Here is a 54661-nt window from a genome sequence, read left to right as displayed (position 1 = left end):
CAATCAGACTCATCCTCTGGGGACTGGACAAAATGATATCATTCAGCAGTCATATCCATCAACCCATTCTGGGATTCCATCGGATAAACGGCATAATATTTGTATTTTACCAGGTAATTACCATCACTAGTCCAAGGAAATGATACATCACCCCTGGCAAACTGAACCGAAACATGGTTGTCCTTTTGAGGAAGAAATCCCCAGGTTTAATTTTCCAGGGAAGTGAGTCACAATGATACCTGCAAGTTTGATCAAGTTCTTCTTGATCCAAACATGACTGCACTGGAAGATGTAGCAACCTTTTTGGTTCATAGCCACAGTTTTTAAAATTTCAGTTTGGTTTCTAAGACATGAGGTTGTGCTTTAAGTTGACCATCTCATTGCGTATGACATTGTATTGTTTTTAAATGTTGTAGAGCTGGGCCTTTTTGAGATAAGAGACAAGATAAGTTTCTCCTTAAGTGATTGATTCAACCACTAATGTGCCTTAAAACCTCAAAATCTGTTAGGATCTTAAACTCTGAGGCCGCTGGATCTACATTCTATTCAAACAAATCCCACTCATTGCAAGTGGTGTGAGTGGCAGACATCAACTTTTGTAAATGGAGGAAAAATTGCAGGCTAGTTGATTAGAATGTAATCTGATGACGTGATAACAGACATCTGAAGTGGCGTTTAAATCTTGTCATTTACATTTAGTTTCACCACATGCCGTCCAATTAGTCTTCTCCGTTGATTTAATTACTTGATCTATTTATGGGCTCTATGGCCCATCGGACTGGGTTTTAATGCACAACAATGCGGGCTTCCGAGGATGGAAGGTGTCAACGACTGCTCTTCGGTTGTCTTTAACAAGCAGACGACTGTTGGTGCCTGAGGTGAATCAGTTTAAACAATCCGGATAAACAGGTTGGCGAGCCAGCAGCCCCCGGTTCCCTTTCTGATTGCAGCAGCTCACCACAGACATGACCTAATTATGGAGCAGTAAAACGAGCATGATGGTCTGACACCCCCACCTGATAGGTACTACCTCACGCAATGGGGTAGTACCTATAAAACCAGTAATAATTAACTTCTACAAAGTCTACCAGTTAAAAAAAGAGGATTAATTTGAAGAAGACTAATTCGATTGTATGGAGGATTAACATAATACTTAACCTCCTATGATCAATATAACCTCCTATATTGACTTTATTAAAAACATTGAACAGCAAAAAAAATGTGATTATGTGGTCTCCTATTTTATCTCCTTTAACTCCTTACAAGGCAAGAGGTGTGTGCAAACAAGATGTGCTCGTGCACACCTCTTGCCTTATGAAAACAAGAGCCTTTGAACATATAAAAATCCTGTTTAAACTTCTTATCCTTCCCACCCCACTGACATACAAACGGCTTAATGAAAATACCCCATACACAATACATCTAAACTGATACAGAGCGCATTGCCTCAGTTAAATATAAGCAATGTTTTCTCTATTCTTTAAATCTAAACTTTGTCTTCTTTAGAAATGTGGCAGAACAAAATAATAAAATACTTCTTAGATACTTAAGGTTCCAAATCAGACTGATGTGTTTAAAGTATCTTGGACAATAACAAACTGACTACTTAAGCGCTCAGACATTTTTTATGTCTGAACATGCCAGTGGAAGCTCCCGTCTTTCCCTTGATTGACAAACACCATCTTGAGTGTTTGGTGACCAGCAATGTAGCTCCATTTGGCTCGTGGAAGGTGTGAAATGGCACACTTCTCTCTGAACCCCTGTCTTTGTTGTTGGATTTGATTCAGCAGACAGAGGCCACTCACAGAAGGTGTGACCTCCACTGGATCCCCCCCCCCCCCCCCCCCCCACACACACACACCATCACACAGTCTGTGACACAGACCCAAACTCCACCCCTCTTACGCACACACATACTCTCCCCAGTCTCACTACACAGCCCTTGGCCTGCCCACTTCTCCCTCAGTACAAGTCTAGCTGCAGCAGCGAGCACACTGCTCTCTTGGATAACAATCATTCATCACAGAAGTATTCGAGTCTGTCTCCAGCGCAGCGTAAAAGCCTTCAGAGTACAGCAGCATGGGGAGCACCACGTCATGTGTCCCCGAGCACAACTTCAGATTCTCCAGCAAGAGTTTCATACGCAGAAACAGGTAAGATAAAGCCAACTTGTCCTGGTGTTCTTACTGTACTGAAGCTGTCAGTGTGCCGTGCCCCGGCTGCTGTCTGTTATTTTAGACTGTGTTACAGTTGGGAGGAGTTCTAGGTATTTCTCAGGGTCCTGGCAGTGGGTTTAAAACAGAGGTTGGGAACCTTGCCAGGGTCAGGATCATATGGTAATACAGAGTCGTGTCTGAGCGGTGCCTGTCTGGCCAAGGGTCCGGTTGCCATTTGCCACTTCTCTTCATCCTTGTGAAGTTAATCCACCAGCTGTCACTGAATTTCGGTTTCGACCCCAAATCGGAACGTGACCCTGTTCATTGTCATGAACATATAAGCCATTATGATTAATAATATCTGATTAATGACGGATCATATATACCCTTTTTGCCTAGTAGTGATCTAAACTAATCTACTAACTAATCTAAAGGGGTTTGCACATGAATATAGGAGCTGACGGACATTGATGCGTTATCATACTATTATTTGATCTTGTTTGCTTTAATCCTGCTGGATTACATGCCCGGGCATGTCACCAATAGTAGAGCCCATTCTGCTGGATACCACACCTGATTCTGATTCTGATTCGTTTTTTTCAAATACGCCATAAAGCGCTTGATTTTCAAATAAAAGCAGAGGCAAGACCACCCTCTAAAAGCCGACGTCTCATGCCTGAACACTGATACACCTTTCAATTTGGTCAGTTGGTTCAGCATGGACAATATGTTCAGTGTTCAAGTTTCCCGGGTACCCTACCAACTCATTGTGTTAGTGAACAGGCCAGGCTCAGGTATTCCCCACAGAGAAAAGGAGTGAATGCCAAAATTGGGTGTGCAAATCCACTACATGTCTACTATCTCCATTCCTCTTTTACTTTGCAACTGTGGACTGCATCGCTATGTATTGTTTTCAATTGTTTCTCTATGTGTGAGAACATTGTACTACAGATGTAGTGGAACAACATCAATCACCGAACCCTAATCAATGATTGTTGCTTGACATGGCCTTCCTGATTAGACAGACCTTGGTTCCACCCCCCAGCAGACAAAAGCCTGCGTTGTTGCAGCAAGGACACTGGCCCATGTATGTGCAGGCAGATAAACTGCAGGCTGAGATTGTAAAGGCACTGCTACAGGCTTATCATTTCAGTGAGGGAGCTTCCTCACTAAGATGTGACACTAATAGTTATAGATGGGGGGGGGGGCATGCAAAACAAGGAAGAAGATTGATTATTGATGTTCCTATGCATATCCTTACTGTCAGAAACACTGGACCTGATTGTGGATGGAGTCAGGACAAAGGACAAGGAACCGGTCAATTTATAGGACATGAGACACCAATTATCATCGTCAATAATCTGGTGTGAAAATTGATCAGTGGTTCAAGATTCAGTGTGTGACTTGATGACTATGAAAAAAAGAAACCTGAATTTTATAGTACAACACAATAGAAAAGAAAAACGCAATTTAGGTCAACTTTCTATCTGACATCAGTAAACAACAGGGAACTTTAAAAGTAACTGAACAGCAAATTGTAGAATGGATGGTAAACATTGGAGAGTGAGTGGTAACACGTGTTTCTTCTCTCTCTCTCTCTCAGCAGTCGCCTGTTTCGCAAGAAGAATCCCCAAGAGGGACAGGAGAAGTCTAACAGCATCATTAATATCTTGAGTACCGTCAGGAAGGTAAAAACCTCAATAATCTGCATACCGAACAAAACAAAACCATTTGATATTCATTGGTGTCTCTGACAGATTTCAATAGTGATAGTTTGTCCCGTTTATTTATGTACTGTCTATACACTAATTCTATCACCGTTTGCAGGAAATGTCCCCTATAGATCTGCGCACAATAGACAACGCGAAATGGGATCCTCCGTTCCCTTATGACCCGGCCAGCGGCTGGAAGAAGAGCAGCATCAATGTGAAGAACTACGGACGAATGATTCACAGCTCCAAAGTTCGCTTCCGCTTTGTCCACTGCCAGGTGAGTTGAACAAAAGCACATTTTAGTGACTAAGTTGAAATGCCGGGACTGAAGATATCAACGAAAAGCAAACTAATGCTACACAGTCCTTTATTGAGGTTCATGAGGTCTTAAAAAAACCAAGCCTACAATGACACATCATTGCCAGTCATCTATGTGAACAATGTGAGCGTCCAAAACAAACAAAACAAGAGGTGAGAATAACAGGATGTTACAACAACTACTGTGAAAATTAAAGCGGAGGCTTGCTATGAAAAATCCAATCAGTTTTGCACAAAGAGGACCGGAGCCTTTGTTTGGACATGCTCGCTTTTGCGACGGTTGTGCAACATTAGCGAGAGAAAACCTCAGGGTACAGAGAGAGCGCCTCTGATCCCAGAGACTGATAGAAGACACACTTCTTCCTCACTGTGGGAATCGCACATTCTCAGGGCTGTGACACAACAGCTCTGTCAAAAACTACAAAGAAAAGATTGATAGGGTGTATAGCATCATTAGAGCAAAAGAACACATTGTATCATAACAGGAAACGCTACCACACAGGAAGAGATATGGTATTACTAAGCTATATATGAATCACTGAAGGAAGAGAGTGGATGGCCGTAAAAAACAATGACTTATAATTGCATTTTCTGGTCAGTGAAGAATCCTTACCCAATCTACTGGCCCATGAATCGTCAGATGATAAAAGAACAACATGTTTCAATTTTGAAATAGATAATTAGACATAACCTGGGGCATGGATTGAGAGAATAATGAAGTATCTCACATGACTCTGAACAGACATTAAAGTTCAAGATGGGCTTGAAAACACAACTGATAATTGTAATTCTTGATACCGGATGTAGCAGATATAGTCGTCTGGCAATTCAAAGACGTATAGTCTATATGAAATGCCCATGTTACCTTTTCTCTACTTCTGTGAGAATTAAATAGTGGTCAAATAAAAAGCACAGCAGAATCGTTATTATTTCTTCCCAGCTTTACGTTGACCGTGTATACTCTTTTAACTTGATTTTCTTATCTCTACAGGATATACATGATTGCTTCCTGGACCTCTTCCAGACACACCTTCATTTCCTCTCCAATAACACAACTGGACTGACATACCAGGTAGGTTTTTTTTTTTTTAAATGTAAGTAGAATGGACCTACAACATAGTTAAAAATGTTTCCTTTGGGTTGACTTCTACATATATTTCTGAAGGGCAGTTTCATATCATGTGATCAGACCTTTTGTAGGCTACCCTGTCAACCAGCGATGTGTTGGTGAACATGACGTCTAATAAAGCATGAGCAGCCCTTACTCATGGGTTTAGTGTGTCTGTTGAGAGTTCAACTCCATGTCAGGAAGAGACTGATAGGCATCTGCATACAGTATTAGTCAGAGTATAGATGATTGCAGGCAGACATGAACGCATCATCGACTTACAAGGGTGACCTCTGCATCCAGGTGATTAAGATATATTTTTTAAATTAAGAGTTGGCTGTAAAAGAGCAAGGGAAATGTTGTCTAGACTTGTTATAAGAATGACATTTTCTTTTCCCTTAACAAAGAAGCATGATTGAGCTTTTTGTTGGTTTGTGTGCAGGGAACTCTTCCGTTGAAAGAAATCACCATCTGTAATCTGCAACAGAACTGTAACCACAGCCGACCCCAGGAGTTCGCCTTTCAGATAAATGGTAAGTTTGACCGTACACCTGAGGATACAAGTGGTGTTGGCATAGAGCCCTGCAATGTCCTGATCCTCACTTTTATTGGTTGTGTTGAATTTAGCTAATCAATCACTAAGACTGAAAACAAGTTCATTAAATAGTGTCTGATTTCAATATTCAAAAAAAGAAGAGACCTGTCACTGTTTTCTTTTAGCCCTGCTGATGGTCTGCTAAATTAGTCATGGCTCAAAATTAATCAACCAATTAAAAAGCAGTAAGAAACCACACTCTATTTTCAAACTGCAGCATTTCCTATGTATCACATTCCAGTGATTCAACGGTGCCTCGACCCTCTTCACCTCCACTCAACCCCAAGACTAACTAGAGCTGGGCCCCCTTCACCCTTCGGTCAGGGGGCAAACGGCCTTAAAAACCCCCCTTGTTAGACAACAGGTGCACTTCAGTCAGTCCAGCTGTTGCGCACAAAAGCCCTGCTGCCGCTCTAAACCGTGTCACCGCATTTAATCTATGTCACATTCCAAAAAGGGCTCAGGTTAATGTCCAGTTAACCAACACCACAAGAACTCGCAATGAACAAAGACAACCTGAAACGTGACCTCTTTTCATTAAGGAGGAATAAGCCGCTCTAGTGAGGTTGTTGGTCCTTGTCTGGGAAACAATAAGTCAGCGAAGTGAGGGATGAACATGGAATCACTCTGTGAAAAACATCAAGTCAATCTCAGTCATGAAGGGTGTAAGCTTTCTTTGTTCATATTCCTTTAACATTGCTATCAGACTGAAATCTGAACACGTCTTGGTTGTCATAACATTGACCGTCTTTGGTGTTGCTTCATCCAAATGTTGCTTTGCAATTCCCGGATCAAGCTTTTTATTTTGCGGCTGAGTTATTTTCACTGTTCAACCTTATTTACTCTATGGGAGGCGTCACTGACAAGAAACATATGGTGGAAGCGTGACCAAATTCTGAGTCAGGCTAAGGATCTTAGAGGGACTTCCCCCTGCGTGGTCCTTCCGCTCAGCTGAGAATTTGAATCAGCTTTAGCTGGTGTTGGTATGGTTTGGAGTGACAAAGCAAGCGCGGCGTGAGGCGGTCTTCGGATGTCTTGTGTTAAGTTTGAGTTTTGTGGCTGTGGGAGAGAGATAATGATAGATCATAGTTGTTAACGATGGTTAACAGCCTGTAAACTGAAGGTTTATTATGAGAAAGTTAACTTGGTGCCACTCCCAACACTTTTTGCCTCACTCACATGCTTGAAATGTAAACGAGAAGCGAAAGGAAAACGATAGTGCTATGGTTAAGATATAAATTGAGAGCTTGGATGAATAGAGCATGAGTCCAGAGTGGTACCTGATTAAGGAGCAGTCAGCGGCCTACAGCTCCTGACCATTACAGTACAAAGCCACACGGCTATCTCTGCTGTTTATCTCTGCTATGTGTGGGCCTGACAGATAAATAAGGAATCCAGCTCTTTTCATCTCACGACCTCCTCATTCCTCCCGGGCAGTTTTGTGGGAGGAAGAGTCTGCTATGATTTTCAAATACCAGACCAAGCAGAGGCCTTATGTATTGTTTACATTCTTGAACATGTTAATATTTATTGTACTTATTGCACAGTGGGTTCTAAACCGTCAGAACGCCATTAATGATTCACCAGCGCGGTAGACAGTCTCTGGAAGAGAATCCTTGGTGACCCTTTCCCTTCCTTGAACTTGTGACCTTTGCACCCGGCAGGTGTCAGCCTGAACCCCATCATCGTGTACTGTTCCAACCAAGAAGAAATGGACCTGTGGTTTGGCTTGCTTAAAGAAAACATTGAGGCGAATGGGGGCACTGCAATTGTACATGAAAACTACACCAGAGTGAAAGTAAGTAAGATCTTTTTTGATACCAAGACTTTGCATAATAACTGCCTCTTGTGATGCAGAACATCCATAAAAAAAAAAAAAATCAAACAAGTATGTAAGTGTGGTCATCTTTTAATCCACCTGGGGGAACAGCCAGGAAAATGCACTGGTTTCCACCACTTATTGATAAAAATATGGTGTGTGTGAGTCAAGTAGGCCACTGCTTGCTCTCCCTGAGGCCTGGATACTAGGGAGCGGCATTGACCACATCCCAGCACAAAACAAACCCTCACATCTGCAAAGGGCTAAAGTGCTGACTCCACACCCACAGGTGGGGAAATGGCTGATGAAACACATGACCCCGGATGTGTCACAACAGTGATGCACTCATAAGCCTTACGATTGTCATCATGAGAAGATGAAAAAAAGAATGTGTTAAATGTGTTAAATTAACTCAAGAGGAAAAATGTTCAAATGTACTTTATTGATGATTCTAATTTGTGTATCTATTGCAGCTAAAGCAGCACGTGTCCTCCGAGGGAAGGGAGGAGCTGAGGAACTCGGTGAACCGGGAGCCCATCTACGAGTGGGAGGGCTCTCAGAGGGACAGCCTGGGCACCATCACCTATGTCACAAAAGTCAGACTGCAGCACCTGCCCTGTCAGGTAAGTTTTTCCCTGTTGCTTATCAAGAGTGAATCACTCAGACCAGTGAGGCAAAGTTAAACACGGGATCTCTACGGTCTGCCTTTTTATGGAAATGTACAGTACGGCACACGCTAACTCGTCATACATACATGTTTTCAAACATGGGAATTTTTCCCATGATGAATAAAATAACCCAAGTGACTCACATAGTTGTGTGATTGTGTAACACAAACAATTACCTCTGCACAATGAAAGGAGTCAGAGGAAAGGGTGGAGTCTGTATTATAGAAAATGATACCTTTCCTGCCAATTGAAACACTATTATCTTTATTTTCCTGCCAAGGTGTAAGACCGCGTCAAACACCTGCAACTAGCTGTCTAAAAACACAACTTCTTGCTAACCTAATCACACACAGATAATGCTGATACAGCTTCACATAGCGGTCAATAAAAACAGTAGTCATGACACGGCTTGCGTGGATATCCGTAGTTAATTCCCTGTGGGAAATTGCGGCTCCCCGATTGAAGTGTGTGAGATTTAGGGTCTGGGTGTGTGAGAGGCATCTGCCCGGCTCAGGCAGTGACTCGACTCACCTCACAGCTGGAATGTCAGCTGTCCAGACACACCCTCCGCGAGGGAGAGAGGAAACATAAACTGCCGCACCTTTAAATGCCCAACTAACTGCTCTCAGTAACTGTGGCCTGGTGTTTTTTTAATGATCGCACCCGGTCCCACGGTGGCCTCTTTGTTGCTAGTCAGAATAACTGGAATTCCTTCAAAACGGGAAAACGTTGCACAGAATGATGAATCGCTTTGATTCCCACTAAGTTTGAATTTGAATTTTACTTCATTGCTTCTAAAAATGTCAGAAATTGACTCAGTCAGAGCTGTTATCGGATGTCTTCTGAAAGTTGAATTTAATGATGAACATACACAGTGAGAACATGAACACATCATAGGAAATGGATAACTGATAGCCCCTACACATGCTGCTAAAGGATAAGAATAACTGTTAAATCATTGTGAGCTTATTAGCAGGTGTAATCTTGTGTCCACAGGAACAGAGTGACAGACTGCTGGTGCTGTACCCATCAACGCTGATCATTCTATCAGAGGAGAGCGATCAGCTCTTCTATAAGGTACCACTGACCTCACTCACCTTTCCCTTTACAAAATGAATCATGTCCAAAGCTGTTTGCATACAGCATGTCTGCATTAAAGACGTGTGTTAAAGAGTCATTATGATTACAGGGGAAACTCCCACTCAACATGATTACTGTGACCACGCCCTGCCAAGACGTCAAGCCCAACACCTTTATGATCGAAGGTAAATAACCTGAACCAGCGAGCTGTTCTACTGCAGTTTCTTTGGCACAACTGCAATTCGAAATGACACAAAAAAAGGGATTCAAATGAGTGTACATTCTTATGCATGCTTTTACGCCATGTGGCCTTTTCAGTGAATCCGCTAGCGTCACAAAATGTAACCATCCATGAATGAGCTGGTTTTATCCCCAGTGAATGGCAGTCTGATTGTAGCACATTCCAGTAGCCGAACGGACCGAATGACGAGCTTTGTGTCCCCCCCTCCTCCTCCTCACCAGGGAAGCTGATCAACCCCATAGTGGTGTCGTGTCTGGATAGGACAGAGTTCTGCGACTGGATCCAACATTTCAAAAGTGCTGACGTGCCCGTTGTTAGCCCCCCGCCCCCTGTGTATGACATCATCTACACCCCGACGCACAGAGAGGTAAGGCCCGCCCTCTTTCTTTTCAACTGTTTTTGTGACTCAGGTATCAGGACAAATGTTAAAGACAAGCAGCCGAGCCCTTCCTCTTTTCACATTCAACATGACTAGGATTTATTATTTACCACTTACTACAAACGCTACTGCTACTAAGCATACTATCAGATATGAGTCTAAAGGACATAAGCCTGATGGTAATTGATTCTCAGTCTAATGTTTTAATTCTTTTATAATTATAGGTTCCACAGTTTGACAGGTGGAGTGGAAACAGCCATGGACGCACTGAGTCTCTTAAGTTCAACCATTCACAGAGTGGATGTGGGTCCCACAACCTTCACGTACCCATTCATGAAGACAACCCTCTCTCCCCGGGATACTCCGAACCCCTCTGTGTGAGTCATCTGTGTGCTACCTGTGCTACTTCTCAAGTTCTCAAATATTCTCAAACTAATGACCAGAAGCAAACATGCCAACTGTTCGATATTTACACAGATATAAATGTATTAGGACTCCGCTGTTCATTGCTAAAGAACATATTTTGTTTGTTTTGGTGGAGCTGAGCAGCAACACCTTTTTTTTAGTTAATTATCAAGCAAAGTCTGGACACCATGTCGCTCCTGTTACAAATGTTCAGGTGATGATCCTCAGATCTTCCAATTAAAACATACAAAATAAAGTCATTAAGTTCTAAAAAAAATGTATGGCACATGTAAGTTAAGCAGCAAAAGGTTTACTTGTAACCTTCAGTCTCTCTAAGAAGTAGTGAAGCACTCTGCTTTATCAGGACTTTGGACCAAACTCCCACGGAAGAGGGGCTCTGTAGGCCGACTGCCCGTCCAATTAGCTTCAAGCAGAGAAGGCTCAGTGCCAAAAAGTCATGTTGTTCAGCTCCGTCACAGTTTAAATTGGCTCATACCCTGTGTCGATACAGAGCACTACTGCTGAGAGGAGAAACAGCTCCCGACACCTGATGCCATCTGTGTTTGAAAGCCAAAGCTCTCGGCTGACCTCTGCCCTGCGTTTGTTTGTTGTGTTTACAGTACAGCTCCAGTCGTCCCTCCTCAACCGAGACCGCCCGCCTGGGCAGCCGGACCAACAGCGCGTCCTCACACACCAGGCCGGAGAACCTGCGACCCTCGTCGGGGCGCTACTCCTCCCCCCAGCGCAGCTCCTACCTCCAGCCAGCCGAGAGCGCTGCGCATTCTCAGCTCTACAGCACGCCGTACTCTGCCCTGCACCGGGCCAGTCCACAGCGGCTGGAGAAAGCCCCGCTCGTCAAGGTAATTCAGTCTGGCGTCTCACTCGATAACCAAATATTCCCCTTGAGACTGCGGCCTTGTGAGCCCTGTGAGCAGATACTAAAATAGACGCACCGAGCAGTCGGCTCAGAGGGTTCATACCAATGGCGTTAACAAAAAGGGTAACAGATGCATGTGGGCGGAAACGAGGTTGAAAGATCACTCTTCACGGCGGGGCTATGATGAAAGCTCAATTATAGTTGCTAAATGAAATTTAAGCCTCCAATCAGGCAACCTTTGCTTATCCCTATTATCGCCATGGTGGTTAGGAGGTTTTAATCCAATCACCAAGAGGCCAAGCAGATTTTGGAGAAAACAATATTGCTGTAACACCGGAGTTGGCCTCAGTCCAACAGCTGTATTTTTGTATTCCGATCCTTTGGTGTGGCTCGTGTGAACTGAGCGAGGTGGAGACAGAGAAATGCCAATATGAGACGAAAAGAGACCGAGGGAAACGTGGCAATTGATTTTCCTCTCACTGTTTGGTGTTTCAAACTAACCGTTTTTCTGATTTTTTCTGATCAGTCCAACAGCTGGAGCACCCCGCAGACATCCCTGAACTACACCCTTAATACCCCGCAGCGCCACTCGGACATGTGCGCCCCCCGACAGCCCTTGTCGCCCCTGTACGATGAGCCCAACAGCCCTGAAATCTATTCGCTGTATGATGCCAGGCCAGTGGTAAGTGGGTCAACAGTACCGGATCCATCGGTTGTATTTACACCTGTGCAGCCTCGTCTGATATTGAACAGTGCACACAAGCACACATGCACATGCTAAGCAAGAAAATAAGAATCATTAGATAATGCAGAGACTTCCTCCTTAACATGCATTAAGATTGAACTATTACTAAATGAAAATCCATAAAGGACCGGTTTCACTGTACATTTTTATAGCTTTCCTTCTCTGACACATCTCCCTCGGTCCCTTTAGCAGCCGATTCGTCCCCGCTACCAACAGCAACACCACCAGCAGGGGGCCCAGCCCCTCCCCTCCTCTTTCCAGCTCCGCACCCCTCCCATGGGGAAGCGCCACAGGAGAAGCCTGGTCCTGACCAACTCCCAGGGGAAAGCTCTGGGCCTGGAGGTGGAGAAGGCCCAGAACCAGGAGGAGCAGAGGGCCGAGGCCGTGTCGAGGCTGAAGCTGCTGGCCGCACCGGGCCAAGTGGAAGAGCAGGTGAGAAACACAGAGACGCTCATCTCCCAGGACACTCCGGTTCCTGGAATGCTGTGGTACAATACGCTGCATGATAGCCGAGCTTGTGTATGTACTTGTTCTGCAGGTGATATTTGACCAGATGCCACAGATTAAACAGACATTTTTGAGAACGCAGGAATGTTTGTTATAGCTGATCACGGGAAGTAACTGTTGTATGTTTTCACATCTTTTCATAGATCCTCCCCCCGTTGAACTGTGGGATAAACACCCCTCCGATGCCTTACGGTTACTCGCCAGGTAAGAACTGAAGGCCTAAAAATGGCCAACTATGAATTATATTTCTATTGAGAAACAATGGTCACTGATTTAGCTATAACACTGCGACAACATATTTCCTCACAAGTATGGAGTTATGGAGGTCATCAGTAGCAGCCACAAGGACACAGGGCATTGCTCACACTGCACTACACCTTAAATTCAACACTACACACACACTTCTGATTAGTCAAACATGTCAGCGGCCTGACAGAAGGCTGAAGCAGGAAATGCGTAGATGTGCCAATGAAATGGAGCTTAGCGCAGCTCTAATGTCGCTTGTGCAGATGTCCCGGGTCGGGGGGGGGGGGGAAGCCCAGTGAAAGACAACACTGTTTCACAGACAGGGTTTACTCCTGTCCTCTGATTGACAGCATACAACTGTGCAAGCTAACACTCGTATCTAGAGGCCCTTTCACCACAAACGAAAACACGAGAATTAACCCGGCAGTTGGACGTCACTGCGAGTTGGGTTCTGACATGTGCAATGACGGACAGGTTGCACATTGCTACACCACGAGGAAGAAGACATGAATACAACTTGGAAAGTTTGTGTAGTGGCATGTTGCATTTCTTGTTTTACAGGAAGATTAAACGTTGCTACACAGCCAATCGCACCATATGTATGTTGGGACTGTGTCCAAGTTTATTCAGTCGGGGCGAGGTTTGCCTTCTATTGTTTGAAGCTAAACGCCTGGGAATCTTCTCTCGCTCTTACAGATCACAACTCGTACCTTGAACCCACAGAACCAGATGACCAGGAAATGGACTATGATAACATTTGGCAGTACGACTGTGATACCGGGGTGCTTCCGCCGACGTCTGGAATTTCGACACACTGGAAAGGATTAGACTTTGCGGCCAGAGGCCTCGGTGGCATGGCAACCCGGCAGAGATGGTCATAAAACAAAACAAGGGCCCGGCACTCGTCTGGACGTGTGCAAACAACGGATCTCTATCAGAGGGATAGTACAAAGCCAACTGTATCAGCCTGTGTTGCTCCTGCTGCATACACTATGAACCGACAAGTCACACAAACTGCATTGTTCGATGTAGCGAGGGGTGCAGGAATAAAGAGGCTAAACACCTAAACACTCAGTAACAGTAACAACCGCCTTCTTCCGCAAAATATGTAGCATTCAGCCGGGAGGACAGCAAAAAGTAAACATACTGTGTAGTTAGTTTTTTAATATATTTTGAAATTGCACTGAAGGTTTCATTTGTAGTGCTTTGTAACATGCTGTTCAGTTTACTTGCTTTTGCTTTTGTTTTTATTTATAGCTAAACAACATTCCATCAGGGCTTTATTCAGTAGCAGAAGTATATTTTTGTAAATGTTGTAGATTTTTTATTATGCTGCATTATATAAGCAATTAGATGTGGCTTTAACTGACTTCCTTAAAAGGTGCTAATATTACCTACTGCAATACTATATTGATACCTGTGTGGCTTTGTTTATTTTATTTTAAGTGTTTATTTATATTTGGAAATAAAAAAATAAAAAAATGTTGTCTTTTATTCTTATCATACTCTTGAAATTACTATATCAATAATATTTGATCAAATATCAAATGTGCGAGAACCAACCAACATATCGAATACCTGAAAGTGAAACTCTGCAGCAGCAGCTGTTTTCCGCTGGACAAAACTCGACATGTTCTGAACATTACCAACTCGTCCAAAAATAACAAGCAGATACTAGTAAACATAGTTGAGAATTTAGCAGCTTGGGATCCATATACACAGTAGATCTCATCTCATTTTAGAGACTAAAAACATTTGATGATTTTGAATTTCAAAATGAAGGTGAAATACCCAAAACATTATTTAAGACATAGGTATGTATTGTATGCTCTTCATGTCTGATATTCAGGATTATATTAGGAAATAAAAAGTAGAGCCGTTTCTAAACTCTGTTTAGTGGAACATCCTCATGAGCCGCAGGACACATTGTATTCTGTTTCAACATCAACATCTGCTGGCAAAAATATGTACAATTCTTGAACAGAACAGGATAATAAATAAATAAATACTTTGCAATTTTGGTGAATAAGCACATTAATAGCACCAATTCATACTTTGAAATAGTTTTATTCAAAATCCAGTATTCAAATAACTCAAAAAAGCTTGAAAACTGCAGCTCACCCAGCTGGATTCTTTTATGGCCCTGAGGTGCCCTCTAGTGTTTAAACGTTTCACATTCAGGTCCATGTGCTTTTGGAAAAACTAAACTACTCCAGTTCAACCAAAAAGGCACATCTCCAAGAGAAACCTATTCGAAAGAATACAAGAAAATCTATTAAATGCAAAATAGATACTGGCACAAAATAGAATCCCTCCAATGATTACATAGACTTCGGTCAGGGTATTTGTGTGGTTGTTTCATATGAATGCTTTCAAGAGTTAAAAGATCAAAATGTCAGCCACGTTAATCTAGAAAAATTCCATTCAATGGAAAGATCAATACAACTTGATAAAACACAATTTCAGTGCATAAAGTAAACAAGTAACCGCATATCAAACACTTGCCAAATTCCATGACGGACTCAAGTCGTACACTGGCTTGTATCAGGTGTTCAAAGAAAAATGTTCCACTTTAAGCGTGATGTAACTAGAGGCGGAGACCTCAGGAATCGGACGAGGTGGTGTTACTCCTGTTCTTCTCGCTGGTGGCCGCCTCCATCTTGACGTATTTACGCAGGTATCGAATGGCTGACAGAGCGCTTACATTCGCCAGCAGCACTGTGTGAGAATGGATATTAAAAGTGAGTCATCATGCAGCGCTAAATTCATCTCTTCACACAACGCCAGCTTTTTCTTGAAGTTAATTTTATCTCACAGCTTGGTTGATTATACCTCTATATTTACTGGTAGACACTTTCAGAATATTGATTACAGTCCTTAGAAAGCTGAAATAAACTAACTCTAGTTTGAAAGTCAAATGTAATAAAGCCCTACAACTCATTTGTTATTTTAGTTCCGTAAGCAAATGTCTAATTAGAGCACCTGCAAATCCTGCTATTCAAAATGACATTAAAACTGCATACACATACCAGCCTTCCAGGTGTCTCCAACTTGTGGGTTGGCCGTCTTTAGTACCCACGAAGCAAATGCAATACAAACCAGACACATGTCGGACTGTCTGAGAGGCAGAAGGGAGGCATCCAACCCTTTAAAGACAGTGAAACGTTGTTATAGAAAAACATTAGATCCCTAAGTGTGTCACGTGAAATGACATTACCCATCCACCGTGAGGTCCAATGAGAGATCACAGGTTCTATAATTGGCAATAACCCGCCGAGCACAAGCATTAGTATGTCGGCGCTTCCTGTTGAGTCCCAGTGTGACCCGGTCGAGTTCCAGGCGCTGCACAGATTACTGATGTACTAAAGCACAAGGCCGCTTCATGCTACTGATACTGAAAATGATGCCTTGGAGATAATCCTAAGAGATAACTGCTGAACGTCAGGTGGTACATTAGAAGCTCCTGTTAATGTCACGAAAGGACAGTCTAAGGAGAGGGATTTACACATACGAAATATACTAAAAAGCCAAATAAACTAGAGCTCTTCAACGGGAGCGACGAGAGGACCCTCACTGAGTGAAGTCAAGTTCTCACGTCCTCACGGTTTACATGTCCTGTGACGGCTGGCCCAGCTGAGTGAGTGGATGATAAATGCTACATAACAACTGTCCACAGAGAGCTTAACTGACAGAGTTTGGGAATAGATTAATATATTAAATAGTGAGATAGGAACAGGGATCAACTTTATTTCTATATACATTCAATATCGTTTAGAGTATCTGTGTTTGTGGACAAATGGGCCACTGAGCAGGTAGGAGCTGTGTCACAGTCAGGTGATGCGCCAGGAAGGGAGATGTGTGTTAACCAGAGAAATGGAGGAAAGCACTAAAACATAACAAATCGATGTACATTTTGTTGTGATATTTTTTTCTTTTTGACAGCAAACATCCTCAACTATCTTTATGGCTAAAAGACAATGCTGATCGAAGGGGTACGTTTCGAAGCGCTACGTTTAAATGGTAAAAATAACTACTTGTTTATTGAATAATAAATAATTTGTGGGTAGTTTCACTTATTGGTATCAGTATAAGCATATTTTACAGGACTTAATTCAATGAGCGTACAAGCTCATGTTAAAAATCTATTGTGGCCTTTGGTGATATCATTGGGTGTGGAGCTGGACTTACTTGGATTTGAGACAACCGCCTGAAGGTCCTCGCATCTGAAAGGCTGCTGGTACAAACGTGTATCAGGAAACTTCACATGCTGATTTCCCAGAGCATGTAGAGGATGAAGAGTCCTTCCAGGAGATCTGCCACGTTTCCTCACAGCTACACGAGATGGAGGGTTTGAGAGAATCTGCTTCTGGACTGCGGACCCAGTTAAAGTCATGTTCCTGAAGGAGAGGGTGGCTTTCCAAAACAAACTCTGCCTGAGGTCGCGATCTGTGAAGAAATTCTCATACATGTCTGTAGAAATCGGAGGTGCGCTTGATGCACGATCGAACCTAGTCACCACCCTCACAGGGCCGCCGCCATCTTCATCAGATTCTACAGAGGACTCGTCAGACGAAGAGGAGGCAAAGAAGTGTTCGTACGCCTCAGGGAACTGTAGATTTCTCTTAGCTGAGCGAGAATGGGAAAAGGCAGGAACCAGCTCGTCTGCAGGGACCAGAGGGTTGAAGAAGCTTTCCGTATCAAAGTCTGAGAAGAAACGGTCGTAAGTTTCAGGGACGGAACTTCCGTCAGTGAAGAACGTGGTTATGTTGTCTGTGACCGATTGGCTGGGAACTGACGGTTTTCCACGAAAGAGATACTGAAATATGTCCGTGAGAGATATCCCAAAGCTTTCTGTTGATGATGAAGCTTTCTCTTGCTTGTGTACGTCAGTGAAACGCTCTTCTTTTGGTAATCCTCCCTCATCCAAGGTTTGTAAAGTTTGGACTTTCCTTGTGCATTTCACAGACTCGGATTGCAGGGCGTGTAGATTGCGCACGCTTATGTTTTTGGAAATCTTCGTTTGAGCCCCTTCAGAGGACGTCGACATCAGAACACCACTTGAAGAGAAGGAACTGGCTGCAACAACAGAACCTGGTCCTGTTTCTGTGAAGTTAGGATCGCTCTGTGGGTCTTTATTGCCAAGTTCATCCAGTTGAGTGAAAAAGCTTGAGTCCGTTATGGCAAACCTCCGGGTCTCCTCACTTTCCTGTATGGGCAGGAGAGAGCTTGACGGTGCAGCTTTGCTGATCATTCGTAAACCCAGAATATCATTTATTGTCACCATCTCCATCTCTCTCCAAAAAGAAGACATGGCGAACACTGAATGCTTTGAATCTGGCGCCTTCTCAGGTTCGCAATCTGCTTCAGATGCTGCGATGACGTCTTCACATGTGGAATCTGTTGTGTCATTCGATGCAGACTGGCTTTGGTATTCAGATGGGCCGACTCCTTTATGGCGTTCTTCCATCATCATTAGTGGCGTTTCTCTTCTATCGCCATGGTAATTTCTCTTGACAGACATGTCAGGAAAATAACTTCCTGACATGTCTGTGGTATTTATATTCAAGGTTGACAGGGCAGGTCCTGTGTGCCTCGTGCAGCAGGATGATCCAGGTGTAACATCTGAAGGACGTGTTGGCAAGTCTTCAGACGTGGGAGGTCTGGTTTCTCTGCGGCGTTCAACTATGCTTTCACCACATGGAAAGGGATCCCCACTTTGAGAAGACATTATTTGAGATGCTGCTAATTCGGCTCCATCAGCGGTTGTGTTTTTCTCTGAAAAAACCTGAAGTTTGGACAATGTGTGAGACACCAGGGAAAGGTCCAGCTGATGTGGTGTGAAATCTACAGCGAAACTGGTGGGACTTTCAGCCCAAAAGTGCTTACTAGGCCATGCATAGCTGGAATCTGGGGATTCAGCGCAGCCCACTTTACTGGAAGTGTCCAACGATGGACAGAATCTAGTTTTGAATTCCTTGGGTTTTGTGTCACCAGAGCTGCTTGCGGGCGGAGGACGCCGAGGTCTTTCCCGTGTAGAGCTATCCCGGCGTCGGTCTTGACCGTCGCTTTCCAGCCGTTGTTGGGGCTCAGCTTCTCTTCCGCGCAGTATGTGCTCGTCTCTGCCAGAATGTCCGGCCTCCACAGCCAGGACCGACTTAGCAGCGGATAGTTTGTCACTTTGGCGGACGTCCACTGGATCATTTGACTCTGCGCTCGACAGAATATGTATGGATTGGACCTCCGCTGTACTAGATTCTGGATTTCGTTCATCTTCACAACAAATGACGGACGGATTCATTTTGTCAGACTGCTGGAGGCTCCCTGCCTGAGTGTCATTCCTTCCGTTTTTTCCCGTTTCTGTTTGACCAGTTACACCGTCAGTGATCACAACTGGCCACCCCGTTAATTCTTCCACACGTAACTTAATGTTCTGCTGCAAATCTTTTCCCACTTTCTCAGTGCCGCGTGACGGCGACGTTGCACTGCTGTCAGTTTGACTCGAGGCGTTTATTGACCTATCATTACCTGTATTATTTTCTGCTAATTCTGTTTCTTTACGCCTTCCCTTTGTTACTATGCTCTCCGCTAAATGTTGGTTTCGACTGTATTGATCAAGATAATCTATTTGGATGTTCTTCAAATTTGGTTTCACTGGGAAAACTGAAAGGCATTCTTTATGTGGTCTGATTAAACAAGATAATTTCAAATCTTCAGACAACCACAATCCTTTTGCTCCTCTCCAGGCAGAGCATTCCTCCTCTGAGTCACTCTGCTTGACTAAAACCTTCCTCTCGTACCCATGCACACTCTCAGCTGACTCAACACTGGGCCGTCTCTTTTTCCTTCGCTTTCGTTTGATAGAGGGCGATGGAGAGGACTGTTGGCTCGAGGATTTGCCGGTGCGTGCTGCGTCCATCTGTGCAGCATCAGCGCTTTGGTCTCCTTTACTTTTAACATGCGTCACCGTCTCTAGATTTCTCAATGAACCAATGAGATGCTTTTTGGAGATACTCACTGGACTTTTCAACAGATCTTCCCGGGCCACATCTTGCCGAGATGTGCACGTTTCCCCTGGTGGCGTCTCTGAGCAGCCCACCCCCCCTGGTGAGTCACGACACTGATTCACAGGTGTTGACACATTTACTCTGGTTTCTGTGCGTAATTCCTCTCCGCTGGAAAACCTTGTTTCAGGTTTAGCTGATTTGCGAGTCTGGAGCACAAAGTTACTGGCAGCAGCGAGTTTGGGGGCAATCTCAGCGCCAAGCGCATACTTTTTCCCAGGGTTTATCTTGCAGACGGTTTCGACAGGCTCTGTGGTCTCGTTGCAAACTGCTGTTTCACCGCTGGCAGAGAGAGACTTGGGGATGTTTTTTGGCCAAAAACTGCGGCTGGCTTGTTTCCCGTCACTAACCCGCTCCTCCTCCTCTACTACTGCCGCTCTGCATTTCACATCCCTGGCTCGGCTTGGCTCTGTGAGTCTCTCAGACCCTGTACAATGATTCATCCTTTCAAAGAACACATTGACACACTGCAGGTGTATATCCTCCTCGCTGCCGGAGAGCACGCTCTCCATTCCAGCGACAGCGTGTATGCTGTGGTAACGCTCCATAGGAGAGCCCCCGCAGTCGGGGGGGCCATCGATGGAGCGGTCAGCCTCAGGGAGGCCTGCTGTTTGGTCGATTGTCTGGAGCCTGTTGGCGAGAAGGGACCCGGTCTCATCAATGTCACTCATGCCTGAGTCATCCACACCTGCTAATGAAGGAGGAAGCAGGTTAGAGGCTTCGCACTCTGCAAAGAAGCATTCCCAGTCCCGGTCACAGATCTCCACACTGTATTCAAAGTCCTCCATGTTGACTTTGTAATATCACCTGCAAAAAAACCAACAAAAACCCCCCAAAAAAACAGAGCTATTAATCACGTGATAAGAAGAAACATAATGCCGACAAGATCATGAACAAAAAAAATCTAGGCTGTCACATGATAACTAATTTATGAAATAAACAGGTGTACTAATTTCAATATAAACCAGGTTTGGCAGCTCCATTTTTATTATTTTATAGTATAAATATTATTACTAAAATACAACTTGTTGATGATATGCTAATATCTAATTCATAATCTAAATCTAAATAATAATCTGTTCAAGAATGCACTAAAAACTAGCTAGTGAACTAATCTATCATTTTTTTATAAAATTTGCAGTATAACAATAAAAAGTACAACTTTTCTCTGCAAATGTATCTTTCTGCATATGTACTTGTTCATCCATGTGGGTTTCCTACCTGTCTTGCTCCAGCTGCGACCCCGGTCTACAGGAGGTGAAGGTCTAGGAGGTCTGGAGTCTCAGCAGCGCCATGTTGTGTGTCCTCTGCTGAGCTCCATGTGATTTGATAAATATAGAGAGGCGCTTCTGATCACGCATTAGACGGGACATTCTTACAGCCGCCATCTCCAACAGAGGCATAATGTTTCAGGACCCTAAATAGACTTTTCAATACCAAACTGCTTAACCGGTACCGCAGTACTTTAGGTGTTACTATTGTTAAATTAGTGGATCCGATCTAAATGATTCAGCATATATGGATTTATTAATTCCATATAAGCTGATTCAATCAACAAGGCTGCCACCCCTCAGCAGGTCATGTGAAGTGTGTGTCGGTCAGCTGATACTCTGCTGCTGTGATGTCATGGGATGATATTGGAGTCACTGCAAGAGGCCAGAATGACCAGAGGGGGGGAGGGGGGGGAGACTGAAATTACCTCATGTTGACTCACGTGACTCACACCTAAAGAGAGGCGTTGATAAAATAATATTAACGTAATATGAGAAAACATTCAAATGGTTCCTACTTCCTAAAAAAAGTTTGAATTGATCAAAGACAAAAATGTATTATGAACTGATATGGTTGGACGCTAGGAAGTAGTCGTTCCATAGATGCTCTGCAGGGTACGTTTCTATGTGCTCATCTCAAATATCCGGGATGTTTAAAGGTCGAACACACAAACATGCGAGCAGTTAAAGGCTCTAGTTCACCTATGAATCTCTGTGAAAGAGCAAATGTCTCGTCTAGCTCTTGGACTCTTGAATAAAAATATATTTTGCTTATTTATAGATTTCAAAACTTGTTAAGGCTCATGAATGTAGATGTACAGTCTGCCACTGTTGCAAGTGTTGGTACGTCACTAAGCTGCCATCCACGAGAGCAAGACACCATATTTGGGAATGTAAACATTTAGAAGTTGTTTAATTATTGGATTACGGATGGCCTGCAGCTCAACTCCAGAAGGTAAGTGGTCTGTTTGAAAAGTCTTCCCCTTTAAATCTAATGACAACAGAAGCTGTGCCAGAGGATATAAGACCACTCAAATGACTTTTTACTACTACTGCTACTACTTTTTTTGCTGCCTCCACAACCTTTAGTGATGTATTTTGCTGATCTATACAGCATTGAAGCATCAACTAAATGACATGTAATGACAGATGATTTAAGATTATTTACTAACCAAGGTATTTGTTCTAAACTCTTTATATTAGAAGGACTAGAAACCAATCAAATTTAGTATTGTATATTATGAAACACAAGTCCTATATGTTGTCTTTCAGAAAAGGTTTTGCCTTTTTGTATCTTTTACAACGTGGTCGAACAAGGAAGGATTTGACTTCTTGTCTCTTTATGTTCCTTAATAGTCTTTTTCTCATGTGTCTGCTTTGCATTTGATAGATGGAATCTTGTAGATCGTTGATCTATCTTCCTGAAAACACAGCCTCCATTTACTTCATCGCAATTCACAAATAAAAATTCTGGTGTGCTTTAGGAGACACCTTAGTAGCTGTAATTAAGGAACAGATGTCGGGGGGGTAAAAGGCTTATTTTCTACCTGAATGTGGCATCTGCCATCAGGGAGGACTGCTTATCTGAGGAGGGTTTGGAGCCTTCGTTTACAGCTGTCCGTAAGACTTAGCAAAGACAATGTGATTACGGGTCAAAATGTCCCTAAAAAGATGCGACGATAACCTATCAGTCCTGATCTCATTACCAACCGTTAAACTGCACTTAACAGAAGCCTAATGAGTCTTCATTGTAGTTGAAAGTATTGATGAACAATGAAGGGTTCCCATTTAGAAAAGAAAACTATGTATTTTAATGATAGATGACGGTGCCGCTATGGGAGTTAGCTATATGAAAAGTGTTGAACTTTGAAAAGTTGTCACAATAAATGTCTACATAAGAAACATCACAGAACTCAACATGATGGAATCTGGGTAGTCCAATTCTTGCATTTGTAAAGACACACATTGTCTGCTTTACATTCACAGTTCGCATCTCACACTTTCACAGGCCTCTAACTATAGCCTTTATTTGCCTAATTTTCATCACTATAGATATTTATGAGAAAACAGGCCGTCTAATTAGCCCACCCCCGTCCTGGGCTGTGTGCCCAAGAGCCCTCTCAATTCATCAGCTATGATAAAGGGAGACAAGCCAGAGCCTGTGTGGCTTCTGCACCTGGGGCAGCGGGCCGTTTTGACACGGGTGGGATTCTGTTTCCATCAACAGGATTAAGCTCTCGTGAGTCAGCTCTTGGAGTAAAGATTGGAATCTGTTTGGGATGCTTCAGAGTGGCTTAAGCAACATCATTTCATCCCTATTTGTTTACCACGTCGGCCGCGGCGAGGCAGCATCAATTAAACAAACCCCAGTAAACAGACGCATTCAGCAGTGGCTCAGTGACATGACGTTTAAATAGGGTTTGTCTATAGTCCTGTTACTAAGCATCCCAGGTTGTAAATTGGTGGCATCTTATGTGTCAAAAAAGGAGTGCAAAGTCTCAATTATGTAAAAGTAAAGGGTAGGAAAACAGAAAACGGCAGACAAAGGTGTTCTTTTTCTTATCTTTAGGAGGTTTTCTGGAGGCAGTCTGCCTGTTTCTCCATTTACAAATGCCACACAGGTTGATGTAGAATATTTGCAGAAGGGCTTAACTGCTACGAGTGAGAAAAGAGTTCCAAACAATGTGAGACAATACAAGGAAAGTTTCCTATTACACAACATTAATGTTGAACTAATCGTTAAATGATTAGATAATATATTCACTCATCCTTAGTCTTGATTGAAAAGTACATTTGTGACATTAATTTTGGTGGAAATGTGATGCAATATCTGGACTTTATGGAGAGAGGAATGTGTGTTATGAAAATATGAATCAACAATTAATAACATACTTGTATTTTGACATTTTAAAATTATTTCCTGAGTATGGGTTTACTGTAGCCTGCATTTAGCTTCGGATTGTTGCGTGAGTTAATTGTGTCGATGTGTTGCTAATCTCTTGTTCTGTATCCTCTTTTCAAATTCCTACACGTTTGAGTTTCTGTTAAAGGGCCCCATTTGAATACAAATCGGCATCAAATGGAGTCAATGCATATGTATTAAGAACGCACTGTTCTTTCAGGAACATTTCCCACGCATAGACTACTTTTGGAAAGGTGCTCTTAAATGTTTTAGTTGTTTGTCTCACATCAGATGACGTCCCCTGTGGCCTCAGAGAGGTGCAGCTCAGTGTCTGAAGACACTCGGAGGACAACAAGGAGATTTCATCAGGTGCAAGAACAACACCTTTTGGTCTTGAATTCAAATTTTAAGGACACATGGCAGTATTGGTTTTCACTGTAATCTAAGTTGCAGTAGTGGACTGCACCACCTGATCACTGTGAGAGGTCTCAATGGAGGCCGCAGGCCTGGTTTCAAGATTACAACCAACAAGCTCATGTGTCGTGTTTTAACACAATATTGTGTTGAATTACAGGATAACCTGAATAAGGACATTTTACTGTCTGTAAATGTTCAAATATTGGGTACTTACTCAGTCTTCAGCCTGCTTGTTTAACGTGCGACGGTACGTGCAGTATTTCATGCCCACCACCAGATGGCGACAACCGACTACCAAACCGACCCTCCATAGACCACTGGTGTCCTTCATCACATTTGATACGTAGCCTAATAAAACAATAACACGTAACTTGTTAAACTTGTTAAAAACGCAATAACAAGTTACTCCCAAGTAGAAGCAGGCCACTCACTGACAGCGTATCTGTATCTGCTCGGTTGGAGCAAATCTTTAACGACGTAATTCATCAATACGTCGATTCACTACAACGTTTTATCTCAAAGCAGCGCAGCCATGACACAAGCGTGCACGTGTTTTTCACTTCTTTTAATGAGTAAGTGAAGGAATACAGAGTTGTGGGATTGACTCACCTGAGTGTTGAATTTGACCTGCGATCATTGTGTCAGCACATAAGGCGATGTATTTCAACAATAGACAGTTAAAACAGCCCGAAAGAGCTCCTGTGATTGCAGGACGTTCAATCCTCAAAAATATATAATCCAGTAAAACCTAGCATAACATGGGAGTAAGCCTAGGGTAAATATCTAAGGAATGTCATCGTGAAATTGAAATGCAGTGTTGCCATCAATGTTGTCAAGTCACACAACCCATAAACAATATTTTTGGATGCTATAAATATATGAACATTTAAACATTAAGCCTATTATCAATATTATTAAGATACTAACCAAAAATCAATATGCTTAGTAAAGATCGTTAATCTTTTACCCCCTGCGTATTGTTTCTGATAGGAAGCCGACTTTAAGCTTATAGCTGCACAAAAGATTTGTTCATATTGTGCAGGGTCTTCTTTCATTCTTCTTACATTTACAAATCCATTATTGGGTCCATGACTATTTATTCCTTTCCCTTCACCATTGTACATACAACCACTTAATTACTCGTTAGCTAGTGTCAGACTATCTTTAGACCTCCACATACCGAGTCAAATTGTTCTTAGAGCTTCCAGGCTTTAAGGCTGTCTGAGTCTTAGCACATAAAACAATTTAGCCCATTATCACCACTTGGTCCCTTGAAGTGAAACAGCTGAAGCGATTACGAAGCGAGACGACTCAGACGTACACATTAGCGAAGCTGAACAGGGCACAATTCAGGCAGCAGCGCGTGACACCACTATGTGCCCGAGGTGTGTTGTGACCCCGGCTGACTCTGGTCCCTCTGTGGTCTCTGTCTGTCTCCCAACACGACTCCCTCTATCTGCGCACATGCTTTGAATCAATGTTAACGTGTATTAGTTCTTATCAGATGTCAAATTCCCCTCCTCTGTCCCCAAACTCTTTATGATTCTAATGTATTGTTTGATTTTATTTTCTTCCGGGATGAAGTTTTTGATTGAGATTTTGTATCAAGGAGAGGACATCCACATCTTGCATCACAAACAAAGGACACGAGTCATCACGTGGGACCGTTTCTCTATATTATAATCTCATGCAGGATCTGCATTTACGATTTTCACACAAGGTTTGCTAAAATGTAATCAATCTAAAACCAGATCTAAATGTTGCTTCAAGCGTCCTACTCGTCAATTTCAGTTACTTTTGAGTAGAAATCAAATTGATTTAATCCTGGCGGGTTTGTGCTCGCGCCACTCCTCGGAGATCAAAAAGTACCCTTCCTTCCTTTTCTCTGCCTCTCTGGCAGACAGACTCCTGAAAAGCTGTTTACCCTGGGTTAACCATACGGCGAGCTGTGTGAGAAATCATTCTTTTCTCGGCGGACTTGTTAAGTTAATAAGTTTTCTGAGGACAAAGAGCTGACAGGCCTGCCTCCACAATCCGAGCTGTGGCCTTCCTTCCTTTTGCCCGGGTCACTGGGGGTTATCAGCGACAGGGGAACAATAGGAAGTGTGGAAGACCAATCACATCGTTGCATTGTCACTCACCTGCCGCATGCCTCCACACAACTCAACAGAGCGCCGCTGCCTGGGCAACAGAGCTGTCTGTCCACCGCTCATAACACGTGATACACTCAGGCAGCTGTGCTGTCACCACTTCAACCAGCGTGTCACATAGCACGAAACAGCCCTTTGACCCCCCATTCAATCACTACTGCCCGCTGTCTGAGGCTGACAACTGTGGCCTGATATGACCTGTCCGAGCCCATGACACGTCAACAGATGTTAAAAACTACTGAATGTAAATACAAATAAAAGAATATCTCCATTTGTTTTCATGTTTGACAGTGTGGATCAATGGAACCTGCAGAAACTTTACTTATTAGCAAACAGCAGCAGTAAAAAGCATCTTAAGTACAGAAATACAATTTTCCATTAGATTACTGCAGAAAATGAGCTCTAATACAAACAAACTTTTTTCACGCTTTTAGGTTTTGTTCATCAACATAATCTTAACAATTGAACAGCATTACGATTTTTGATATAATAAACTGTTGCTCTATGCACTATACGCACTAGAACATTAAGCATAGTAGCCTCACCTTGACCACCTACAACATTTGGGTGACACTACAAACTGCTTTCTGCACCACGAGTTCCTCCACTTCTGATACTTACAACACTACGTCTTACGCCCACTGCTCTCATAGCAGTCAGTCTTGGTTTCAGCTAGAAAGTAAAAAAAAAACAACTCCAGACTTGACTTGCATGACACTAAATGGCAGACATTATGGAGCATTTAGAACTCATTTTTTTATCTTAAAAAGATAAATTACAGCTGTGTCATTGCAAACAACTGCAATGGAAACACACAATGATGATGGGCTCACTGGGTCTAAAATGATTGTAATGTCATTTTTCAGGACAAAGCATTTGCACAATGAGAGATTGTAACAGGCTCCAATGGCATCTCGGCCCTTGCAACAGTATCATCTTTAGACACTCTCAGGGTGTCTCCTCACCATTTAGGAAAAAGACGTATTGGACAGGTTGCAACCTTGCCAAAACCAGCCTGTAAATCTCAGCTGAAGTTTGCGGCCCTGCAGTACCCCCCCTGAGGGTTGGAGTCGACACACAGTCAAAAAAAGCCCGTTTGCTCTTGCTGATCTCTGGCTGCCCTCTGGATATGAGTCAGCCCGGCTGGTGAGAGAGGCTGTTAACGCTGTTGAGGGCATGAGCCGTTCTTCTGAGTAACCTCAGCCTGAGAGAGGGCACAAGTCCCCCCCCCCCCTTCACAGAAAAGATGCTGCAACAACCTTGTGGTCTAACAGCCACGGCCTCCAAATCTGCAGCTTGTTTGCTTCCTGTTGATGTGGATCACCCACCTTGTTAAAGCGACTCTCCCCTGAATCCACTCAATGCGCAAGGTTATCAATGGGTGACACCAGAGCCTCGGCAGGCTGTATGGCCTACCTCCCTGGTTTGTTTAACCACAGCTGGTAGTTTGTGGGCTGACATTTGTTAATGGTGCGTTGCTTCAAGTCTGAATGGCACATTCTTGCGCTGACACTTCAGATGTTTTTTAATCTATTTCCATTGAGGTCCAGAAGACTGTGGATCAAGTAGGAGTGAATGGCAGCTAAATTAACACAACCAGTCAGTCAATGCAGGCCTTTGCCGCCCGAGAGTGTGGAAGAATTTGCATTGAGGCCGCCGCCATTCACGTTGTAATACTGCAGGTCTCCGACAAGTGCTCCAGTGCTCGTCTGGGCCTCGGGGGAGTGCACTCCTCCAAGGAAAGAGACTCTTCACTTGTATGATGCCAGAGGCCAAGCGGGGAGCTTAGGTAACAAGAGGCGAGTCCAAGCCTATTTGCTTGCTAGTTGCCATAACAGAAAGGCTAATAAGTAGTAGTGGCTGATGTGTTCCTGCTGCCTAATGAGGCACAACAAACAAAAGCTGGCAGTCAGAGGTCAGCATTACAGATGCTGTCAGCTCCCAAAAAAACCCTTCACACTGCAGAGTAATCAACACAGATCAATACACAGCCGGAAGCAGCTACCTTGTTGTGTCATGCATTATAGACTTCTCATTTTTGATTAGATGAATCAGTCAATATGTTATTTGTTTAGGATGTGAGTGAAGCCACCGTGCCAGAGGTGTGTTAACACTTTTTCACCAAGTGGGCGAAATGTTCAGAAAACTCAGGCCCAAACATAAGTTTGTTGCATTTTAACATCAATCTGGTGCATTTTGAGAGCAAAACTGCGAGGAAACATATAAGAAAAAATTCAGTTTGGGCATTTATTGTGGCGGTGGTTGAATGTATCTCAGTAAAAGTAGTGTTCCGTTGAATGCAATAATCAAATGCATAACTGGGACATCTTTATTGTTCCACTGTGTTCCTTCTTAATTATGACCTTAACAGCACAGAGTTAAAACACTTCACCTGACAAACTCAAAGTCTCATTAACTTCAACTCAATTCGTTTCATTTTGTATAACCCAAATTACAAATTTTGAAGTCTGTACACATGTGACATCCTGTGTCCCGAAACCCTCACATGAGCACAGGAAAAACTCCCCAAAAAATAAAAATTCCTTCGATGGAGAGTAAAGGGAGGAAACTTCAGGGAGAGCGTCAGAGGAGTATCCCTCTCCCGGGATGGACAGACTGCAATGGATGTCATGTGTACAGAATGAACAATATAAAAGATGTACTAGACATTCAATTCCTACAAAAGAAATGTTGTGAGTAGTAAGCCAGGTGTACGGCAGGACCACTGCAGGGACAACCACCATCAGACATAACCACCATCCACAGAAACCTGGCAAAAGCACAAAGACTTCAGGAAAGATTATGATGACAGTAATAGTAATGTGATCAATATCAATAAGGTGAGTAATAGCAGCAGCAGTTGTCAGCAGGGCCACGGCAGGAGGCAGAAACATGGTCCAGATAGAACCTCAATCTATGAAAAGGTACAAAAACAATGTTAGTGATGTGCATTAATGTTGACATTGATTATCAAGGACATTGAGTTATTTTTATACAAGCAGGAGGCCACATGTTAAAGAGTATCCAACTAAATCATTGAATATGAACGTGTCGGTGCATCAGTGAGGTTCCTGATGTGTTCTTAGTGGAGCTCTAAGAGAAAAAGAGGACAACAACGGCCTCCTCGCCAGGAAAAAATCTTCAAAATATTCTTCTGAAATCTACCAGAGACAACGACCTCTTCATCGACGACATCGTCACCACCATTAGAAAGGGAATCTCGGAAACTGTCGACAGTGGAGCAGACACAAGAGACATGAAAGAAAAGCAGCATAAAACAGAAGAAGTGGGAAAAAGCACCTGGTGAATCCAAACAGAGCATGCCAGACAACAATTAACGATAAAGCATTAAACATCTGGGATTTCCTTCAAGGCCGCGGTTGCTGGTGATGTCAGTACTCTCCTTGGGTTAATCTGGGATGATTGCTGAACCCCAGTGGACTGCAGCAGAGTGCTAACAGACCGGCCAACGCCTGTGCACCAGGGTCTGGACTTCTTTTGCAACCTGAAATTTTTATTTTTGTGTGTTGTCACCAGACAAAAATACTTGATTATATTTCAAGCTCCTTTATTTCATCATGGAACAAATTAACCCAACGTACCGTCCCACCGTGCGGTGCAACGATCTCCCCCCCCCCCCCACACACACACACACACACACACACTCTCTCACAAAGGGTCTCAAGGGTCAAAGACGTTTTTTTTCTGTGGTTGGCAGCTTCTAAACGGGGTGATGGGTAGTTGGAGGAAATGGGCCAACAAGACCGTGTACTTGAGCAACTCTGTGTACTTCACAATTTTAATGAAACCGCACCGAGCGTGGCGTGCTGGGAGAGGGAGCCTACCCCCGCTGCAGCCTGGGAAAAAGCCCGCTTGTCCTGAGAACAATCACTCCGTCCCCTCCTCTACTTGCTCTGAGCTCCCACTGTGTTGTAATATAACCTTAGAAGGGGGCACCGGTGCTGTGAGAGGTTAGTGCTGTCAGTGGGTACATTATGGTAGGAGCGGCTGGACTGCCACACAATATTACTAAATACTAGCTGTTGCTCTGAGGTTGCTGAGGTGAACCGCTCGTTTCTTGGCAGGTGGGGAACCGGGTGGGGAGCCGGGTGGGGTTCTGGCCTTCACAGTGGGTGCTGGTTGATTAAAAGTGTTTCAGCACAGTGGTGACCGGTGCTACCCAACAGCTTGCCGTGAGGAAACTAACAGCATTGTGTATTGCAATGATCAGTGTGGGCTTTAGGAGCGTTCCCACAACAATCTGAACACGAGGCAGAGAGCATGTGGAGACTGAGATTTAAAAGACTTGAGTTCTTTTTAATATTGTCCCACTGAAAGAAATGAGTCATTCTCTGGCAGCCGACGGAGCTTTTAGGTTCATGAGCTCGGTTACTCCACCAATGTTTGATAGTCGATGTTGGGCATGATGTTTGGATGTGTTGTGGTGTGCCGTCCAATACGAGGTTCAAACTACAACACTTGTCACTGCATTTCTAATGTTTTAAAACACTGTTAAAAATGAGCTAAAGCTCATGGTTTGGGTTAAATACGTGCTTGGTTAAGGTTAGAGTCCAATGTATTGTTGTCCCATCCGACCAGCCGAAAGCTTCACCGATGCATCACAGCACTGCAGATATTTGGGGTTCTCACATTTTTCTTGCAGTGTGTGAACTCCAAGGACTTCCAGACTTCTCATTACAGCAAGTGGTGTGTTCTGTACAACAGTACAACGATTTTATCACTTGGAAATATGTGTAGAATGAACTTATGTGTTCAGACACCAAACAAAAAGCCACTCTACTGACGCACTGAAAAATAAAATAAATGCAGTAGTGTAAAAGCATTTACCGTAATGCACGAGTTTTGACCAAGTTAATGCGGTTCACCTGGCTTTTGTAGTAACAGATGCGTCAACATCACAACTGCATGCATTTTTTTATTCCAACATGCCATCGTTTGAATGCGCCTGAAAAACCATTTGAGCGTGTTACTGAGCTGTGATTACTGTGTAACCTGACATAAAGGGGAGTAGTCCCTCCACCTCACTCTTGTTACGATAAACTCTTTGCAAACACAGAAGGGCAGATACAGAAGAAAATGTGCTACTGTAAATTTGCTTTCACTTCCGCCCACCACTAAACCCCCTCCTGATTTAACCTCAGGCAAGAATGTCGCTGTTACTCTTTTAGTCCTGCTGTTTCACCTTCCCTTATATGACCATCCCTGGTCCTCCTGCTGTGGGCCAAACTGATCTGTAAAGAACCTTCCCCCGTGGAAAGAAGGGCTCCCCAGGTAAGAGCTCTCCTGTTGGGCAGCAACACATGCTCACCCTCCCTGCCCTTTTCTCTGGAAACTAACTCAACTTTCTTTGACATTGCATTTGCCACAAGCAATTGTCCAAGGCCACTTAAAGATTATTTTTATCAGGCAGGCTTTCTCTAACGTGCTTGCTAGAAAGAAGAATGCAACCTCTGGACTGGCGTGTGTGTAAATTCCTGTAATTACTTTAGTCAGCTGTCTGTGCTCTTGGGTCACCCACCTGCTATTTTGAGCCCTTACCAGCATGGCCAAATGGCTAAAGGAAGAATCCATGGAAGTAAAAAGTGTCATACAGATGCATAGTTGGTCTTAGAGTAACATGTCGTGTTGCCATGCGTTCCGTCTCGCTGCCTTCAGTCATGGCACGACGCGGCCGGGTTGGAGGAAGGAGGGGGAGGCGGGACTCAGATATAGACGGCCACGCACTCAGACGCATCCTGCTGCGTCTTGCTTTCGGTCCTGAGCTATTTCAGAGGTTATTGATGTGTTCGCCAACTGGGAGGTTTCTAAACAACTACGCAGTGCAACAGGTTACAAGTCCAGCTTCTCGCTCATTACGCTCTAATTGATTGTAATCTGGCCTTTGAGAAGTACTGGCCCGCTATGGGGGATCTTCTGCACATGTGAGGGCCCCCACTGTCCCTTCTACTTGTTCATCTCACTCACCAGCAGGGTCCGGAGTACAGACACAATCGGCCCACTCAGATGTAATCATTAAAGCGGGTGGGATAGCATGAGTTCTTTCATACATCAGGCCTTGTGGACCAGCTTGAGACCAGGGACAGTGGCCACTCCGCCTGCCTAGTGGGAGAGCCCCATCCTGGGTTGGCTATTGTTGGCCTCACCTCTCGACTGGCTGCCTGTGGTTCCGGCTGCATTGGCTTGATTTGTATGCCAAGGTCCTAGACCAAAGACAGCCATGCAGGGGAGCTGGGTCAATATTGGTTTTGAGAGCTAAAGGAAAAATGTCAAAATGTTAAATTCTATTGACTTCCCCCTACTGTTATTTGTTTCTGTGGCAAAAGGCCTTGTGGGCCATTAGTGTAAACAAGGCTTTGTTTTAGGGATCAGCTTCCAGCAGGAGGCTCATGGAACCAAACCCAGAGGTAGATGCTCTGGTGTGGCTTGAAAATGGCCAAGCTGTGGGGCATTAAGAGAGACCTTAAAATGACAAAGACAGAGATAAGGACAACCTGTTTTCTCAATCTGATCCGCTTTAATTAAGCACCCATGGCATCCTCACCACTGAAAGTGGTTGCTGAAATTCTTTAGTTGATTTACACTCAGATCCTCCGATTTTTTATTTTCACGGGTCATTAATGTGTAACCGTCTCTGTTCCTGAATGCATGTCCTGTGCTTTTCAGTACTATGTGTATAATGTCTTTTTCACTGTATTTGTCCAGAGGTCCACAGGGTTAAAAGTGAGGAGCAGATTTTTACCGGCAGTGCATCCCTCTCCCCTTTGTCCTCAGCTCTCTTGGGTCGACCCTCAAGAATATGGGATTCTTTTTTAAACTACACTTCAATAAACATGCAGCCATAAAACTGCTCCTTCTTGAGTGTTTTCACACCCTTGTTCCCCCTTTTTCTTTTTCCTCTGGTACTCTCTGCTTTCTTTTACCAATTCCCTTCTAACTTTATTATGTGGAAGGCTTTTGTGCTGCTGCAACAAGTCACTTCCTCTATGGGCAGACAGGGTGGGGACATGGAAATACTGAGGAAAAGGGACATAACGGCTCAGCTGAAGGGTGCTTTTGTAAAAGGTTAACTTTGGGCTGTGACACAGAAGGCCGGGCCTCAACCTGAAGTAATTTACCTTATTGTAATGTGTATCTACTCATTTGTATTTTACATATTTACTTATATCTTTTGTGTTTATTTATATCACTTAAAATGTGGTACTATACATACAGTCATACTGGAAACTGCATTATGTGTTAAATCACACATTATTGCAAAGTGATGTATTTCTCTTATTTACCATCATTTACCTCCTTCACCATTTACCTCCAAGTAAATAACATGTTCATTGTTTATTTGTGTGAGTTGGCCAGAATCTATAACTTTAAGTTCACCTATGAAGATGGGGTTTGCCTATTAAACAGATCAAGTGAAGGAGCAGTATCAGTGGCAATAAAGTCGAGATAGAATACCTGCTAGTGATTACTTTGTATCACTCATGTTGCATGCACAGTCAGCACAAAGGATACCAAGAAGTACAAAGAAGGTAATTCAACCTTCATGGATTAAACATTGTCCAGAATTCTGTTGATCAGTGTTTCATTCAGAGTTTTGTTATTGCTGATTATAACTATTGTGCTCTGCTTACTGCAGTATGAATTTCAGTCAGTCTCAAAGTAAATGATCCCTGAAAAACAGGACACCTAGATCCCCATAAACATGCAAACAAGCATGTCCAAACTGAGTTCAGTTTGTGCTGCAACTTCAACCACCGGGACATGTTTGCATAAAAACTTGAAATAATCACAGCACAGCAACAGCAAAACAGGGCCCGGCTTGCAAAACATCAAGAGTTTAAAGATTCAAACGTTGTCCTGAAAAAGGAAATATCTCGTAATAGCTGGACACAACAGGCACAATGCTTTGCATTGTACGAGTACGTAACAGTATCAGTTTTTTTTTTACTTCTTTAGTGACCCGTGGCATTGGCCTGCTCTGTATTTTGCAGGACACTGGACAGACACTCCTTCTCCACTGGACGAGAGACATGGTGGGTGTGACCACTGCCTGTTTGACTCAAGGGGAACAAACAGTTACGGCAGTTTGCTCATGTGAAAGGAATAAAACAGCTGTAAAAAGAGGGCCCGTTGGTCGCGGCACGTCCTCCAACTCATCGCCTCGCATACGCCAACAAACAACCCACAATTCCACCTCAGTAGGAGTGAGTTTGCATGAACATATTTGCTCATTGTGATTGCCAGCTTTTTGCCAGCCCCTTCTGGTGAGAGAGTGAGCAAACATGCCCCTCTCCCCTGTGGACCTGCTGTAAACCGAAGGCTGAAAGGCGCGTGATAAAAGGAGGGGAGAGGAGCAGTCAGACAGGTAAAGAAAAGCAAGAATTGAGTTTGAAAGCATCACAGTTGAAACAGAAAAACTAAATAGACTGTGTTTGACTGCACTGCTACATGGGCATACATTTTTACAACTACACAGTAAAAACATATGAGACCTTCACTGACCTCCTAAACTCAATGCAAATGGAAGAACAGTTTTCCTTATCTTGAACAATTTATGACAGATTGACCTAACATGCAACCAACAAACTGTCTCAAAGTGGATCAAGTCTCCACACCAGACTTCTTCCATAGTTTGCTCATGAGATAGTAGGGCGTGGAAAGCCGCTCACACATGGAGAGTACGTGAAACAATTGTTGGTTAAAAGCATCTATTGGCAGACTTTTATATTACGGTTGAAAAAGTCAAAGGGACTTTAATCTTGTTTAAATACCAACTAGCCTATTTAAAATAATATTCGCTGGTGGTTTGTTGGTCACCAGCTTCACGTGCTTCTTCACGTTCCTTAGTTATACAGATTCAAAGCAGTGAAAAGCCAGCTAGCCTGTGGGACGAGCTTGTTGCCCACTGTGAGCACTGCCCGGGGGAATTGTTGGACAAACGTGACTCTAACACCTGACACCTCCGTGTGAATGACCCTCTAAAGAGCGCACATCCTCCTCACCCAGGCAAAATCAACTGAGCCATTTACTCACTAAACTCTGAGATCATTTAAAGGGTCTTCTCTGGTTTTCCAACCTGTACCACTTTCAATCAATCAAATTTGACAAAAATCCATTTTAGCAATTGGTGTTTTTGTGTTTCTGGTTAAGGTCAGTTTCAAGCAATATTTAAGCAAGAGTGGACATGTGAGCATAAGTGTCAGGGAAAGATCAGTGAAAAAACACAGTATACACCTGCTGATTTTTAGAGATTACACATTGAATTGAAAGATTTCACAAAACATAGGAAACATAGCCATTGCCGACATTAGTTCAAGTAAAGCAATTGATAGATTGCATCAGTCACCTGGTGACTCAAGCTGCGTAAGACATCCCACAAGATGACATAAGGCACCTTCTTGTAGGACACTAAACACACAGCATGCCCAGGAAACAGCTGCTCACCTATTGTTGTCTGGTGTCTCAGTTTATGGACATGAAGCTCTCAACAGAGCCAAGTCCCTGCAGATGACCATTGTCTAGGTAGGAGGCAAAGTGAAGGGCATGCACTGTTAAATGAAGTGCAATGTCAGCCTTTTACTTGTTTTTATTGGCCAGTCAAGTGGATGCTGCAGCTCCGTCAGGGGGCTCCAGTTAAAGAGGATGAAGATTCTTTCACACTTAGGTGTCTATCTTGTTAATAGGCTGATTCGTAATTTAACTGATACATTCACATGCAAGTACACACACACGCACACACACACACACACACACACACACACACACACACACACCAACTGGGTTCATGTACTACACATTTATAGTTTATAAAGAATAAACCATATTTTGAAGAGAATGTGATGCCCACCATCAACCACTTTAAGGGAAATTGAAAAGAAAATAACAGACACATAAGCATCTTTCATGTGTGCCTAACAAATCAAGCATAAGATTCAAGCATAGGATTCAAAAATAAATGTTCTCACATGCACATATATTCAGCCTAATGATAATAAATTGATCTACATTAGGTGAACAAAGTGAAGAATAACACGATAAAGATGAGGATGTGGGGATGAAGGGAGCTCATGTGTTACTCGTCAGCTTAGAGAGGACCAGGTCCTGTCCACATAAATCCTTTTGGAGCAACGCACTGCCTCCACTTTAATCTAACACCAGAGAATATTGACGGCCTAGTGAAATGCATGTACAGTCTATTCATCATCTTTGATATGATTGTTGCAGCTGTCAGATTAACTGGTGATACAGGCAAAGCAGATTTGACCAATGAGGCTGTTATGGCCCAAGAACCGTTTATGCATCCCGGCCAAAACTGTGCAAACTTCCCTGTGCCTGCTGTACAACTACTTCAATTAATCTTTACGAGATGAACGTTCATTTACATTCAGTGGACTCAAAAATGGACAGTAGAACAATGACTTCAACTCTACTAGTAAATGATTTACATTTTGTGTTCTTTTATGGTAAATAAATCACATAAAAGCCTCTCAACTCCTTTTTTAAAAACATAAGATGCTCGGGTAAAAGGGCCAGATTTTATCTTGTTAAAGCATTACTTATGTCTGTACTGAGGGAGGCACTGTTGGATTTGTTGGTACGTCAAAAGGCATTTCCAAAATAGCCATGCAGCTAAGGGGAAGAACTGACAGCCTTACAGCTGGAGGGCATAAGTCATCTTGTCAGACCGTTTGAATATGAAAACCTCAGAAACACTTGTAGTGGGACTTGCATCATCAGTCTTCTACCTGGACGTTCACTTTGAAAAATCTAAGCGTTTACAACTATTCAGCACAGGATTAAATGCCTTTCTCTCAAAAACCTGGAATTAAAAATAACTCAGTGCTTATTTTTGCACACAAAGAAGAAGCTGATCCATTAATCCTGTGCCACAGGTGCACAAATACCGGTGTAAGCAGAGTTGATTCTGATAAAAGCTCTTTGAAGAAGAAAAAGGAACAAGGAGAAGTTCCCACACTTTGATTGTTTTGTTTCTTTCTCTTTCTGTGTCCTTTCTTTTTTCATTCCTGCCAAGATATAAAGCAGTGTGCCAGCCATGAATGGCAATAATTGATGGGGGAGGGAAAATAATAGACTTCAGAAAAACCAACATTGACTCGTGTAACTCACCTGTTGGTGAGAGTTTTTGTTTGGTGTTCATTCAGACAGCGGGCGGCTCGGGGGCCCCTCCCCGAGGCAGCGCTGGTTCCCAGGTACAGCGAGGAGAGATGGGAGGAGAGTTCCCACCACAGTCCCCAACCGTTCTCACCGTAGCTCATTGGTCGGATGTTGCCTCATCGCTGAAATCCGACACTCTGGCAGCAGTGCAGTGCAGGTGTATGAGGCTGCAGGGCCCGAAGGAGCTGCTACGTGTGTTCCAGTCATGAGGACAAAGAGACGTGCAAGGAGGAGGAGGAGGAGGAGGAGGAAGTTTCACTCAAGCTTTGTCATACCGTCACACTCAAAGTATGATTCATGTGTGCAGCCCCGGCGAGCTCGTCGTGTTTGGAGGCATTCACCTTGGCGTTTAACAGCTGCTCCACCGACCTGATGACAGGTGTACACAAACAATGGGTATTTGGTCAATATATGCAAATAAATCTCCCTAATCAAATGAGGATGGTTCCCACACAACGTTTCACAATCCCCGTTGCCTTAGCAGGGGGTTGGGAAAGAAATTTCCGTTTATCCTTTTTTTGGCTTAATGACTGGATTTTGAAATGTCCAGGTCACAAGTTCACAAATCCAATCTCAACTCTCCCTTTTTTTTCTGTATAAGACATAAAGGGTGGACAAAAACAGTATAAAACGGCCACACTTAGGTGTCTATCTTGTTAACACGTTAATTCGTAATTGAACGGATACATTCACATGCAAGTACACAAACACAAACACACACACACACACAACTCAAGGACCGCAGTCTTTTCCTGTGTTTTCCTTTATCTTTTGACATCTCAATTTAGACAGTAAATAATTACAAATGGTTTGAAAATACCAGCACGGTTGGAATGTCTCAACAGAGAGAGGATGGAAAAGAGAAAAATAAATTGGATTAAGAAGTAGGGTGTTAGGGCTCTGGCAATGGTGGAAATTAAAGTTATGTTTGTTTAGCAAACTGTGTGTGGCAAGTTGTGAGGTTCAACAGTTCAGTCATGCATTATCTCAGTTAAGGCTAGTGTTTCTTTCTGAATGAGCTACAGAAACGGGTATACCAAGATATGAGTGAACTTGCTCTGCACCTGGGAGCCTTGTGTATTACTAGGTAGCTTCCTGAAGCCAGCGCTTATCACATCAGCAGCCTACACTGACTTCCTGGTGTGGCTTTCAACTAGACAATGTATCTTGTGCTTGGCACCGGCATTTCCCCACCTGGAGACGTGTTGACTGTCACCCCAACAACAGGTGAATTCACTGTTCCAACTTCCCTCAGTCAAGTTAAATAAGAAGAGGGTTGTGTTTTCTGCAGTATGAATACTCCCAATATTAATCTGGTTAAGCATTCAGACTTTATTGTTTGTTTAGTTTCCCTTGTTAAAAGCTGCTTTTGTCTCACATTGTCACACAGCTCAGTGTCACACTGACCAATGTGTCTGCTGTGACTGAATTCAATATATTTAACTGACAGAGGAACATGTTTATAGTGGCTAGGAGGTAATATACTGCTTATGCAAGTAGTGGGGAGGGATTGATTGCCCCAAGTGATGTCTGCATCAGAAAGAGGTGTGGGCTCAAATTTCTGCCAACCACCAAAAACTCAATAAATAAATGAAATTATTTGAATGTCTTGCTAGTTTCTTTACTTCAAACACATGCATCCCATAACATTAGGTATTTTGTTGTTTAATATGTGTCCATAACACCACGAAAAGAGGAAGACTCAAAGCTCAAATGGGTACATTACATATGATCTTTTATCCAAAGTGCATTTCAACCATAAGGATACAAACTCAAAAGAACAAGAAACAAGAAAGTGCAATTTAATCAAATGAGCTGATTTACAACATGCTATATGTAACCGGGGCGGCCGTTCGCCTGGTCACAAGGGTGACAACGTCACTTTGGGACTCTCACCCAAAGAATATCAGTTGTAATGAAAAAGAAAGGGAGCAGAGAGGTGAAGTTCCAGTTTTGTAACAATGTTTTTTTTTTATTTACAAGTAGGTTTAATATTTAAAAGAAAAGGAATGATCAATCCAGAAACATTGGTTGGTTTTATGGCAAAATATAATCTATGCTTTGAAAAAGGATTACTATACTGGGGTACCCTACCAGTACAAGGTGACTACTTGAGGCCCACCGGGGCGGGGGAGTGAAAGGGGACAAGGGGGCCATTAAAAGGACCCCCAGTATAGGGCGCAGTAATGGTTGTTTATGTAGGACAAAACAAAGACACTAACCCAGAAAGAAAACAAATTAGCAATTCATAATCAAAAATACTATATAAACCGGGTAACCATAATCTATTTTAAATCAAAGGCAAAAACAGCAGTGACCAGGCTCAGCGTTGCACCACCTGATCATTTCCTGTACAAAAGAAAGAAAAGGTAAATAACGCCAATAAACATTTCACTGCTAAAGAGCATATTAAAACATGAAACAGAAAACCCCTGACATACCTCTAGATTCCGCTCAAACCCATCCGCACGTGGCGAGTGGCGAGTGCTGTGCCTATGCCTATGCCTATGCCGTGGGAGACCTACAGCAAGCCCCCCTCTAGCTCTAGTGGGGCAAAAGCTCCCATTTAAAGAGCACCTGGTCACACCTGTTAGGCATCACCAATTAGGTGGTGTGGCCAAACAGGCAGGGGGGGAGAGCTCTACCCATCACATATAGATAAGAGCCATTATAAGTACGATTTAAGTGCTACCATTTGTTAGTATTCTTAGTTTTTAGGTATAGTCTGAAGAGGTGTGTCTTTAGATTACGTGGGCAGACGTAAAGGCTCTCTGTGGTCCTGATGTCATCAGAGAGCTCATTCCACCATTTGGAAGCAGGACAGCAAAGAGTCGTCAACTTGTCAAGTGTTTTGCTCTCAGTGTTGAGGTATAACAAATATTTCCTAAAGACAAAAGCGACAAAAACCGTTGAGAAATAGTGAAGTTTACGGTTTGTCTTTAAAAAGACTTAAATAATCAGGAGCATGTGAGGTGTGTGTGTGGGAGGGCGCCTGCCTCTGGCTTCTGCCCGGGGCTGTTAATGTGTGTCAGTCTGCAAGCGAGGCAGTGAGCCCGGCTGTGTGCCTGCTAGAACTGCGCGCGTGTGTGTGTGCAGGCGTGTGTGTGTGCTTGTGTGTGGGAGGCTGCTGACGGAACCTGTCACTATCAGGCACACACATCTCTGGCACTGTCTGTGTTGACACTCTGCCCGAAGGGGAACGAGTCTGCAGAGGTTGAGGAGAGCAGCGGTTTCCCACGGCTACAGCTCTCCGCCTCGGCCCTGCCTCTGCATTCCAGGGCTGCCAGCGCTCTGTAAATGTTTGGACAGCCTTGGACAAATAACACACCTTGAAAGGCACAAGCACAGGCCTTCTCTCCCTCTCTGCTGCACCCCTTCTCTTCATCCGCCTCCTTAAGCTCACATCTCTTACACCCTCAACCCACCCAAACCACAGAGCTACCTCCCTCGCAGCCAGCCGCGCGGGCTTCTGCCACTCTCAGACTTTCCCAGCTTCACTGTCATGCAATAATAAACACCAACCTGTACTGTGTTACTATTGCACACTAGTATATATAAACATGCTGACACACACCTGTGTAGATGTAAATACACACATGCCTAATATTTTGTGACAGCAGGGCAAGAGCTGTTTTAACTGTGTGGGATTATCTTTACACACACAAACACAGAGCTGTGGGAGAAGTGCGTATTTTAATTAAAATATACAGTTTCTCCACGGCTGCACCACGACATGCATAAAATGGACCCCAGATTTAATTTGAGTAATTTGGTTTTCTCTTTTCTTGAATATATATAATTTAAGGTCAATTTTTATAGGAATTCCAATGCAGAGTGAACAAAGTGTTCTTTGGAAAAAAGTCCCCCAATTAACAACAATCAGCTAATGTAGTCTGCAAAACTATTTGATTCCAATTTGAATCTTCAACAATACCTTATTTACAGCGACCATGAATATTGAGTGTATTTACTACCCTAACCCTGGGGTAAAAGAGCGCATTCATTCAGTGAAGTAAATATTACCGGGATTTTAAGTGGCTTGAACTGATAAGGGAGCAGCACGTGGCATGTTTTGGCACACGCATCCACCCCCAACACATACTGAACACACGCCCACACACAGTGCTCATGGCCTCCAAACCACACAAAAAACTCCTGCAAAAGAGGGGCTTTGATCGCGATCACAGTTCTCACTCTGCGTGTAATGAGCTACTTATCGAGAACAAAAAAAATACTCTGTAATAGACATAAATACTGCTTCCCCCTAAAAGTCTTTTCGATGTACGTTCATACTACAGCGAATCAAAGAAATACATGGGATTCAGAGAAATGTCAGCACACTGTTGCCATTTCCCAGCCAGGCCTACCCTCACATACAATGTGAACAGTGCATTCATTGGGCCTCAGACTTGAGTAATAACGTAGCACCATAATAGCGAAGCTCATGAAATCCCACTCAACCACAGACACGTGCAGTCTGATGCCTGCCAGCAGCTGTGGAATCCAGAGTCCCTCGCTCATAGTAAATCCCACGAAACCGAGCGCCGGTCCACTTCCACTGCACTCCGCGGGCAGCAGCCACTCAAACGCGGCTCTGTTTTCCTGGTCGGGAGGCCACCGGGTTACATATTTCTGTAATTTGGGCTTTTTAGTCAGCAGTTTTGCAGCTGTGATGACATTTGGGTGTCGCCCCCCTGTTTCTCACGGTCTCGCTGCCTACGCTGCTCCGGCCGCTGGTCGGCGGCCAAGGCTGAGGTCTGTGTGTCAGCCCCCACTGCCTGTGTTCACATGAACACTGAAGGAAGGTGCTTTTGGAAAAAGAAAATATTCCTGGCAATGACTTGTACCGCAGGGGGCTTCCCCCCCCACTGGGTCATTTTTCCAAAGTGTATCTCAGTAGTGCCAGTTAGAATAAGGCTCTCTGAGTTACAGTACACTGATGTGGTTGTAGCTTTGAAATTTCAGCTTCTGTCAGCTTGGAAATTTGCAGCCTGCCGTGGATCTTAAGATTTATGCTTAAGTATTTTTTTCGTCCTGTTATTGCTGTGATTCAATGTTATCCTCTTCTTAAATGAAGTGTGATTTTTTTTCTATCATATGCTAGAGGGAAGGGTTGACCAAAGAAGGAAAATGGTAAACTGATCATATTTCCTTAAACCACCTTGTACACAAGAATAAGCGGAATTACCTTTTTTAAATTCTGTTCTAATACTGTAATGGCAGTGACGGCTGACTTTTAACCGTATGCTTGGATTGGCAGAACACTCAATGAAGCCAGTAAAATCAAAACCCAGCAAGGGATGCTACTTGCTTTCCAGAAAATCAGAAATGATTATCTGGTGGGAAGGGGTGAGTAGCAGGTGTGGGTCTCTTGGGGGGGTCTCAGCTGCCCTCTGGGTCCGGCTGCTGCCCGTTGCACCAGGAATGATCATATGCCAGGAGTGTGGTGGCACATTAATAACATGAGTGACCACCAGCCTGGGCCTCTTGCGAGTTATTAACATGGCCCACTTAAATCTTTCCCGTGCCCCCCACAGCCCCCCACGGCCCCCCACAGCCCCCCCTCTACCTCAACTGCCCGCTCTGACAGCAGCTGCTGGACTGTCAGCTTCACAGATTCAGGCAGCAGGAGAAGTGTAGAAGAGCATGTGTGAGTGTGTCTAGGATTGGCGACTAGATGGGGTCATGGTATCTGAGTGGTTGGTCCGATAAGCACGCCGATGGTTCCTGTTGTGTTGCGGTTTAGGCTGATTTGTGTCATCACTCAACACAGCTGGGACTTTGAATAGCAAAGCTCAGGAAATATGATCAGTTACAATCCACGGCAGAGATTGCCTGCAAAAAGCCAATCAATAAAACAGTAAATATATTTATTATCTTTGACATGAAATTCATATAAGAGACCAAAAAGCGTTTTATTTAATTGGCTGAAAGGACTCACAAGGGAAACATTTGAGATGCACGGAATTGGTGGTGAATGAAGGAAGACATTTAGTTCCATGTGATTCACTTCCTGGCTCTGCACCATCAAAAGTAACGACGGCTATAAAGTGAAATGTCCGAGGAACAAAAATAATTACCCTCAAATTTTTAGGACATCTTATAGAGAATGCACTCAGAGTCTCATGCTGAAAGATAATCACAGAAGTCCATTTATTCTCTCTGATCACCCGAATGTGGAACATGTTTGTCGGCGTTTGTACTGGCTTGATTGGCAGAATTTAAGGACTTCGCTCAAGTGTCTGTATATGAGCCAGAGAGTTTGTCACAGGGCCCAAAAGCCTCTGGGCGGCAGCTTTTCTTTACATAGTCTTGCAACATATTCAGGCAGTGAGCACCTGGGTGGATCATTTTGGCCCTAATGATATGGCCTGACAACAAAACAACCCAAAAGGTACTTGAGGAGTTTTTTTGTAGCCTGGGCCTAATTACAACACAGGACAAAAAAAATCGAACCGCCCCGCATTTAATTGGCTTCTTTTCTTTCATGGTCCTATACATGGTCATTCAATCATGAGATGCAGGCAAACAAAACCATCGCTCTCTCCTTGACCCAAAGCACTCCTCTAATTGCCACAGCATGGTCAGCTACAGCTGTAGGTGGACGATCCTTTAGGACAGGACCTGAAATAAATCTGAGATAAACATACAATGATACACCGGGCAGAAGAATGCCATTATTTCTGTCCTTTAGTGCTACAGGCTTAGTACCTCAGCATTTGCTCCCATCCTCATGCGCCAGTTCCTCTCTGTGCTTGCAGTCAGAAATGTGGTGTGTGGTTTCTCTGAAATCTTTGGTTTGGCATTTTGTTTTGTGCATCTGCTGTCGACATCATGACCGCGGACCCACTCACACGCGGCATCTGTACGCATTCCAGAGCGCTGCTTCACCGCCGGGACGATCAACAGGGACAAGGGCAATAAAACAGCCTGATGGCCGCGTGTCGGCTGGCAGACCTTTGGAGACTTCCAAGGACGAGACAGGTAGCTATTAATGAATTCATCATGAAAGTTTTCATGATCATGAGGGAGCCGGATGAAAGGCTAAGAAAAATAGAAGAGTTTTCTGTGAATCTCTATGAGACGCAACACTCAATCACTCTTTCAACTTAAATGAATACCATTCACAGACAGACAAGTGGAAGAGCTGTGCTTCTGTGTGTGTGTGTGTGTGTGTGTGTGTTTGTGTGTGTGTGTGTGGGTGTCTGAGCCACGTTGAGGCCAGTGTATGGGACCCTCCTTTCTCTCTCTTCCCCTCGCACGGCTGCTTCTAATCTCTGACCCCCATCAATAAGATGCTTTCAGAGTCCATCAAACAGACGAGATGCTGCACAGGCAGCCGAGCGCCGCTGGGGGGAGAACCCATGGGAAACACTCTTAATTGTCCCCCAAACCTTTTTAAAGAATATTAAGCTGCATTAGCTGACCATGAGCGTTCCTTCGTGGAGCCCACTCAGCCAACAGCCCATTGAAAGTGACAGGTCTTTGTGAGGAATAGAGAGGCAAACTCCCAGGAGCTTGCAGCTAGCAAAGCGCAGCTTAAAGAAAGGGGAAGCTAACAGGTTGGCGAGTCTTGTGTCTGGTTTGTATCAAGCTCTGCGTGCTGCCTGACTCGCTCCAACAGTCTCAGATCTATTAGAGGCCATCAAGCATCCCAGCGGAGTGTGTCCACACTGCTAGCCATAACTCTGGCAGGGCGGATTCAAACAGACGTAATATAGCAGCATCCTTAGAGGGAACATTAACCAGGCTTGGTGATGTCATCGCGGGAACTTCTACGCGTGCTAGAAATGGCTGAGCGACACACTCACTTTGTGGAATGTGGGTCTCACCCAAGCTACAAGAAGAAAACAAATAAATGGTCATAAAGAATGTTGGAGGTACATTGGACCAGGATCTGAGATATCTTTCACTGAGAGTTAGTTGTTACAAAATAACGGAAGTTAATGGAATTACATTTTGGGTGGAATTCACAAAAATTAGATAGAAAAATCAATTGAAATGTCTCTTTTAAAGGAAATGTTTTTTTGACTGTGAGAAGGTGACCTGTCAAAGAATAGAAAAATGAAAGTAAAAACATCTGGATGGGAAAATACCATCAATGGTAAGTGAGTAAACTGACCCATTAACCTGATTATTAACTAAAAGATATTTACGGATTGTCCTTTGGTGTTGATGGAGTTTTGGTCACAGTTTTGAGTACACCTTGTGATTTAGAGTAAGGGTAATATTGTTTATGCTTGATATTTCCACAGGTACACAGTAATTGCCATTGGAATATGTAGACATTCTTGAATTCAGTCTGCAGTTAAAGGTGTGTACATATTTCTGAATGATATATATAGATAGAGTTGGCCATGTGTTAAAGTTGGTGTTAAGCTACTGCGTCCTTGTTGTGCTCAGCCTGAACTCGCCTCTCTGAATGACACCAGAGGATTTAATGGGAATGGCCCAGCATCTAGGGGGGGGTTTAGTCCTATTTGCAGGGTCAAGTCATGTCTGAGGTCAAGAATAAGATGAGTACAATAAAAGAACAGATGTGTAAAACTCAGATCCACGACTAAAACCTTTGACAAGGTGAGAAGCTGGTCTTTTTTAGTCTTTTAAGTGTGTGTAAGACGAAACTGGTCCTAACAAGATTTAGCTTGTTTGCTCATTAAATTGGCCAATTTAAGCTCATTTTTATCTCCTCACCAAAAACACATAACCAGGGACTTAAACACATTTACTTCCCACCAGATGTTGTATTGACTGCTCCTTCACAAATTAAAAGGCCACATTTCTTCCCTCATTTCACTCATTCAGTGTTACTGTGACCTTGTGACATCATTACTCAGAAACATCAGCAAATGCGCTCCTTCTTTGGGTCCTGAAAATGGCATATGTTACAAAGAATGGGCTCTCCATTAATCAAAAGCAGTTAGGCACTAAATAGGCAGACCCTGCAGGAGCCAGGACGAGTGATACCACCCCCACCCCCCACCCCCTCTCACACAACCAACCAGCCTCCACAGTTCATATCAGCCCACTGAAAGAAGATTCATCACCATGTCATCTTTAATTACTAAAAACCCATGAGGCTCAAAGTCAGTGTAGGTCTGATGGGATTGGGATTGGGATTGGGATGAATGTGTGTGTGTGTGTGTGTGTGTGTGTGTGTGTGTGTCCACGATGCAGATGGAGTGAGCGCCGATGGTCAAGAATGGGCGAGGCCTTCTTGTTGGCGACACAAAGCCGTTGCTGTGCAATCAGCTTGGTGTAAAATCGCCGCTCTGTGGTCCACACAAAGGCTCACAAAGGCAGGGGGCTGGTGGCTGGGGCGGGGAGTGCGGCGACACAGCTGTGAGCAGAGCCTACACATCACTGCTCAATATGGGCCCTCCTCATATCTGTAGCAACTTGGCCCCTGCTTCCGCCAAGGCCCCGAGACAATGGAGGCTCTCGGCAGACCCCTTTGTTGCAAACTTTTTCAGAGTTCCTTTATAATCTTAAATATTTCATTAGGCCTCCTTCGTCCCGCTTCCTTTCTTTAAGTACCATTTTGAAGAGCATCAACAAGACCTCTGTTCTATAGCCCCCCTCCACTTTGGCACCGCCCTGAAGATGACAAAGGATTTCGTCCGAAACTGATGGTCTGGGACCTGGTGTTATTGGCATTGTTATAATATTGCCACTATTGAAATATATATAAATCAACGATGCCTAATTATATAATAAATAAACTTACCATTTATATACCTATAATTTGTATTTGTATTTTTTGTATATATATATGCAATGGTATGTGTGTTTACATATATGTCATCTCGTCTTAGGAAAGTTCTTCATAAATCCAAAATTTGTCATTAAATCACGTTTTATCATTTTTTCCAGACGCGGTTATGGTTTATGTGACATGTTGGCAGTACTGTCAGACAGGTTTCTTCATCTCAACTGTAATAAACCTTGACAAAGTTTTACCTTGAATCTTCCACAAACATAACGACTTCTGCTTCAAATTGAATTACATCAAAGGATGGAGGTTTTTTTCATGGAATATTACTAAATTGTCTTTAGATATATATTGCACTACAACTAATTCAAAATATATATCTTAATAGAGCAACTGTTGATGTATCCCCAAAAATAATGACTTAAATGTTAAATCAGGGTAACAGCAATAAATAGTTACCACAGGAGTGAATGAACATTTTAAAGAGTATCTAAGCACGTTAAACATTATATTGGCAAGTCTATCAAAATTCAAATATATTCATGACATATGGTCACATGAGACATTGAGAGACATTATTAAGTGTTAAAATAAAAAGCTGCTCTCTGTAGGGCCATGTTTAGAAGATGTGACCAAACACTGCCATCCAAATATTAAACACTTATTAATACATTTTCCAGCCATGCAGCTGAACTTCTGTCAGGATGGATAAAAAGGGCTGAAAAGGACTCGTCTTTATGCTAAGCCTTGAACTGCCGTGGTGGAACAGAGTGACAAAGAGAAGCTTTTGTTAAATAAAAAAAAAGCAGAGAGAGGGGCTGATTTATCCAACACTTTAAGGGACCCTAATGAATAATTCAGTGTTATCATTCAACTTGATGCTCGATTATTATGTTTTTCTTCTCTCTTCACACGTGAGGGACCCCAGCAGATAGGCGGTATCATGCAGGGGCACAAAGGGGGAAGTAATGCACGCACCAGGACAAAACAAGAAGGCTGCAGCCCAGTCTCTCCGCTGTCAGCTTGATAAATATAATGTGTCACCAATTAAAAACTCATTGCCATTCTTTAATTCAGGCGAGGCCTTGTTAACCGCTGCCTGGGAGGGAGGCTGCCAGAGCAGCCACGGCCTCTGCAACCAGCACTACGATGGAGGCCTGGCTTTTACCGTCCTTTAAAAAACCGTGGCCGTTCCTCTTTGGCATGTTAATAAGACATTCATTGGGCAGCACTTTTACAACTCAAAAAATGACCATCGATGCCTTTGATTTTTTATCTTTTTTTCCTTTGAAAACAATGAATTCTATAGTTTCAGATTTTTATTGAAAAAAACCCTTTTTGGGCCTTTCTTAGGCACCATTCTCATGGTAATTGTGTTGACTCAACTTTGTGCATTGTGGCTATACAACGCATATGAACCCTAGCTGGAGTCCATTACAGAAATACCATTTAGCAAGCTGTTTCTGTGAGAAAGTCAAACGTTTCAGTGGCTTTTTTGTGCTCGTAGGGAACAAGGGGTCCCCGAGAAGCAGCAGGAGTCCTTTGGAAACTTGAGTGAAACTAAAGGGTTCTCAGGTCTGAGATACTTCCCCGTTGAAGTCAAAAGTGTTGAAAATGCAGAAAAGCAGGTTTCCTTTAAGCAACGTCTGACTCCCTGTCAAACATGACTGCTGCGCTATTTAGCGACTTTCTTCTTGGTCACTGGATAAGTGGATGTCAGTAACCCTTTTCTCATATTCTCTGGGACACAAACAGGAATTCTTTGTTTTTTTTAACCATTCCAAAAAAAGTGTGAAACATAATCCTGCTTTAAAGGAAAATATAACTATAACAAATATATTCCCCTCCACAACAAAACATTTACGTGTTGTCTGAAAAGCTGTCTGTGCCTTGTTGACCTTTACAAATAATTGTTTTCTGATCTGAGGGTGCAGTTTGGTTGGGTTAGGTGCAGGGTAAGAGGACCTTCATCAACATGCAACCAAGAAAGAAAATTAACAGCCGTCTTTTATATCAAAGTCATACATTTGGATGTCCCTCTGTCTTTGCTCGTGCTGGATAAGAGTTGTAATTATTACGTTGTGAGAGGAATTCCACGCTGACATGGGAGAACATGCAAGCTCAACACAGAAAGGCCACAGGGTGGAATAAAACCCAGGACCTTCTGCGGTGAGGCCACAGTACTATGCTGCCTCTCCGGGGGTAGTCTCACACCAATACATTGTCTGAGTTGAAGATTAACCAATTTAGCTGCTTGATTTAAAGGACTTAATTAAGTTCACAACAATAATGGACAAACAAAATTCATGGATACACATAGTTTGGGTTTTGGCTGAACTTTGAGGCGATACAAAGGCAGTAGAGATAGCGCCGGTTTCTCTGTGAGGGTTAGTTGATTGTTTGTTGGGTCGCTTGTTGAGTCAGATCCTCCCACACACCTTTGTGTGACACAGTTCATCTCAGCAGTGGGAAAGAATCCAGATTTGGAAACATTTCTAAGTGCTGAATTGTAGGAATTCAGAGGTCCCGCTACTTATAATTCTTTTACTCCCAATGCTCCTCATCAAGTCCATTTGAACAGTAACGTTGGAATGCAAAATATTCCATTCGCGACCAAATGTGCCGGGTCACCCTGCACACATTAAAGTCCTCTATAGACAATAAAAAAGTAAAAAGGATGGACATTTGAATGAATGCCGGTCTCCCTCTTCAGCCCCTACAACCCACCCTCCTCCTCCTCTCTGCCCAACTCATTATCCCTGTCACACGGGACCCGGGCCCACTTGGCACAGCCTTGTAGACTTAATTGAATTAGACATACCCGCTTGTTTAGGCATTGTGCGGTGGCATGAGAATCTCCCAGCCAGCTCCACGAAGGCAGAGGAAAAGAGAGGCATCGGCGACACTTCATCGGCAAGATCTGAGAGCGGCGGGAATGAAGGAGCACTTTGCCCACCGCGCCCCGGCTCCGTGCCAACTGCGGAGTTGGACTCGCCCGGGGTCGTCACTTAATTTGCTTCAGAGGTGCTGCACATTCCCATCTTCTTGGAAACGCAGAAACCCTCCTGGAATAGTTACCGGGGATATATCATTCAAAAAACTCATTTGAAACCCGGCAATACATAGTTCAGGGATAATATTGATAACGAGATACTGCTCCGATGCGGATCCAACTTTATCTCACTCAGGATCAGTTGGTTGGTGTCGACATTGCTTCGGCCCCCGCCTCGGTGTATAGTTCACTGTGGAACTGTGAAAAATCCTTTGCATAAAGGCTTGATCCACAAAAATAACTTTCGTTGAATCAAACCTGACTAAAAATCATTCAAATTTGAGAATTCAAATATTCATTGTTTGAAAAGATCTAATCCTGCATTGCAGGCACTTTGAAAACTTTCATGCCACTAAAACAGCGTTTGTCAGCCATCTGTTGTGGTGCTTGTATACTTCTTGTTGAATCCCTGCATGCAGCACTCGACACCAGCAACTGCATTCACTGTGCCGGCTTAACCCTCTGACTCCAGGAGTCGGAGCCGGAGCAGATTTTAAAGTCAAGAGTCAGTCACTTTGTGACTAGAGTTTTTTTCTTCTCTCTCTCTCTCTCTCTCTCTTTTTCTTAGCTTTAAAATGGAAAGCAACCTCTTCTAATGTGATTGGCCTTTTCCATTTATCCAGACGGGGTCCAAATGGAGGTGCTACAAGGGGATGCCTAAGCGCTGTCACTACATAACGTCACCTCCCTAACCCCAGGGGTCAGGGCCAGATTGACACCATAACCCACAACCCTGATCCTCCTTCAGCCTCTTTAGAGGTGCACCCGGCCAGCAGTAATGCGGCCCGCACGTTATTCATTTGGAGATCAGCCAAGCTGAAAAGATAAGCTCTGAATAATTGGGGCCCAAAGACCACGGAGAATCTGATGGGATCTTTGAGTCTTTAACTTTTTTCCCCCTCTCTTCATACCCTCCTATAACTGGAGGAAACCCCTTGTTAGAGGGGAGCCATCAGGCAGCCAGATGGGCGAAAAGAGGAGTGGGATGATGCGGTGCTTTAGAGAGGGATGACACTGGCTGTAGGGGCCTGTCACTCACGTGCAGGGGGAGTGAATGTGGAGCTCAATGAATCCTCCACAGCCACCAGTGGACAAGACGCAGCTCTGTGTGGACACCAGAAAGCCAGACAGTACACCATCCAGCCTCCTTTTCAGACTTTCTCTGTACCTCTCTGATGGCCTCCACTCTATATTTGATGTGTTTGAAAGCTTCTATTTAGAAAATAATATATTAGCAAATATCAAGGGATTTGTCTTTGATTATAAAGATGTGCATGGAAATAATAAAATACCCAATTATACAAAATGAGGCCTTGGGTGGCTTACAAGGAGTTTATGACAAACTGTTGAGCTGCAGACAGAATATAACTCGGTAATAGAGCAGTCAAATCTCTCTTGGAGGTGGAAACAATGCACATGAAATAAGACAGTTTGCTACTGTGGATGCTGTAGTTAATCATCCCTCTGTCAAATCACCATTCCCCCTGCCGGCATGGAAGACATCACAGCGGTGGTAACGTCAGGTCCCAGGTTAGCTGCTGCAGAGCCAGTAGAACCTCATGCTGCGCCTTGCCTGTCCGGTGTTGTCATAACAGTGTTACTGTATGAGGCCATCTTGAAAACAGACGACACAACAGGACCACTGACTCATTTGTCATCAACGTCAGCGACCGATGTGGTCTTCTTCTTTTTTTTATTAAATTCTCCTTCATTTATTTTGGCATAGAATGGGGTGTAGCAACAAGACGTGTAATGGAATTACTTGTGTCTACATTTCTCAGTCAATCGTCAGATTAATTGTGATAACTCGATGTAGATAATACCATTTAGTCAAAGTAACCCTGTGCCATTTCTTACTCTGTAACACTACAATTCCTTTGTAAACACTGATTGCAAAACCCATTGTCTGTAATTATGAGCATTAATGTGCAATTACTGTTGTCTACAGATATGAATCAGGTCTGTGGTTTTTGCCATATGTTTTACAGCTATTATGTGTTTAATAGCAATTACCACACAAAGGAATCCACCCCTCTTAATGATTATTATGAATTCATATTTGAAAATGAATATATAATAACAAGTGAAGTAGCCTGAACGTGTGTGTTGACAAGCTGTACAACAATCAGTGGCAGAGTTCATTCAGGACACTTATCCTGCTGACGTTTTATCCCTTTGTCGTTCTGTACTTTGCAAAAAGCCAGGCATTGTTAAACAAAATAATCCTGATTATTACAATAACATTAAACGCTGCACGAGACCTCGGACCGAATCCATTGGCAGGACAAGCTCGGACAAATCTCCAGCCATCAAGTCAAGCAAAATATTTTCTCTACCCAATCGCAGGGGCACAACGCTTCCTGTCGTGGAGACAGTGTCAACCAATGGTTCCTTGTTTTCCAAAAACCGTGTTTCCTGTGTTAGAGCATTTTTATGGAGAAAAAAAGAAATCCATTCCCACACGAGGCACTCACTCATGTCATGTTTATAGCATTTAAAAAAGCTGACAGAGCAGAGAACCTGTAACTTGGCTAGGATATTAGACTACCGGAAATTTGAGAAACAGGTAACTTGTGGTCAATTCAGAGACGTATTGATAAAAGCGGGGAGAATAGTGAACAAGTACAACATACAACTGGACAGTCATAAATATTCTTATTTTATTCAAATTGGATTAAATGCTGAAGTGATTTATAAATAAGCACAAAGACAAAATAGAAATAGAATTTGTTGTACACCACTGGCACGCAAAAGTATTGTTGTATTTGATTATCTTATTACCTTGTGACTTAAACTGTCAAAGATAAAAGGTTTTTCTTATTGGCTGAACATTTGACAAGTTTTTAAAGTGTTCTTTATCTTCTTTAACCATCTGACTGAGTCACTAATGAATATATGTGCAGACAGCTGAAGTGGTCTTGTATAATAAATCAATGACGGTTTGTAATTCTCATTTAAACAAAGGGCAAACGAATAAAAACCCATTAAGATGACATGTGAATTGGCAAACAAACTGTTTAATTTGTGTCTGCTGTGTGAAGGGGGCTTTCCGTCCGTGGGCCTGGGGGCAACCCAAATTTACATCTGATTGGAGTTTAATGGCCCATGGCCGCTTTTACTGCACTGTCACTATGGCGACCAAGCTTTTCTCAAGATTTTCAACAGACTAAAATGTCCTTTTTATGTCTATTTGAAATGTGTCATGCGAGCCAAATGGGGCTGAGGGTTGTATGTATCAATTTGTTTCTGTTGCGGGGCCCACACCAGCCCTGCAATGAATATATGGGCCATTGAATCCCAGCATACAATGGCCACAGCTGATGCGGTTGCCACAGAGACACGCCCCCACAAAGGGTCGGAATGATGACATATGGTCCAAACCTGCCCAGTCGGTGGACCCCCAATAGGCGGACTGCATTGAAGGACAAAAACCAAACAGTAGCCATTTATCCGTGCCTACTCATTTCATGGTAAGATAAAGTTTTTTATAAAGTTTCCTATGCAAAAGAAGTAAACGTCTGGTGAAAAAGCCACCATGTAAAGTGGGGGGAATTCATCATTAAGTGATTAACAAAGGAGTCTTTACCACCTGCTTCTACATTAATACGGACATTAAAGGCCCCTCTTTTTGTTTAAGGAGAAGAGGCGTTTACTCAGTCATGATATAATAAAGCATATGTCCGTTTCTGCTACAGAATGTTTTAGGCTCTTTCAGTTGCATTGCATTGTAGTTGTTGAGACAGAATTTGGAACAATTGAAAGTATGAAAAAGTTGTTCTTTAACTGTCCACCTTGAATATATAATTATTTATTAGAATAGTTATTTAATGAGGCAAATGCCGACTATATGGATAATCGAGTACTATCTTGTAAACCCTCTTATTCTGTACAGTGCTTCTCACCAGCCAATCTTTTCTCAAGAGCCAGAGTCAGTTTAACATTGGGTGCTGCAATTGAGAATATTTGAAAATGTGTGAATAAGCAAGCAGATAAATGGCTGAAACAGCAAGTTCTTTAATTCCAAGAAGTAGAGTGATTGCCCACTTT

At 43.3% G+C, this 54661-nt stretch overlaps 2 protein-coding genes across 2 annotated transcripts; one reads left to right on the top strand and one right to left on the bottom strand.

Moving 5' to 3' along the window:
• Nucleotides 1–1971: 1971 nt before the first annotated feature.
• plekhn1 (pleckstrin homology domain containing, family N member 1) lies at nucleotides 1972–14334 on the top strand. The gene is made up of 16 exons (XM_037477836.2): nucleotides 1972–2153; nucleotides 3760–3844; nucleotides 3984–4145; nucleotides 5178–5258; nucleotides 5737–5827; nucleotides 7554–7687; nucleotides 8182–8331; nucleotides 9373–9453; nucleotides 9566–9641; nucleotides 9919–10064; nucleotides 10301–10453; nucleotides 11102–11341; nucleotides 11885–12040; nucleotides 12293–12535; nucleotides 12754–12814; nucleotides 13553–14334. Exons 1-16 carry the CDS (start codon nucleotides 2080–2082, stop codon nucleotides 13735–13737), a joined length of 2118 nt encoding a protein of 705 aa, XP_037333733.2. The 5' UTR covers nucleotides 1972–2079; the 3' UTR covers nucleotides 13738–14334.
• Nucleotides 14335–14749: 415 nt separating this feature from the next.
• Nucleotides 14750–21397, bottom strand: LOC119221769 (PPARGC1 and ESRR induced regulator, muscle 1). The gene is made up of 4 exons (XM_062564187.1): nucleotides 21139–21397; nucleotides 17045–20724; nucleotides 15886–16002; nucleotides 14750–15574 (listed from the first exon to the last, which is right to left on the bottom strand). Exons 2-4 carry the CDS (start codon nucleotides 20703–20705, stop codon nucleotides 15459–15461), a joined length of 3894 nt encoding a protein of 1297 aa, XP_062420171.1. The 5' UTR covers nucleotides 20706–20724; nucleotides 21139–21397; the 3' UTR covers nucleotides 14750–15458.
• Between the last annotated feature and the right edge of the window lie 33264 nt (nucleotides 21398–54661).

The sequence above is a fragment of the Pungitius pungitius genome, chromosome 1 (assembly GCF_949316345.1).
Source record: "Pungitius pungitius chromosome 1, fPunPun2.1, whole genome shotgun sequence".
Taxonomy (NCBI): Eukaryota; Metazoa; Chordata; class Actinopteri; order Perciformes; family Gasterosteidae; genus Pungitius; species Pungitius pungitius.
Note: the sequence above shows the minus strand (reverse complement) of the source record. Positions and strands in the feature narration are given on the sequence as shown.

Bases quoted from the DNA above. Each gene is read 5' to 3' on its own strand.
- plekhn1 (XM_037477836.2), top strand. From the start codon at position 2,080: ATGGGGAGCACCACGTCATGTGTCCCCGAGCACAACTTCAGATTCTCC. The intron at 5,259-5,736 runs GTAGGTTTTTTT...GTTTGTGTGCAG, and splicing joins CAACTGGACTGACATACCAG to GGAACTCTTCCGTTGAAAGA. The intron at 10,065-10,300 runs GTAAGGCCCGCC...TTATAATTATAG, and splicing joins ACACCCCGACGCACAGAGAG to GTTCCACAGTTTGACAGGTG.
- LOC119221769 (XM_062564187.1), bottom strand. From the start codon at position 20,705: ATGGAGGACTTTGAATACAGTGTGGAGATCTGTGACCGGGACTGGGAA. The intron at 16,003-17,044 runs GTAAGTCCAGCT...CTGTCTTTAAAG, and splicing joins GGCGGTTGTCTCAAATCCAA to GGTTGGATGCCTCCCTTCTG. The intron at 15,575-15,885 runs GTATGTGTATGC...ATTCTCACACAG, and splicing joins TGGAGACACCTGGAAGGCTG to TGCTGCTGGCGAATGTAAGC.